The 69174-nt window shown below is 51.5% G+C and overlaps 2 protein-coding genes across 10 annotated transcripts; both read left to right on the forward strand.

The window, feature by feature from the left end:
• Positions 1-3708: 3708 nt before the first annotated feature.
• MFN2 (mitofusin 2) lies at positions 3709-36723 on the forward strand. Of its 5 annotated transcripts, XM_066375088.1 has the most exons (21): positions 3709-5325; positions 5621-5687; positions 6060-6189; positions 6575-6659; positions 12222-12400; positions 16658-16793; positions 19927-20089; positions 21456-21580; positions 22173-22281; positions 22367-22474; positions 23996-24149; positions 24368-24435; positions 24578-24699; positions 27461-27587; positions 28292-28396; positions 28670-28772; positions 29237-29457; positions 30305-30460; positions 32201-32397; positions 33257-33391; positions 34656-36723. In XM_066375088.1, exons 5-21 carry the CDS (start codon positions 12226-12228, stop codon positions 34723-34725), a joined length of 2274 nt encoding a protein of 757 aa, XP_066231185.1. In that variant the 5' UTR covers positions 3709-5325; positions 5621-5687; positions 6060-6189; positions 6575-6659; positions 12222-12225; the 3' UTR covers positions 34726-36723. The 5 variants fall into 5 exon arrangements, with proteins under 5 accessions (XP_066231185.1, XP_066231184.1, XP_066231188.1 ...); XM_066375087.1 differs by lacking the exon at positions 5621-5687; XM_066375091.1 differs by lacking the exon at positions 5621-5687 and having other exon boundaries at positions 6592-6659.
• Positions 36724-46427: 9704 nt separating this feature from the next.
• Positions 46428-59467, forward strand: MIIP (migration and invasion inhibitory protein). Of its 5 annotated transcripts, none has more exons than XM_066375092.1 (10): positions 46428-46542; positions 47840-48068; positions 48328-48645; positions 49060-49144; positions 50382-50490; positions 50568-50620; positions 51341-51470; positions 51633-51729; positions 52945-53076; positions 57526-59467. In XM_066375092.1, the coding sequence occupies exons 2-10, from the start codon at positions 47844-47846 to the stop codon at positions 57613-57615; spliced, it is 1239 nt and encodes a 412-aa protein (XP_066231189.1). In that variant the 5' UTR covers positions 46428-46542; positions 47840-47843; the 3' UTR covers positions 57616-59467. The 5 variants fall into 5 exon arrangements, with proteins under 5 accessions (XP_066231189.1, XP_066231191.1, XP_066231192.1 ...); XM_066375094.1 differs by lacking the exon at positions 57526-59467 and adding an exon at positions 53633-53991; XM_066375095.1 differs by having other exon boundaries at positions 46471-46542; positions 47867-48068.
• Positions 59468-69174: the final 9707 nt, after the last annotated feature.

Here is a 69174-nt window from a genome sequence, read left to right on the forward strand (position 1 = left end):
GGCTAAAGAGAGTTGGTTGGACTTTATCTAGGAGGAGTTGGCCTTGACTGTTTAAGTGGGGGGTTTGCATATGCCTTCTAAGGATAAGTTGAAGTCTTTGTTTTTTACATCGGCCCATGGTAAATTCTAACAGCACAAAGCTTAATCCCTTTTTCATCTCTTGCCCCTGACTGCCCAGTTCTCCCCAGAAGCAACCATGGCCTGACCTGTTTCTTGGGTGTCCTTTCTGAGCTGATCTGTGCATATACAAGGTATATGCTGTGTGTGTTTATGGGTGGTGTTTTTTGTTTTTTTTTTTCATTTTTCCGAAGCTGGAAACGGGGAGGCAGTCAGACAGACTCCCACATGCGCCCAACTGGGATCCACCCGGCATGCCCACCAGGGGGCGATGCTTTGCCCCTCTGGGGCATCGCTCTGTTGCGTCCAGAGCCATTCTAGCGCCTGAGGCAGAGGCCACAGAGCCATTCCCAGCGCCCGGGCCATCTTTTCTCCAATGGAGCCTCACTGTGAGAGGGGAAGAGAGAGACAGAGAGGAAGGAGAGGAGGAGAAGCAAATAGGCACCTCTCCTGTGTGCCCTGGCTGGGAATCGAACCCGGGACTCCTGCACGCAGGGCCGACGCTCTACCGCTGAGCCAACCGGCCAGGGCCTATGGGTGTTTTTAACTGTTCCCTTTTTCTGATTACAAATGCAACTCCAGTCCACTGTGAAATGTCCATCAAAGTAGAAATAGGTAACATAGAGAAGAGAGAGGTCTGCAGATGCGCACTCCCCCTCCCGGCACCCCGCCCAGGTGACACTGTCAGCCAAACCGAGACAGGCTTGTCATGGAGGGCCTCGCCCACCACTGGAAGCTCTTCCAGAGAGGATAACCCAAGGTGCAGGGCGGAGGGCCAGGTGAGAAGGCTGGGAGCGGATGTGAGGCTCCTGTCGCGGTCCAGGCAGGTGACCAGGGCCTAGGCCAGAGCTCGCAGCAGGGAATGGACAGGACAGACGTTCAGGAAGGTGGACCTCCAGGCCTCCACCTGGCCTGGGGAGATTGCCAAGAAAGGAAAGGCAATGGCATGCAGTCCCTGCCCTTGCAGAACTGACACTCCTTAGGGAGGCCAGGGGCCTTGGGAGGAGGACGCAGTCAGACGGAGGGGTTACTGCCAGGCAGCATGTGACAGGCCTGATGTGAATCACATCCCAGAGGCCTGGCCACACCCTAGCACTGGTTGCAGCCCCACGGGGCAGAGTCTGACTCTCTGGACCCGAGGTTCCTGGCTCACTCCGGGCAGTGTGGTGGGGCAGCTTCCTCTGAGCAACCTCACTGGGAACTGACGAGCTGGGAGGTCCAGGGGGTCCTGCTCTGCTTCCCGAGGTGTTTGTGCTGAGCTTCTCCCATGCTTACAGACCAGTGCTGTCCAGTAGAAATATGAAACCCCATTTCCTCTACACTCCACACAACACTCCCCTTCTGAAACTTCTTATCGCCCAGTGTGGGGGGTTTTCCCCACACCAGATAATCCTCCAGTTCTCAGCGGACACCGAAAGGGTCTGCTACAAATTGAACTCAATTCGGACACTATCTACTTGGAGATAGTATAGATCCAACAGGTTACGGTCTCAGCCTTCCAAGACTGCACCTCCCCCCATTGAAACACTAATCACAAATCCAGCTTGTCACCTGTGCTGCTGACCCATGAAGGGAAGCAGTTTGCCACCCAAAATACACCTTTTGGGATACTGATTATTTTAAGCTGGTTTTTTTTTTCTTCTTCACTATTTGCATAGAGGGGGTAAGGAGGCAGGCCTATCTCTCTCAGGGGTTATAATCTAATAGAGATACAGAAAATAACTATTAACAAACAATCCATTGTGGGAATTATTATTAAGGAAATAAGACTTCTATGACTATCAGGTATAAGTTTGGGGAGAATAATTTTAAGATGAGCAGTCATGGAAGCCCTCACTGAGGAAGTGACATTTAAATTAAGAATTAAGATGGTTATTTTTAAGAAACAAAAGACTCAGAAAGAAACTTTGACCTTCCCCTAACCTCCTAACTAAAAGAATTTAGATAGAAGACCTGCTCCAGGAAGGGAGCTATTTTCATTGAAAACTATAGTTTAATATGATACAGGTGTGATAGGGAGGAACATAACAACATTAAGGGTCCTCTCTGTGTCCCATTGTGAAAAATGACCCCAGCAGCCCTGGCTGGTTGGTTCAGTAATAGAACATCAGCCCAGTGTGTGGACATCCCGGGTTCGATCCCCGGTCAGGGAACACATGAGAAGCAACCATCTGCTTCTCTTCCCATCTCTCTCCCTCTTCTCTCTCTCTCCCTCTCTCAGCCACTGGTTCGATTGGTTCAACCGTCAACTCTGGGCATGGAGGGTAGCTCGGTTGATTTGAGCATCAAGACTAGATGGGTGTTGCTGGGTGGATCCTGGTTGGGGTGCATGCAACAGTCTGTCTCTATCTCTCCTCCTCCCACTTAAAAAAAAAAAGATGGCCTCAGTAAACATTTATTTACTAAAAATTTACTTTTCTATTTTCACATGAATTGCCCTCCTGCCCTTTGAAGTCCCAAATCACAACCTCCACCCTTCTCCTTAGCTCAAGATGACATACAAGCCTCACCTGTCCATCTTTCCTGGGGTCTCATATTCCTATGGAACCCCCCTATGTGTGTACATACATAACAAATTTGGTTATTTTCTCCTGTAAGTCTGTGTCATGTTAATTTGATTATTAGTCCAGCCAGAGGAACTTAAAAGGGTAGGAGGAAATATTAATTTCCTCCCCCCAACAACCAGTTATAAATCTGAGATTCCCATGACCCCCTCCTGGGGTTCGGTTAATTTACTAGATTGGCTCATAGAACTCAGGAAAACAGTCTACTTACTAGATTACTAAATTTGTTTTAAAAGGATACAAGTTAGGAATGACCAAACGGAAGAGATGCATAAGGTAAGGTGTGTGGCAAGAGGCAAGGAGGTTCCATGCTCTCTCCAAGTGCCCCATCCTCCTAGTACCTCCATTGTTCACCAACATGGAAGCTCTCTGAACCCCGTAATTCAAGGATGTTTATGGAGACTTGATTACCAAGGCATGATGGATTAAATTATCAGCCATTCGTGATCAAATCAATGTCCAGCTCCTCTCCCAGGAAGTTGAGGGAGTGGTGAAGCTGAAATTTCCAACCCTCTAATCACTTCATTGGTTCCCCTGGCAACCAGTTCCCATTCTTAGAGACTTTCCAAAGTCACTCATTAACATCAACTCAGATGTGGCTGAAAGGGGTTTGTTACCAGTAACAAAAGACACTGCTTTTACCCTATCTGAATGGCTCCAGAGTTATTCCAGGAACTGAGGACAAAAGTAAATATTTTAACAAAAGATGCTCCTGTAGTTCTTAAACAGAAAATTGTAAGCATTTCAGTAGCTATGTGCTAGGGACAGTGGACAAAGACCAAATATATATTTATTTCTTATTATAAACCACAATGATCACAGCGAGCCACTTATATAATTTCAGATTTTTTTAGAAACCACATTTTAAAGAGCAAAAAGAAATGGGTGAACTTAATTTTAATAACATATTTTATTTAACTCATATATTACTGCTTTGTCTACATGAGAAGTGTCCAAACCAATAGAGAATTTTTTATGAGTATTTGAGCCAAACTGATGACATATACCAGGGAGCAAGATGCTCCTGAAAATAACAGGTTTGCAGCTTTTTTTATGCATTTGTAATTGAGGGAATGGGAGGAAGAGTACATGAAGGTGGGAGGAAGCAATTTGGGAATGGGGTTACAGAATAGTTAAGATTATGTACTGTCTTGCCTGACCAGGTGGTGGCGCAGTGGACAGAGTGTCAGACTGGGATGTAGAGGACCCAGGTTTGAAACCCTGACTTGAGGACAGGCTATAAACCCCCCTCCCCCGGTCCAGGCACATATGAGAAAGTAGTCAATGAACAACTAAGGTGCCGCAACAAAGAATTAATGCTTGTCATCTTTCTCCCTTCCTGTCTGTCTGTCTGTCCCTCTCTCTGTCTCTGTCACAAAAAAAAGAAGAAGAAAAAAAGATTTCAAGATTATGTACTATCTTGAGGGGTCTGAAAGGGGGCCTTTCAAAGGTATGTTAACCTAGATGCACAGAGACAATGGGCAAGGGGCTTGCTTAAGGTAAAGATAGACCTTTCAGTAAAGAAGTTGTATGTCTGGGGTGTGACTACCCACTACTGCCGGCCCAGTTAGGAATTTATACTCAGATCACCTGGTGAGGTTGCTTTCCACAGAAGCCCCTCTTAAAGTCCACAACCTTGGCCCTGGCCAGCAGGTTGCTGGTTAGATCCCTGCTCAGGGCACATACAGGAACAGATTAATGTTCCTGTCTCTCTCTTTCCCTTCCTTTCTCCCTCAGGTCAATAAAATAAACATTAAATAAAGAAAGTCCACAACTTTAACACATAATCAATACAAAAATATTAATGAGATCATTTACATACTCTTTTTTGGTATTAAGTCTTAGAGCGCATTTCTATTCACACGTGGCCCCGGGACACACATGGCTTGGTGGCTGCCACACTGGGAAGCCCAGGCTTGGGGCCTTCCCTGTTTTGCTGAGGCCATCAGGAGACCTATTTATTGCTGTAGACTAGTGCCTGGCACATAATGAGACCCAGTGATCTGCCCTATGTGAACTGGGGTGATCTTTCTGAGCCTCCTGGAATTGCTGTGAAGGTTAAATAAAATGATACGGTATGTTAAGGACCAGCTTGTTGTTACTGTTCTGACTTCTCAAAGTCAATTGAAGGGAAGCTCGTCCCTGCTTCCTGTCTTCCTTTTGAGAGCGCTTCACTAAAATTACAAAACGAAAGCTTAGATTCCAGAGCTAGCAAAGGCCTTGGAACAAGGCTCTGGGGTACCAAACGAAAGAGCGGGAACCTCTAATCCACGCCCTTGTTTTCTTTGCGCCTTGACAGCTGGAGGCTCCGCCCACCCCAGCCCAGACAGGCTCCGCGCGGAACTACAGCCCCCAGGATGCAGCGGGAGCCCCGCGATTACGTCATCGGCTTGGGACGCCCGGACGGTGAAGGGGCGCGCAGAGACGCCTCTCCAGGCGCTGAGCAGGCGAACCCCTGACCCATAAAGAGAGGTAGAGTCCAACCAGCTGAGCTCGGAGTCCAACGGCTCACCGAGACGAGAGCGGCAGACCTGTGGCGGCTAGTGACGCGCAGGACCTTCCTTCTCCTCCCGCCTCTCCCCGATCTGGCGCTTGCTGGTGACGTTGGGGCCATGATGGCCGCCGCGAGGCCGGGAAGGTGAAGGTGAGAGGGCGAGCGCACCGGGATGGTGGGGTTGGGCCTGGTCCACTCGAGCGAGTCTTGAGCGCCCCGGCGTGGTCCGGTGGGATGCTGGGGCCCTGAGGTACCAGATCCGGGCGGGCGAGCGGCGTCCCCACGCTCTGACCTCGCCGCCCGACCCTCCTTGGCCCTGCGAGGAAGGGGCGGGACTCGAGGTGGGGTTCCCTAAGGCTCCCGGCGCCCCCGCCTTCCCAGGCTTCTCCACCGCCTTTCACTCCCTCCCTTTCCCCATTTCTTATCCTGTCTTTTATCTTACCAGCATTTACTCAACACAGCATGAGTGCCCACGTTCATCATGGTAGCGCCCTGCGCTGACCTCCCCTTAGGTCAGTGAATACACTTAGTACACTCTCGTTATGGTTGTCTGTTTAGCCTTCAGTTCCACAGCCCTCAAGCCCAGATCTTGTCCTATGGTTCTGCTCCCTTCTCTCCCTCCTCGGGATGTGCCACTGCCAGCTTCTCCCCAGCACATGTCTGAGCATCACATGACTGAATATGTGTTTGTGCACAGCCAGGATTGGCCCCACACCTGCGTGTTGTGTTTTCTGCAGGGCACTTCACCTGTCACCCAGAACCTCAATGAGTAAGCTTTCCTCAGGGATGAGTTTGCTTAGCTTTATTACCTGATTGGACATGTTTTGCATACCAATGTTTTTGCTGTCTGTTGACATGTTCCCCCCCCCTTCTTCCCCCCAAAGTTGGAATTGGTGGAGTTAACACAATCAGTAGCCAACCTCCACCTGAGACAGAACAGAAGAGAACTTTGTCTTTTTGACCCAGCCATGTCCACGATGCCCACCCTGTGAAGGTCTCACACCATCTAAAAAAGTAAGTGGTGACTGTGACATCTTGTACTCTGGATCTGGGTTGAGGGGAAAGGGATGTGCTCTGATAGCCAGCCAGCAGCAGGTCTCTTGGATGGGGCCATCTTTGCACAGAGCTGGAGTTTTCCAACCTGTGTTGACAAACTGTCTCTTTTCTACTCCCATGGAGGATTTGACTGGTTGCTGAGAGAGCCCATTGAGGGGTTGACAGTCAGAAAGTAGCTGGGATTGCTAGGCCCTCTGAAGAATGAGTCTTCCCTGTTTGTTCTCTGCTTTGCTGGCTCCGCCCTCCCGCTCTCTGCCCGGCAGAGATTGGCTCCTTATCCCAGCTCTTCTAGGAGTCAGCTTTGCCCTCTTTACCCTGTATACTCTTTGTTTCAATTTCTCAGCTTCTCCTCTGTTCCAGTTGTGTCAACAGACGATCCGTGGATCCATTTTCTTTTCCCTGCTAGGAGTTGCTGTGCATAAATCTGGGTAAGGAGGTGATGTGGACCCAGGGACTGTGCTTGGGACCCAGACACACCTTGCAGTGAATTTTGCTACTGTTCTTGCTATACCTGGGACACCTAATGCTGCTCTACTAATAGCATAAGTTGAGGCAAAGCTTTTGATTACCTTGGAATGCTAATAGTTTCGGTTTAGAATTGGGGTTGGCTCTGGTCTTAGGTTACTGTTAGTAGCAATCTGTTAATATTGTGACCCCAGCAGTTCTTTGGGATGGGAGTCGGAGACTACCAGGATGAATGAGACTTTCCCAAAGTGCGATCCTTAGGATTTTTAAAACAATTACATAGAAGAAGGGTTTCTTCAGATAAATTTGGGACAGGCTGCATTAAGGACAGTTAAACTAGTGTTTTTACAATAGGCCTTGCTTCACAAGGTCTTTAACTCTGCTCATGTGCTCCAGTGGAGGGGATTTGAAGCATGTGATGTTGCACAAATTGATTCTGCCTGGAACATTGGGTACACTCGAGTGCTATGGACCACACTTTGGGAAATGCTGCTGTAAACGATCCGAAACCATGACCGCAAAAGTGCTTTGCAGCAGTCAACATCTTGAAGCATAATGTGTAGCTGATACTGGAGCTGGACTCTGGCCCAGATATGCCTGTGGGACTGGCCCCACTGGCCTGCGGTGAGCCCTGTGATAAAGTAGGGACTATCAGGGCTTCCCAGAGGAGGAACAGGAACCCAGCCACCTCCCACCAACCACTCTGGAAGACGAGGAGGCCAGCAGACGAGGTCCCAAGATAGTAGGGGCCCTATTTTGGCTTGTGTGCGTATATCTTACAACTTTGGTCTGTTTGTGTACCTACGCGTGTCTGGCTTGCTCTTTGGAAGGATTAAACCCTGAAATCTGAAAGGATTGTTTAACTCTTGACTCACTGAGCTCCAAATGCTGAGAAACAGATGGTTAGTCAAAAGCTGCTTTTTTAAGAAAAAAAGTAGATTTGTATATTTCAGGGATGGAAGCATAAGAAGGTACTCACCCATACAGGGCATTCACTAGCTCAAACCATGTTTCTCAGAGTTGTGGAGGAGGAAAGTAGAAATGGAAGAGCAATCACCACTGCTCTCTGTCAGAGACTGGCTTTCTAGAAGCTCCTTGACTAGACAGGGAGTCAAGAGTGGTAAAAAACCAAACTGTCTGGTAAGGTTATATTGTCCTCCATGGAGACATCAGGGAAGGCTTCATGGAAGGGGTGACACTATAGAGCAGCGGTTCTCAACCTGTGGGTCGCGACCCCGGCGGGGGTCGAACGACCAAAACACAGATGGCTTTAGGCGACCCCTGTGTTTTGGTCGTTCCACCCCCGCCGGGGTCGCGACCCACAGGTTGAGAACCGCTGCTATAGAGTGTTAGGTCTAGAAGGACAGTAGGAGTCGAATGGGTGAAAAAAGAAAGAGGATTCCAGGCTAAAAGCAGCATGTGCAACACAAATGTGGAATCTCGGCTTGGAAATTAACAGAGCCAGAGAAATCAAGAGTTTGGAGCGGTTGGGGGTTCCACATTGGAGGTTCCACGCTTGAGTTTCCACATGTGCAATTTGGGGTGTGAGTGTGCAGCTGTAGGTTAGGGAACGGTGAGAGCAGGGTAGCTCCTGGACAAGCTGAAGTCCCGGTAGACCTTGTAACGTCAAACCACTGAATGTTCCCAAGTGTGCAGGCCTTTGAATCTTGTACTTACTGAACACTAACACTTTTGGTCTCCTATCCTTTGGACTTGCAAACAGTGACCAGAACTTTAAAGCATTTGTAAAAGCCCCTCTGATCTCAGGGAACTTGCTGCCTGCATCAGGTTGCTTCTGGGGCTGAGCACAGCTGGCTCTCAGCCCTGCACCGGCCTGTTGATTTACTCCACCCTCATGGCAGCTGCTGGGGGAGCGTGGTGTGTGTGTTGTGGGGCTGCACCTGCCCTTCCCTGAAGGCTATGTGTTGTAATCTTGCGGGTGGAGTTTGTTGTCGCTGCTTTATACATAACATGTAAAGCTATGTTTGAGCTTGTACCATGTCGTCCTATCTTCTCAGTCCATGTGCCATCATGCTTGCTTTACACATGAAGAAATCCAGGGCTCTGGGGTTAAATCTCTTGTCCAGTGTTTGTAGCCTAGAAAGAGACCAAGCACGATTTGAACCCAACTGTGTGTCATTCCAGATCTGTCACCTGCAATGCTACAGCATGCCCCATCTCAGATCCTTTTTCTCCCTTCGGTGTGTTCCTCTTTTGTGTGCGTCCCTATTTCTCTAACAGTCTTAACTGCTGACCAAAGTCAGCCTGATTTCAGTGCTCTCTCCTTTCTGCTTTGGAGGAGCCAATGGTGCTTTCCTCCCAGTGTCCCTTCTCAGAGCTCTGCTGTCTCTCTTATTTAAGCCTTTGACATGTGGCCTCCATGCTAAGAAAACCTCTCCCACCGTTGTGGCGTCTTACTGAGGAAGGAGGTAGAAATGGACAATACAGTCACTTCTCCTATCTCCCCAGAAGTCATTACCAACACAAAGTAATTCGTAGGTTGAGGCAAAACATGTGGGTTCCCATTTCCCTGTGTGTCTGTCCGTCTTTCTGCCCAATCTTTGGGATGGTCAGTTCCTCAGCCAGTTTTCAGTTATTATGCTAAAAGTACTTTTCCTAGGTGTTCTTTCTGCTTCCCAGGATCTTATTCAGCACTCTTTGGAACCCTTTGGAAGTTTCTTGAACATGCTCACTCATGAGCAACACTGTCTCCTTTCCCAGATGGAGAGAGCGAAGGCTTGGTAGGAGGAGGGTGTGGGAGGCGGAGAGCTGATGGCTGTGTGATTAGGGCTGCAGGAAAGGGCGTGGTGGACAGGAGTTTGCTGAATGTTCAGGAGGGTGGAGCCAGGCACACCCATGTGGTTGTGCACACTGCCTCATCCCTGAGGGGCCTGTTTCCTTGGACTTCCCAGGAGCTGAGGGTTCTGCTCTGTGTGTAGTGGGGTCTCTGGGGAACAGTCGACTTTTGGGACCAGAAGTTCCCAACCACATCTAGGTGCCACCTTCTCTGGTGTGTCTGCCTCTTCTGACTTTAGCCAAAGATCTCTAGAACTTTGGAGTCAAGTCTTGCGACCTCTACCGTATCACTGCTGTTGAGAAAAGGAGGCTATGAAGGTGTGTGTGTGAGTGGGAGCCAGAGAGCTGTCCATACAGAAACGGGCTGTGAGGATAAACGTTCACAGTGCTGATCACAGGATGGCGGTATCCATGTAACTTCCAAACCTACAGAAATATTTTACAAGAGTCTGTTAGAGCCAAACCAAGGACTTGCCCAGAAGCAAGACTGAGACACTGCTATGGACAGTGGCAGGGTCAGTTTTTCTTGTGCGTTTGAAATCAAAGGAGGGAACCTAAGGACAATGACATAAAGTCCATTGGTGGCCGTCTAAGCAGGCGGAGAAAGTCAAGCTGGAAAATCTCTGATGGGATAACAAGCACATTGGAGAGATGCACACTTTTATATTGGTGGCACAGCGAAGTTAACACTGAGCCTTTACAGCGAATAGAGATGGTGTTTGGACAGAAGACTCGTGTTGCTGTGAGGGTGGAACGCCTCGTAGAGAGCTAATAAAGGGATGACTCTGGCGTTTGAGAGGTTTGTTAACTCAAGGCCAGAAATGTAAGGCAAAGGTAAACCTTCTACTGAGGTGTGACTGCCCACCTTGACCTGCCCCATTAAGAATGTATCATCAGATCATTCTGTGAGGTTACTTTTGGTCGCTGAGCTTGTCAGAGGCACTACATAGCCCCTCTGTTGTTCACAGTGGGGTTGTGGATTTTTTTACTGTGAGTTTCCACATTTTCTACTGTGTATACAATGATAATGAGGAGACCAATAAATATTCTTAAGTAAATTATAGACCTTTCCCTTGAGGATCATTGTTCCCCGTGCCCCTCCCCACCACCCAATCCAAAAACCAAAATCTGTTAGAAATTTGGGCCGCAGGGACCTGGGCAGCAGAGTGGCCGGTGTCGAGGGGTGGGCACTGGCCTTGAACAGCCCTTTGCTTTCAGTGTTCGGCGTGTCTTCTGAGGCAGGGGATGGATAAGGAATCAGGGAGATTTCTGCTATGCTTTTGTGCCTGAGACGCAGAGGAGGGCTTCTCTGTGTGTCACCTCTCCATTCCTCCCCATCTCTGAGATGGGGAAGGCAGGGCCTGTCACTGTTCAACAGACAAGGAACAGCCAGCACTAGGCCTGAACTCGGGGCCCTAGCTTCAGGGACTGAGTGCCCGTACTGTGCGACAGGGTGATTGACCCTAGTGTCCTGCGAGTTCGTTTCCTGCTCTTTTTTTTTGTTTTGTTTTGAGAGAGAGAAGCATCAACTTGTTGTTGCTTTAGTTGCAGCACTTTAGTTGTTCTTTTTTTTTTTTTTTTTTTTTTTTACAGAGACAGAGAGTCAGAGAGAGGGATAGATAGGGACAGACAGACAGGAACGGAGAGATGAGAAGCATCAATCATTAGTTTTTCGTTGCGCATTGCAACACCTTAATTGTTCATTGACTGCCCCCTCATATGTGCCTTGACCGTGGGCCTTCAGCAGACCGAGTAACCCCTTGCTCGAGCCAGCGACCTTGGGCTCAAGCTGGTGAGCTTTTGCTCAAACCAGATGAGGCCTCGCTCAAGCTGGAGACCTCGGGGTCTTGAACCTGGGTCTTCCGCATCCCAGTTTGACGCTCTATCCACTGCGCCACCGCCCGGTCAGGCTTTAGTTGTTCTTTTTTTTATTTTTATTTTTTATTTTTATTTTTATTTTTATTTATTTATTTTTTAATTTTTCCGAAGCTGGAAACGGGGAGGTAGTCAGACAGACTCCTCCATGCGCCTGACCGGGATCCACCTGGCATGCCCACCAGGGGGCGATGTTCTGCCCATCTGGAGCGTCGCTCTGTTACATCCAGAGCCATTCTAGCGCCTGAGGCAGAGGCCACAGAGCCATCCCCAGCGCCCGGGCCATCTTTGCTCCAGTGGAGCCTCGGCTACGGGAGGGGAAGAGAGAGACAGAGAGGAAGGAGAGGGGGAGGGGTGGAGAAGCAGATGGGCACTTCTCCTGTGTGCCCTGGCCGGGAATCGAACCTGGGACTCCTGCACGCCAGGCCGACGCTCTACCGCTGAGCCAACCGGCCAGGGCCTTTAGTTGTTCTTTGATTGCTTCTCATACTTGCCTTGACCGGGGTGCTCAAGCCAAGCCAGTGACCCTTGCTCAAGACAGTGACTTTGGGCTCAAGTCAGTGACCATGGGATCACTTTGATGAACCCATGCTCAAGCTGGCAACCTTGGGATTTCAAACCTGGGACCTCAGCGTCCCAGGTTGATGCGCTATCCACTGCGCCACCACCAGGCATGCGGTCCTTTCTTACTCTAGAGATGCCGCTCTTTATTTCACCTGTTTGATCTAGTCCTGGAGGGCCCCTGTCTCGATGGACTCGGGCTGGTCCCATTTCCCCATCCTACACCTGCTGTACCGCTAGCAGAATGTTCAGGTTGGGTGTGCCTAGTTTGCTTATAGTGTTTTCTCTTACAGCGCGATGTCCCTGTTCTTCCCTCGATGCAACTCCATTGTCACAGTCAAGAAGGATAAGAGACACATGGCTGAGGTGAATGCTTCCCCATTGAAGCACTTTGTCACTGCCAAGAAGAAGATCAATGGCATTTTTGAGCAGCTGGGGGCCTACATTCAAGAGAGCGCTACCTTCCTGGAAGGTGAGACAGGCAGCTGCTGAGCCAGCCCACTCTGCCTGTTTGGATGTATAGGCGGCAGGGTTGGGGATGGGCGGGAAGAGCCCCGCACTTGGGGGGCTTGTACCCAGATGCGCTGTCACCTTCAGCAATGCTCTGCTTGTGGAGTTGGGCTCCTGGGAGATTCGCCAGGGAAACAAGGGACCTATCATTTAAGAATTCTCTGTATACCCTTTCATTTAATCATGAGGGGTAGGTGAATTTTATCTCTGTCTAAAACCCCAGCAGACTGAGGTTGGAGAGTTGTGTGATACTCTGTAAGTGACACGGGAGGCTTTACCCAGGTGTCTCTGACTCCAAAGCCCAGGTGTTTCCCTTGGCCCAGGTTTGGCTGCCATTAATACCAGGCTCTGGAGTCACGGGCTTGATCCCAGGGGTGGCGCCAGCTTGACCCAAGATCACCGGTTCGAGCCCCTGTCAGAGCACATATGAGAAGCAATCAGTGGCACAACTAAGTGGAACAACAAGTTGATGCTTCTCTCTCTCTTTTTTTCTCTCTTTCTCCCCCTCCCTCTCTTCCTCGCTCTCATCAACAAAAACAAACACACCAGGCTCTTTCTGGGTGTTCTTTATCTCTGACCAGGGTGTTCTCTCTGATATTTTTAGGCAACAGGACTATGAATAGAAAACTTGCCTCGCTGGCACCTTTTTCATTAGTTACTAATTTGAGCCCAACCTGTAGTCCCTGCTTGATCAGCAGAGAAGGACGGGTTCCCGGAATCACTCAGTCTCAGCGCCACCTCTAGTCATTGGCTTTCTCAGGCTCCCTCTATGGGAGGCACCCCAGTTCCAGGGCCTTGGGTTGTCAGTGAAGACCCAGTATCTGGGTCTTACCTGCCCTTGGTCTCCTCGTTCACGAGAGCAGGGCTCAGGCGAGACCAGGGGTTTCCAAAGGCTAGTCTGCAGAACCTCGGAAGTTCGTTAGAAATGCCTCAGGGACACACTTCCCTCCACTCTGTTTCCTACTAGAGTGGCCTGGCTTCTGGTTGGTTTACATGTCGAGCTGCTACTTAAAGGAAGTGTGTCCAAACCTATGGTCTTAATGTTTGTGTCTCCCACATTACACGTTGGAATCCTAAGGCCCATGTCATGGTGTTAGGAGCTGCACCTTGGGGAGGTGATTATGTCAGGAGGGTGTCATGAGGTCAGTGAGATTTGTGCTCTTATAAAAGAGACTTCACGAAGCTCTCTAGCCCCCTTCTGCCAGGAGGGCACAGTGAGAAGTCTGCGACCTGGAAGAGGGCCCTCACCCAGCCAGGTTGCACCCGATCTGAGACTAACCATACATTTCTGCTGTTACAGCAGCCCGGACAGACTGAGACTACGACCGGACCACTTGTGCCCTGCCCTTGGCATGGTGCTTGATGCAGGAGTTAAAAGATTTGTTGTTGAAATCATTCCAGTTCTTTACCTGCTTTTTTATTGGTAGCTCTGCTGTGCCTGGCAGTGGGCATGTGGGGTGGGGCCGACCAGGCCACCGTCCTCCCAGAGCCCAGGTGAACCCTCTGAGTCCCTTACTCAGATGGTGCTGTGGACAGACGCATGCCTAAGGAAGGTGTTTATATGATGGTATCAGGGATGGGTGTTTTGATTTCTCTTTTTGTGAAAATACGAGGCCTTTCCTGTGGGTGGACTGGAAGGGAAAGGGCTGAGTGATCTTGAGATGTGTGTGGGACTGCCCTGGCTGGGAGAGGGGATCGCTGTTACCTTTGGACCGAGAGTCTGGTGGCCTACTGGCTGTTTCTTATAAATGTAGGCGCAGGCGTGAGGGCCAGCTTCCTCTGAAGCTCATGCCAAAGGCGAGGCCCACGTGCCCATGTAAGGGAGAACATTATGGATCTGAGACAGGTTGACCAATGGACATGGCGAGGCCTTGCTGGTTTCATCACTTCTTTTCATGGCACCAGCTGTAGGGGAACCTTGTTGGTTGGTCCTTGAAATGCCACATGTGCTCCAGATGCTGTGGCAGTGTTCTCGGGGCCAGGGCCTGTCAGCCCAGTGGTTTACAAGTGTCTTAGTCCGTTTGGGCCACTGTATATAGAAATACTATTGGCCAGGTGGCTCGTAAACAACAGAAGTTTATTTCTCACACTTCTGGAGGCAGGGAAGTCCACGGTCAGGGCATCAGCAGACTCGGTGTCTGGTGAGGGCCAGCTCCCTAGACTGCTGTCCTTTCTCTGTACTGTTACATGCAAACCGCCTGGCAGAAGGGGCTGGCTAGCTTTCTGAGGTCCCTTTAAAATTTTTTATTTATTTATTTATTTTTAATTTTTTTTTTTTTACAAGGACAGAGAGAGAGAGAGAGAGAGTCAGAGGTCAGAGAGAGGGATAGACAGACAGGAACGGAGAGAAATGAGAAGCATCAATCATCAGTTTTTCGTTGCGACACCTTAGTTGTTCATGGATTGCTTTCTCACATGTGCCTTCACTGCGGGCTTTCAGCAGACTGAGTAACTCCTTGCTTGAGCCAGCGACCTTGGGTTCAAGCTGGTGAGCCTTGCTCAAACCAGATGAGCCCATACTCAAGCTGGCGACCTTGGGGTCTCGAACCTGGGTCCTCCGCTTCCCAGTCTGATGCTCTGTCCACTGCGCCACCACCTGGTCAGGCCTGGGGTCCCTTTTATACGGGACCAATCTCAGTTGTGAGGGTGCCACTGGCATGCCTTCCTGAAGGCCCCACCTCCATATGTCATTATACCGTATGCATCATGTGCGGGGACATAAGTATTTAGTCCATTGCAGCAAGAGTGCGCTGCGGGTGCCCTGGTCAGGTAGCTCAGTTGGCTATAATGTTGTTCTGATACACAAAGGTTGTAGGTTTGGTCCCTAGTCAGGACACATACCACAGTCAACCAACGAATGCGTGAATAAGTGGAACAACAAATCAGTATTTCTCTCTCTTTCTCTCTAAAATTAAAAAATGTGGTGAAGAGCCAAACTCCCACGTACTCTCCAACCTGCAGATGCACCTCCCTGCTGCGAGTACTAGGTGGGCGGGAGGGTCTCGCTCAGTTGTTCCCTCTGTCATGATGTGTTACCCATCTGCCTCTGGGGAAAAGCAGGGCAGTGATCCCAGGGTCCATTCACTTAGTAAGCACGGCACTCCTGCTGAGCACTGGGTGCTGAGGTCAGACAGTGTGGCCCTCGCCTGGTAGGTGGTGCAGACGGGGGAGCCAGACACTTACACCTTGGGGAGGTAAGTGCTGAGATAGGGGAAGCATAGTGGGACCTGGCTCAGGTTGGAGGCGGCAGGGAAGGCTTCCTGGGGGCTGTGCCGTCCAAGCAAGACCTGAGGCTAAGTGGGAATAGGCCAAAGGGCCCCAAGGCAGTTCATTGATTCTTCAGGGTCCAGGGTGCACAGACCAAAGCCCAGAGTGATGAGGCTGAACAGTGAGTGTGGGGACTGGGAGAGGTGGGAGGTGAGGCAGCAGGTAGCAGGACACCTGGTGGGAGTGGGAGGCAGGGCCCAGTCGGAAGGACCTCAGGAAGGTACACAGGGTGGCCTAGAGCTGGGACTCGGGAGCCAGGCTGTCTGGTCCCTGTCCTGGCTCTGCCATTTATTGACTCTCAGATTGGTGGGTGACACTGTGTTTGAAAAGTGATCAGAACAGTGCCTGGCATGTAGTGAGAACTTCGTAGATATTTGTTGAGTAATAAACATAAAAGTAAATGATGGCCATTAATGTTTGAGTATTCAGCATGCAACAGCCACCATCTTTAGCACTTTTTGTGTTTTAATTCATTAAGTCCTTGCAGGAGTCACATGAGATAGGTACTGTGTCCTCCCTTGTAAGGATGAGGAAAGTAAGACCCAGAAAGGCTTATTTGCCTGAGGTCACAAATCTGGGAAGAGGTGAGACCAGCCCTTCCTTGTTTGCATTGGAACCAGGTAGTCTTGTTCCTGGGAGCCATGTTCTTTTTAATGCTCATTTTATTGGTTTTAGAGAGAGGAAGGGAAAGGATGGGGTGGGGACAGGAACATTGATCTGCCGGGGATCAGACCACACGTCTGCGCTTCTGGACAGTGCTCTAACCAGCCGAGCCGTCCAGCCAGGGCAGGAAGCCGTGTTCCTAACTGCGCTCCGTGGCCTCACAATAGGGGGTCGGACCTTCAGCCCAGCAGCAGCAGGGAGCCGCGGCGGTGGACTCTGTCCCTTCCAGACTGGTGGCAGTGGAACTCCTTAGCCCAGGTGTTGACCCGTTTTCAATCTTCACCTGCAGACACCTACAGGAATGCCGAACTGGACCCTGTTACGACAGAAGAACAGGTTCTGGATGTCAAAGGTTACTTGTCCAAAGTGAGGGGCATCAGCGAGGTGCTGGCCCGGCGGCACATGAAAGTGGCTTTTTTTGGCCGGTGAGTCTTTGAAGCCCTCACACCTTCCTTCTTCTTGGCTGGGAGGGGATATTTGTGCAGGACCACAGCCAGAGTGCTCAAAGGTGCTCTTCTTATTTTTTAATTTTTACTTAAAAGTAAAATACATGTAACATAAAATTCACCATTATAACTATTCTGAAGCGCACCGTTCAGCAGTGTCGTACACATTCACACAGTGTGCAGCCATCCCCGCCACCCATCTCCCAAAACCGAAACTGTGCCCGTTGAATCACTGCCTGCTCTCCTCCCCCGCCCTCCTTCCCCCAGCCCCTGGCATCCACCATTCCACTTTTTATCTCTCTGAATTTGCCTAGGAACCTCCTATAAGTAGAATCATACAGTATTTTTCCTTTTGTGACTGACTTATTTCACTTAGCGTAACGTCTTCAAGGCTCATCTGTGTTGGAGCGTATGTGAGAATCCCCTTCCTTTTTAAGGATGAGTAGTATTACAATGTATGTATGTACCATGTACCATTATCCAATCTACTGGATAGCTATTTATCCAGTTGACTGGACACTTGGGTTGCTTCCACTTTTTGACTATTGTCAATAGTGCTTCTATGAACATGGGTGGACAGATATCAGTTCAAGACCCTGATATCAGTTCTTTTGGGTGTATACTCAGCAGTGGAATTGCTAATCATGTGGTAGTTCTATTTTTAATTTTTTGATGAACCACCATATTGTTTTCCACAGTGACTGCACCATTTTACATTTCCACCAGCAGTGTACGAGGGTTTTAATTTCTGCACAGCCTCCCCACACTTGTTTTCTGGGGGTTTTTGAGAGTAGCCATCCTAACAGGTATGAGGTGATATCTCATTGTATTGATAGTTTTGATTTGTTTCCCTGATGATTAGTGATGTTGAGCACCTTTTCATGTGCTTATTGCTTATTTATATCTTTCATAGAGAAATGTCTGATTAAGTCTTTTGCCCATTTTTAAATTGGGTTGTTTGATTTTTTGTTGTTGAGTTGTACTTTATATATTGTGGTTATTAACCCCTTATAAGATACATGATTTAAAAATATTTTCTCCCATTTTGTGGGTTACTTTTTTACTGTGATGACAGTTCTTTGATGCATAGAAGTTTTATATTTTGATACAGTCCAACTTAACTGTTTATACTTTTGTTGTCTATACTTTTGGTGTCATCCAAGAAATTGTCAAATTCAGTGTCATAAGGCATTCCCGTCTGTTGTCATCTAAGAGTTCCACAATTTTAGCCATCAGATCTGCTTCTCGTTACACTCTGAGGTCCAGTAGGCACCTCTGGAATGCTTCCCATGCCAGTCAGCCACTCCCAGGTCTCAGCGGTCGCTGACCTCTGTCCTACAGATTGAACTCGATCCTGATGCGATCTACCTGGACACAGGGTCGGATGCCCCAGGTCAGGCTCAGTCCCACGTGACCGCCCCCACTTCAGAAACCTGTGCTTCTGACCAACTGGCTATAAATGTAGGTTCCCTGGACCTCCTCTTCAAGCATGATTAACTTGCGAGGCAGCTCACAGAGCTCAGGGAGACAGTGTCTCTGTCTGCTGGTTTATCACAGAGGCTGTCACTGTAAAGGATGCCAAATGGGCGGCGCAGAGGTTCACAGGCTGAGGTCCAGGCGGCCCCGAGTACAGGAGCTTCTGTCCCAGGGGATGGGGCGCCCCACCCTCGGGCCTGTGGAGACCTCTACCCAAGGGCTCCCCAGGTCTGGTTGCTCCAGAGCGCTCATTTGTAGCCCCTCCTTCCTTCTCCCTGAAGTTGGTGGGTGGGGCTAAAACGGGTCCCCAAACTACGGCCTGCGGGCCACATGCGGCCCCCTGAGGCCATTTATCCGGCCCCCGCCACACCTCTTGGAGGGGGCACCTCTTTCATTGGTGGTCAGTAAGAGGAGCACATTGACCATCTCATTAGCCAAAAGCAGGCCCATAGTTTCCATTGAAATACTGGTCAGTTTGTTGATTTAAATTTACTTGTTCTTTATTTTTAAATATTGTATTTGTTCCCGTTTTGTTTTTTTACTTTAAAATAGGATATGTGCAGTGTGCATAGGGATTTGTTCATAGTTTTTTTTTATAGTCCGGCCCTCCAACAGTCTGAGGGACAGTGAACTGGCCCCCTGAGTAAAAAGTTTGGGGACCTCTGGGCTAAAAGCTGCCCTCTAACCACTTGGTCTTCTGGTGACCCCACCCTGGGTCACCTTGTTAGCATAAACAGCTGTGCTCAAATGGGGTTGTGAGTGACAAAAGACATTTCTATCATTGAGGAGATTCCAAGGGTGTTAGGAGCTGTGTGCCAGGAACTGGGGGCAAGGACCCAATATATTTTTATTATACCACAGCACCTTTAAAAAAATAAATGAAAATCCCATACAGGAAAATCTCATACGGGGAAAAAAGCACCCGACAGGTTGGATGCTGCACACATGGAAGCCTCAGGAACAGGCACTCTGCCTGAGTCCTGCCTCATGACCATCAGCTCAGGTGCACTTGGCTCCTCGAGGCTTTCTTCTTCTCGTCCTCACCTGTGGTGAGCTGGTGGCCCCGGGCGAGGGCTCTGCCTAGTGTAGCCGCTCTCAAGCACCAGACTCTAGAGAGGGGCAGGTGGGCAAGGATGCTGCCCGTCTCCCCTGTAGCCAGCAGTTTCCGGCTGGGGCATGGTGGGGCTTCGTGTGTGAAGGGCCCATGGAGGAGAGCAGCGAAATGGGCCTTTTGTGTAAAACCAGGGACATTGCTGTCATTCAGCTGAGGCCACCTAGACTGAGGGTGTCAGTGGTTTCAAATAAAAGGGGCGGTCTCTTTCAGGTGTTCTCTATAGACCATGCTGAGAGGCTTACAGCTGGTGGCAGCCTAGTGAAGGACAGTGAGGTGTCCTCATGCTGGCTCTGCACCGTGAGAGTCCCTTGCACGTAGGTTTGTATGAGGAACCAGGAGTGTCGCAGGAGCAGGCCCGAGGTATTTGTCCGTTTTCCTGAACTCACAGTGCCCACTCTGCCTGTCTGGGCTCTGGTGTCACTGCAGAGAACAAGGCTGGGGCCTCCAGGTGGTAACTTCAGTGTGAAAGCCCAGCGGCAGATGTGGGTAGCGTCACTGACAGCCAGTATTTCCTTCCCACAGGACAAGCAATGGGAAGAGCACTGTGATCAATGCCATGCTCTGGGACAAAGTTCTGCCCTCTGGGATCGGCCACACCACCAATTGCTTCCTGCGGGTGGAGGGCACGGATGGCCACGAGGCCTTCCTGCTCACGGAGGGCTCAGAGGAGAAAAGGAGCATCAAGGTGAGGGTGCTGTGCAGGGACTGTGGTGGGGCCGCAGGCTGGGGCGTGCTAGCCCCCTTTGCAGCCCTGGGCCCCCAGCACGGTGGGTCTGGGCTTAGGCTGACCAGTGTGAGGGGACTAACGGCACCTCTAAGGAGCAGGTGGCGCCCTGCACCCTGGGGGTGGGATGTGGGAAGCCTCGTTCCCTAGCTGTTCAGGAGTGAGAACTTCCAGGGGGAGGTGTCTGAAACCTGGTGCTAGACTCAGAAGTCTTCTGTCCTCCGTGCCGCCCAGCGGGCCATCTGACCTTTCTCTGGCCGTGAAGAGAGCATGTGCCTTTTCCTCTTGGGGATGTTTCCAGAGAGCGATTTCTGCATTTGCTCCATGGTTCTGACATAATAGCTAGGGGCTTGCATGTTTTGATTTTTCTGAGAGCCAGTTGCATTCTTGTTAGGAGCCAGATGCTTATTTTGGTTCATAAAAGACTTAATGTAGGCCCTGACCAGTTGGCTCAGTGGTAGAGCATTAGCCCGGTATGTGGAAGTCTTGGGTTCATTTCCCGGCCAGGGCACACAGGAGAAGCACCCATCTGCTTCTCCACTCTTCCCCCTCTCCTTCTCTATCTCTCTTCCTGCAGCCAAGGCTCCATTGGAGCAAAGTTGGCCCAGGCACTGAGGATGGCTTCATGGCCTCACCTCAGGCACTAGAATGGCTCTGGTTGCAGCGAAGCAATGGCCCAGATGGGCAGAGCATCGCCCCCTGGTGGGCATGCTGGGTGGATCCTGGTCAGGTGCATGCAGGAGTCTGTCTCTCTGCCTCCCTGCTTCTCACTTCAGAAAAATACAAAAAAGAAAAAAAAAAAAGAAAGAAAGAAAGAAAAGAAAAATGACTTAATGTAAAGCCCTGGTGACGTAGCTCAGTTGGTTAGATTGTTGACCCCATATGCCAAGGTTGTGAGTTTGATTCCCAGTCAGGGCACATACAAGTACCAACCAATGAATGCATAAAATAGGTGCAACAACAAATTGATATTTCTCCCCTTCTCTCTCTCTCTTTCACTCTTTCCCTCTTTCTTTCTCCCCATCCTACCCTCCCCTTCCACATTCTCAAATCAATCAATAAATTAAAAAATTAGAAAAAAAAAAAGATTAAATGCAGAACACCATCAGCTTTAGAACAGTGTCTAAGAAAGAAGCTGAAAAGAGGAGTGAAGAGCAGTTGGTTCTTACTGCAATCTCCAGCTCTTGACTTCAGTTCATGCGTGAACTGAAAGGAAAGGGATGGCAGGTGGGCAGCAGCCTCAGGCCCCTGTGCCATGCCAGGCAGCTCAGGGGGTCTGGCCAGCGGCTGATCCTCGGCCCTGAACTGACTGTCTTCTCCCCATCAGACTGTGAACCAGCTGGCTCACGCCCTCCACCAGGATGAGCAGCTGCATGCCGGCAGCCTGGTGAGTGTCATGTGGCCCAACTCCAAATGCCCGCTGCTGAAGGATGACCTCGTGCTGATGGACAGGTGAGAGAAAAGGTGTCTCCCGAGGAGCTCCAACCACAAGGACCCGGTGTCTGATCTCTGATCCGAGCTGGCGTTCCCTGGGCCCTGTTGTCGCTCTGCTTGTGTGTTACTGCCATTTAAACCGGCTCCCCCAAATCCTCTTGCCTCCTGGGTTCCCTCCAGGGTCTGGCTACTGTAGCCGTTGACACCCGTGTCTGGAGGCTGTCCCCGTGGGTCTCTGTTGTGCCTTGTTTCTGCTGAAGGAGCGCTTTACTTTGCCTCTGCTTTGAGGACCAGTTGCAACTTTACCAAGGAATATGGTACTATCATGTACTGGACTCACATAAATACACCACTTCACCTTAAATATTTGTCTCCAAAGTAAAATGATAAATCATAATGTTTTTGTAAAAGTGACGAATGCAGAAAACATTTCAGACAATCTGGAATGTTATAAAGAGCAAAAATCGCTTCCACAAGAGATAATAGGGCCCACTTGTCTGCCCTCTGTGGTTGTCTCCTTCCTTTGCTTGGCTGCCTCAGGTCTGTCCACCAGGGAGAGCGGGGCCCATGGTCTGTGCGCCTGATATCGATCTATCCCTGTCACTTCTAGCCCAGGCATCGATGTCACCACAGAGCTGGACAGCTGGATTGACAAGTTTTGCCTGGACGCCGATGTGTTTGTGCTGGTGGCCAACTCGGAGTCCACGCTGATGCAGACGGTACAGCCTCCTGCGCCTTGCCCGCACCCCCAGGGCCTGGGCTGGTCCGGCCCCTCCTCCACTGAGGTCTCTCCCCCTCATCCAGGAAAAGCAGTTCTTCCACAAGGTGAGCGAGCGCCTGTCCCGCCCCAACATCTTCATCCTGAACAACCGCTGGGATGCGTCCGCCTCGGAGCCCGAGTACATGGAGGAGGTTGGTGCCTCTTGATTCAGCACTTTGGGGACTGCCACCCCATGGGTATACCCAGGGCGCTTCCCTGCTTCCCAGGCTGCATCGGGTTCAGGACTTCCTGAAGGAATCTCATCACCAAAGGTTTCCCCTTGTTCCCTTAGGTCATGGGGGGGGGGGGGTGTCTGCTGCTGGCTTTAAAAGCACTGTCCACCCTCCCACTCACCTCCCCAGATTCCTCCACTCTCCAGAAGGTTTCATCCAGGTCTGGAAAGCACCCTTGTCTGGGGCCAGTGCTCACTTTGGTTCATAAAGAATTAATCGTAGTAGAACAAGCTCAGCTTTAGGAAGACACCAGGAAAGAAGAATAGAAGAGAGAAGAAGACTAGTGGTTCATGTGTGAAATGAAGGGCAAAGGAGGCAGAGTTTGGGGATGAGGGATGGTAAAGGGTGTAGTCAGCAGGCTGGCACCAGGCAGGGAGGCTGGTGCATTCTTCCTTCACCTGTGAGATGGATGTAACAGTTGCAGCGAGGAGGAGATCTCTTAACATTGAGACGGGCGCCGGACCTGCGGCAGGAGGCCACAGGAAGCTGTTACCTAGGACTTCATAGCTGGGCGAGACTGTACGGTGCCCTCTCATTTCATAAACAAGGCCCCAGAGGGCTCGGCTCGGCAGCATAGAGCCCAGGTCTGGGGTCCTCAGCGCCAGGTTCCTTTCCTCCTGGGCCATGAAAGTGAGACACTGTAGCCCGAACAGGGTTTAGGGCGTTTTAGCGTTTCTGCTTATATATGCATAAAATATCTGTGGTAGCCTGACCTGTGGTGGCGCAGTGGATGAAGCGTCGACCTGGAATGCTGAGGTCGCCGGTTCAAAACCCTGGGTTTACCTGGTCAGGGCGCATGGGGGAGTTGATGCTTCCTGCTCCCCTCTTCTCTCTCTCTCTCTCTCTCTCCCTCCTTCTTCTCTCCTCTCTAAAATGAATAAATAAAATCTTTAAAAAAAAATCTGTGGCAGGCAATACACTGAGAAACTCCCACGACCGTATTGGTTCTGGGGAGCTTAGTGGCCAGAAAGCAGACATGGTGGGAGAAGGTTCACTCTGTGGACCTTGTGAATATTAAACTGTATGAATATATTGTATTACTTGGTTTTGTTGTTGTTGTTGTGACAGACAGAGAGAGGGACAGTTAGGGACAGACAGGAATGGAGAGAGATGAGAAGAATCGATTCTTTGTTATAGCACCTTAGTTGTTCATTGATTGCTTTCTCATATGTCTTGACTGGGGGGCTACAGCAGAGTGAGTGACCCCTTGCTTCAGCCAGTGACCTTGGGCTCAAGCCAGCGACCTTTGGGCTCAAGCCAGTGACCATGGGGTCATGCTCATGCTGGTGACTGGGATTTTAAACCCGGGTCCTCTGCATCCCAGTCTGACGCTCTATCCACTGTACCACTGCCTGGTCAGGCTATTACCTGGTTTTTTAGACAAGAAGCAGTCAGGAACTGTGGGCTCCCGTCACACACACCCATCTGCTTGGGCTTCAGGTGCGGCGGCAGCACATGGAGCGCTGCACCAGCTTCCTGGTGGATGAGCTGAGCGTGGTGGACCGAGGCCAGGCTGGAGATCGCATCTTCTTTGTGTCTGCCAAGGAGGTGCTCAACGCCAGGATCCAGAAGGCCCAGGGCATGCCCGAAGGAGGTGACTATGGGACAGACTTCTCCTTGTCCCTAATGTTTGCTAAGCTCGATCCCGTGCTAAGTCAGCTGTTAGAAAATAGTTCTGGGAAGGATGTGGTGAGAAGCTCTTTGCTCTGCAGCCAGTGTTAGCCAAGTGCCCATTGGCTTGGCTTTCTGGGTTTTCACCATTTTCCGCTGCTGCCAAGTGACTTCCAGACTGATGTTGTGCAATTGTCCTAGGGGGCGCTCTTGCAGAAGGCTTTCAAGTGAGGATGCTTGAGTTTCAGAATTTTGAGAGGAGGTTTGAGGTGAGTCCTTTGATCTGGTCTGTGGCGCTTCTGGGCTTCCCCAGCTGTCTGTCACCGGCTGTGGCCCTGGCAGTGAAAACCAGAGCCTGGCCCTTGGCTGGTAGCCCCGGGTGACCTCCCTCAGCACCTCTGTCTGTTCCAGGAGTGCATCTCCCAGTCTGCGGTGAAGACCAAATTTGAGCAGCACACGGTCAGGGCCAAGCAGATTGCGGAGGCAGTGCGTCTCATCATGGACTCTCTTCACATCGCAGCTCAGGAGCAGCGGTACAGACCTGGGCCTCGGACGGGCCGGGTGGGGGGCGGTGCTGGGAAGTGACCGCCTCACCCCTGCCTGGGGACGACGGCCCGCAGAGCCGAGTCTCTGGTTTCCCATGCAGGTGCCCTTCCCTAGCCCCTGGGCCACACTAGGTCCACATGGAGCAGCATGGTGAGGGGGCCTTGGGGTGTCTGTCCTACTGGCCTGCGCAGCACAGTCCCCTAATGCCACCCAACCACCGTGTTGGAGGCCTGGCCCAGTACTGCCCGGAACACCACCGCTACTCTCTGAGCCTGGAGCAGAACATACTTTTTAAAAAAAAATAACTATTTTTTGGAGAGATAGTAAAATATAGATAGTAAATATACCCTGGCTGGGTACTCAGTTGGTTAGAGCATCATTCCAATCCACCAAGGTCGTGGATTCAATTCCTGTTCAGGGTATATACAGGAATCAACCAGCGAATGCATAATCAAGTGGAACAACGAATCAGTGTTTCTCTCTCTCTTTTCCTCTCTGTCTCTAAAATCAATACATTTTTAAAAAGTCTATTAAAATAAAACATAGGGAAGTACAGAGAATAAGATAAAAACACCTTGCTTCCACCCCACAGAATTGACCATCAGTGTCCACGCTATGCTGTTTTTAAGTTAAAGCACAGCAGAAGTGTTCACTACCTTTGATTCTTCAGCCCCTTGACCCAGTGTCGCTCTGCTCACTCCTCAGAGGCAGCCGGGATCGTGAATTAGGTGTGTAGTCCTGTCATCATCCATTTATTTATTTATTTATTTTTAATTTTATTTATTTATTCATTTTAGAGGAGAGAGAGAGACAGACAGACAGACAGACAGACAGAAGGGGGGGGAGGAGCAGGAAGCATCAACTCCCATATGTGCCTTGACCAGGCAAGCCCAGGGTTTTGAACCGGCGACCTCAGCATTTCCAGGTCAACGCTTTATCCACTGCGCCAACACAGGTCAGGCTGTCATCATCCATTTAAAAAGGACTCTTTTCATAACTCCTGAGGAACGTGTCATAGGGCTTGCGTATGCTCTGAATGCACAGCTGCAGTGTCGTTCTGCGTGTCACTGCACCTGGCTTCCTGTCACTTCCAGCCGTCCCTGCCCTTCACCTTCAGGGTGCGGGGATTTGGAGTCTGGCTGTTAACTGCTACAGAGTATTCCACTGTGAATTGTAAATACCTCATTTTTTCATTGACTGATTTTTATGTGTTTTTTTATTAAGATTTTTATTTATTGGGTTTTTTTTTTTTTGGTTTTTTTTACAGAGACAGAGAGAGAGTCAGAGAGAGTGATAGATAGGGGCAGACAGACAGGAATGGAGAGAGATGAGAAGCATCAATCATTAGTTTTTTTGTTGCTCATTGCAACACCTTAGTTGTTCATTGATTACTTTCTCATATGTGCCTTGACCACGGGCCTTCAGCAGACCGAGTAACCCCTTGCTCCAGCCAGCGACCTTGGGTCCAAGCTGGTGAATTTTTGCTCAGACCATATGAGCTCACGCTCAAGCTGGCGACCACCGGGTCTCGAACCTGGGTCTTCCACATACCAGTCCGATGCTCTATCCACTGCGCCACCACCTGGTCAGGCTATTTATTGGTTTTACAGAGAGAGGAGAGAAAGTGGATAGGGGAGCAAGAAGTATCTCATAGTTGCTTCACTTTGGTTGTTTGTTGATCGTTTGTCATATGTGCCTTGACCGGGCAAGCCCAGGGTTTCAAACCAGTGGCCTCAGCATTCCAGGTTGACTCTTTTTTTTGTATTTTTTGTATTTTTCTGAAGTTGGAAACGAGGAGGCAGTCAAACACACTCTCGCATGCACCCGACCGGTATCCACCTGGCATCCACCACCAGGTGGTGATGCTCTGCCCATCTGGGGCATTGCTCTGTTGCGACCAGAGCCATTCTAGTGCCTGAGGCAGGGGCCGTGGAGCCATCCCCAGCGCCCAGGCCAACTTTGCTCCAATGGAGCCTCGGCTACGGGAGGGGAAGAGAGAGACAGAGAAGAAGGAGAGGGGGAGGGGTGGAGAAGCAGATGGGCGCCCCTCCTGTGTGCCCTGACCGGGAATCGAACCTGGGACTCCTGCACGCCAGGCCAACGCTCTACCACTGAGCCAATTGGCCAGGGCCCCAGGTCTACTCTTTATCCGCTGAGCCACCACAGGCCAGGCAGGTTCTTTTTTTCTTTCGCTACTGTAAACCTTGCAGTGGTGGACAGCAGTGTATGTGTCCCCTGGAACATCTGTACACACCTGTCTGGCATTCATTCCTGGAGGTGGAACTGTTTGTTGGGGGTATGTGCGTTTCCAGTCTTATCCAGTTTTGCTTTGTTGCTTTCTGAACCATCTACATCCATTCTAGTCTCACCAGCAGGGTGTGCTGGAGCTTCCGTCTCCTGACCCTCACATTACTTCTGGCTGAACCTTGCCAGGCTTCCTTAGAGAATAGTCTCTTGTTTCCCTGCCTACCTGGGCCCTTGAGCACCTTTTTCCTGTGTTAATTGGCAGAACTTGTTCTGAACCCCCGAGGCCTATCCTCTGCTGTCACCACCACATATTCCAGATGGAAGACCCGAGTGAGGGGTTGGCGCCGTCTCTCCTTCATACCTGGGCATGTGGGTGAAAGTGCCCTGGCTCTGTCCTCGCTGCAGCCAGACCACCGCTGAGGCCCACGCAGGCGTCCGGCGTCCCCTCTGCTCCTCCGTTTAGTCGAGCGTTCCTGTAACCAGCCCAGCGCTCTCTTTCAGGGTGTATTGCCTGGAAATGCGTGAGGAGCGGCAGGATCGACTGAGGTTTATTGACAAACAGCTGGAGCTCTTGGCCCAAGACTACAAACTTCGAATTAAGCAGATTACGGAGGAAGTCGAAAGGCAGGTGAGAAACGGGGAGGAGGCATCCTGGGGAGCTTTGGACTCGAGTCCAGGGTGCTGGGAAAGTGGAGAAGTGGACCTCCCCATCTCAGGGAGCTTCCCAGCCTTCCAGAAGGAACCTGTGGCCCTGATTCAAGAATACAGAGCCTTCCGGGTTCACTGTTCCACTGGGTGACCCTGGGCAAGTCCCCCTCCTGGAGCCCCTTCGCCGGATCTTATACGATCGTTTGGTCAGCCAGTCTCTGACGTCTTTCTACCTCAAAGGCTGTAATCCCACGGATGAGCCGGGGAAGCAGCTGGCTTGGGGGAAAGGTATATGCTGTATAGCAGTGGTCCCCAACCATTTTTGGGCCACGGACCGGTTTAATGTCAGAAAATATTTTCACGGACTGGCCTTTAGGGTGGGACGGATAAATGTATCACATTACTAAGACAAGCGTCAAGAGTGAGTCTTAGATGGATATAACAGAGGGAATCTGGTCATTTAAAAAAAAATAAAACATTGTCCAGACTTAAATATGAATAAAACAGAAATAACGTAAGTTATTTATTCTTTCTCTGCGGACTGGTACCAAATGGCCCACGGACCGGTACCGGTCTGCGGCCCGGGGGTTGGGGACCACTGCTGTATAGAATCAGGTAGAGCTGTCCCAGCACCGCCCATCTGAACCACAGTCTTCGGTGACACCTGCACACTCCCTTCTGCAGGTGTCGACAGCGATGGCTGAGGAGATCCGGCGCCTCTCTGTGCTAGTGGACGAGTACCAGATGGACTTCCACCCTTCTCCAGTCGTCCTCAAGGTTTACAAGAATGTGAGTCATTGAACAGCAGGGCTGTAGTGCAGCACCCCCTCATTCCTTTGGCTGCTGGGTGCAGTCTCCAAGCAGACAGTGATTCAGCCCCTGCCGGTCTATGTCCTGCCCCTCAGCCAGGGGCACAAGACCCGGGCCTCCCTCAGCTCTCCGATGTCACCTCCGATGAGCATGGGCCGCTCACCATAGATCTCCTTGTCCCTTGGCTCCCCAGAAGGAGGTTCTGAGGAGGTTCTGGGGGTGCTGCTTTCCTCAGCTTGTCTCTGATTGCAGGAACTGCACCGCCATATAGAAGAAGGACTGGGCCGCAATATGTCGGACCGCTGCTCCACGTCCATCACCAGCTCCCTGCAGACCATGCAGCAGGAGATGATAGGTCAGTGTGCTGGGGAACTCGGGACCTACGCTCTGGGCTGCCAGAGCTCAGCTTCAGAGGCCGGGCTGCAGGAATAATGACCTTTCCTTATCTGTCACCTTTTATGATGAGTCAACTCTATACCTTCAGGTTCTGGGTGACGTCATGGGTTTATTTCACACGTAAACTCCAGAGCCATCTGGTGTTACCACGTGGGGCTGTTCGCGCTGAGAGTTTGGCCTGCTCTTTAGTCCACATGAGGCCTAAATGTTAGCGAGGTGGAGCCCAGGTCTGCATCCCCTGAAGAGCTGGCCTGCCTGCCTACCCCGGGTGCGGCCCTCCTGGCCCCGCAGGCTCTCTGCCGGCCTGGGTTCTCTTCCTGAGAATCCAGAGCCGTCGGGGTCCATGGCCACAGCCAGCTCTGCTCCTGCTCTGAGGTTCGGCCCGGCAGCACTGAGCTGCGTCCCCTACTCTCTCCCTGACAGATGGGTTGAAGCCCCTCCTCCCCGCGTCTGTGCGGAGTCAGATTGATGTGCTGGTCCCTCGGCAGTGCTTCTCCCTCAGCTACGACCTGAACTGTGACAAGCTGTGTGCTGACTTTCAGGAGGACATCGAGTTCCATTTTTCTCTGGGGTGGACCATGCTGGTGAATAGGTTCCTAGGCCCCAAGAACAGCCGCCGGGCCTTGATGGGCTACAGCGACCAGGCAAGCGCAGCCCTTACCCTCAGGCAGCACGGGTGACGGGTCCGTACCCCTCCCTCCAGACACATAGCCTCTTCCGGAAGGGGCTCCCTGAGGTCAACAGCCGTGGTTACTCCCCTGCGCACGTGCTGCCACATGACACCATGGTCAAGGTTTTTATCACAAATCAAGCTAGCCTTATCCTAGGCACTAATATTTATGAAATTGTAAATGCTAGCTGTATTTTTTTATAATGTACATTTAAGTAACTATTAGTGCTATTAAGTTATTTTAGAGTAAGTACTTTTAAGTAACTTTTATAATAATATATAACTTAAATCTAGATGGCATAAAATATCTCTATGCTATTTTAAAATTTAGTTTTTATGCCCTGGCCAGATAACTCAGTTGGTTAGAACATCGTCCTGAGGCACACAGTGGTTGCTGGTTTGATCCCCGGTCAGGGCTCATATAGGAACAGATCAATGTTTCTCTCTCTCTCTCTCCCCCTTCCTCTCTCGCTAAAATCAATAATAATAATAATAATAATAATAATAATAAAAAGCAGGTTTTCCACCACCTTTCAGTATACCACTTCAGTTACTGCACGCAGTGCTCTTGGCACGTGTCCCACACTTCGGGGTACTGCCGCATTGCTGAGTGTCCGCTGCTTGTATTTTGGGGTACCCCATAGTGCTCCCCTTTGGACTGACAGGACTGTTATGAAGCTGAAATCTTCTTTGCAACTTGTGAAGCTCTTTTTCCCCTGTTTGGCCTCTGTTCCTGTTTTAGGACCCCTGGCCCTCGAGGGCATGGATGGTTCTGTTGAATGAGCACACTTTTCTTACCCCTCTCCTGTTTCTCTCTTCAGGTGCAACGTCCCGTGCCCCTGACGCCAGCCAACCCCAGCATGCCCCCCCTGCCGCAGGGCTCCCTCACCCAAGAAGAACTCATGGTCTCCATGGTCACCGGCCTGGCTTCCCTGACATCCAGGACATCCATGGGCATTCTGGTTGTTGGAGGAGTGGTCAGTGGCAATCCCTGCTCGGGAAAGGGGAGGTGGAGGGACAGGTGGCTGGAGACTGCGGGACAGTTCTGCGGTCCCTGCATTGGCAGCGCATTTCCACCCGAATCGGTGACTGTTCTCATCCCCGAGCTGCAGGAGCTGTGCAGCCTTAGCCCTTGAACATAAGGGTTGACTTACTTTTCTTGCTCAGCTGACATTTAGATAGCCCCATTGCCCTTGACGGATGAGGAAGGTCAGTGGGTGCCTTGCCAAAGAGACAGCTAGGATCTGAGCTCTGGCCCTGTCTGACTCTGAGATCATGTTCTTTCCCCTGCAGGGTCTGATGCCATGGTGGGTGGGGAAGTGACCTGAGAAATCGGCAGGCCTGGGTTCTAGAGAGGTGGGCGTGACCAGGAGTTTCTCATTTGTAGGAAGAACTTGAAAGTGTTTAAGACAAAAGAGGCCAAGCCCGGCCTCGAACCCTTGTCTCTCCTGGTTTTATGACCCTTTCTGTTCCACCCTAAGGGCTGAAATTGCTGCCTTCTTGATAACTGGAGTAGTCCATACTTCCTGATCCAAGAGACTGCAGCCAGGATAACATATCTTGAATTTTCTTGGTGATGTGGGCCAGTTCTCTCTACCACGGATATCTGATTGGTAGAGGAGGTGGCAGAGTGTGACAAAATTGCATTCTCAGCTTGTAAGATGAGGGTGAGGCAGAGCTGGGGCCCCTCTCCCTCCTGGTCTGCAGAAGGCATGTGCTCTGGTTCTTCTCTCCCAGAGATGACCTGGCAGAGGGTCACTAGCTGAGACGCTGTCACTTGATGGTCATGCTGCCCTTTTATGGTATCTTGTTTTACCCACACAATTCTGTGACTCAGGTGAAGGCCACTGGGCTGGTTTTGTGAGGAAACAGCTGTACAGAAGCGTGCCCAGGGCCATGCAGCCAAGATGGCAGGCAGCGCTGGAGCCTCAGTGTCTGGCTCCAAGTCCAGTGCCCTTGTGTGTGTGTGTGTGTGTGTGTGTGTGTGTGTGTGTGTGTGTGTGTGTGACAGAGAGAGGGACAGATAGGGACAGGCAGGCAGGAAGGGAGAGAGATGAGAAGCATCAGTTCTTCGTTGCAGCTCCTTAGTCTCCTTAGTTGTTCATTGATTGCTTTCTTATATGTGCCATGACCAGGGTGCTACAGCAGAGTGAGGGACCCCTTGCTCAAGCCAGTGACCTTGGGCTTCAAGTCAGCCACCATGTGGTCATGTCTATGATCCCCTGCTCAAGCCAGCGACCCTGCACTAAAGCTGGTGAGCCTGTGCTCAAGCTGGCAACCTCGGGATTTTGAACCTGGGTCCTCTGCATCCCAGTCCGACGCTCTGTCCACTGTGCCACTGCCTTGAAGCAGAGTATTACAAACCAGGCCAAAAGAAGCCATCTGAGGGATGATGTATGGAACCCGACATGTGTCATCAGGACATTGATTGTTAAGAATTCTCTGTGCCTGGATCAGTGCTTCTGGCCCTAACACCCCTACCTCCTGCTTTGCACAGATCACATGTGCAAACACTAAGTTTCCCTCATTTTAAACTATAGCAGCAGCTCCCTGCTCTTTGGGCCTCGGTGGGATTAAAGGAGACATTGGAAGAGGGCTTCTGAGTCGAAGCACAAAGGCTCCTTGATGGGGCTCTTGGGAAAGTCCTCGCAGAGTCAGGCCGAGAGGCAGGGCGTCAGGCCAGCAGGGGCTACGTGGGCTGACCGCTGTGTCTACAGGTGTGGAAGGCGGTGGGCTGGCGGCTCATTGCCCTGTCCTTCGGGCTCTATGGCCTCCTGTACGTCTACGAGCGTCTGACCTGGACCACCAAGGCCAAGGAGCGGGCCTTCAAGCGCCAGTTTGTGGAGTATGCCAGCGAGAAGCTGCAGCTCATCATCAGCTACACAGGCTCCAACTGCAGCCACCAAGTGCAGCAGTGAGTGGCGGCCCCCGGAGGGCAGTGCCGGCTCCTAGGGCGGAGGGCTTCCCTCTGGGTTCCCTTCGAACCTGGGCCTGGAAGCCACTGGGTCTTGAGCATCATCAGACCCTGACTGCAGCTGTGTGGTGCTGACTTGAGGCCAGGAATGGGGAGCAGCATCTCCAGGGGCATCTACGGGCTGGGCTGGGACTAAATAGGAGTCTGGTCCCCAAGGAGGGACACGGGAAGATGAGAGACATTATTTACACGGTTCTTTAAAGGTTGCCATGAGGGACTTGCGTTGTGAATGTAGCTTTCAGATTCTAAGGCACCGCCTGTTCTTCGTGGCACGTGTCACGTCGGTGGGGGAGGGGGTGCCGGCTGCTATGTCGGGTTGGTGGAAAAGGGCCGGTGGGGTGGTGCTGGCTGCTGTGTGTCAGGCACTTTGCTTGGCATTTTCTCCTCCAACTTGTTAGAGGTAGACATTTTTTTTGGCATTTGCCTTTTTCAAAATGAAGAAATAGATACTTGAAGAATAGTTCCTTGTCCCCTGTCATTTTGCTGATTAACAGCAGAGATGATTAGCATAGATGATTAACGGGCTAATAACAGCAGCACGTCCCTAGTCTCTTGTGCCCAAGCTGGGGCTTCCTGCCTGTGCTCCTGGCACTCACCTTATGGTGATGCTGAGTGTGTGGCTGGTTGTGATGTGCACGGTCTCAGCGTGGGATGGGGAGGACTCTGGCAAACCAGGACTGGTGCAGGGCAGAGCCACCAGCAGGTGATGGCCCTGCTCTGGGGGCATGGGACTAAGCCACCGGTTGTGTTCTGCAGAGCAGCCACAATGCCAGGTTGATCCTGACTCTCTCCTCCTCAGGGAGCTGTCTGGGACTTTTGCTCATTTGTGCCAGCAAGTCGACATCACCCGGGATAACCTGGAGCAGGAAATTGCTGCTATGAACCAGAAAATTCAGGTTCTCGATTCCCTTCAGAGCAAAGCAAAACTGCTCAGGTGAGCTTGGTGGGCGGCGCAGGTGCACTGGTCGCTCAGCTGCGTGTCTCTGGCCCAGCCGTGGACACACATCTCTAGTGGGGACTTAGCTTGTTCCTGTGTTAGACGTCTGCTGAGCACCTACTTGGTGCCAGGTGCGGTGCCACCCAGGTGCTCACTGTCATGGCCACAGTGGCAGCAGAGGAGCCAAGCAGTATGGGACCTTGAGGTCACAGCTCAGCGGCACCTTCTGAAAACTACAGCATCTCAGGCACTGGACCCCAGCTGTCCCACTCAACCTTCCCCATTCCTCAGGGTCGCATCATCATTTCCATTTTACGGGAAGGAAAGGAGGCGGGGCCTGCGTAGGTTAGCTAACTGGACGTCAGTAACCGGTCGGGCCAGGAGTAGGAGAACGCCGTGTGCTTGGCCCCAGTCCCCTGACCTTGTGTGCTGACAGTCCTTCGTTGTCTGCTGTGTGCTGGGGACACCAGGCTGGGCCCACCAGACACCTTTTACTCCAGTTCCCTCTGAGCTCAGGAAAGGGGGCCTATCAGCACTTTTACCCACAGGGAAGCTGGTTAGGTAGCAGGTAACTGGCAGGACTCAGACTGGAACCCAGATCTGTGTGGGTCTCTGTCGAACGAAACTATAGTGGAGAGTATTGATCTGAGAAGATCCGGGTTCTGGTCCAGACATTCGTGTTCAGGCAGATCGTGGAGCTTTCCTGTGTCTCATTGTTTTCGTGTGTAAAATGGAGTAAGAGTTCATGACTCAGCCACAGAGCTGCATGTGAGTGTACTCGCAGAAGGCCTGGGCCCGCTCACGGAGATAACATCTGCTCACGGGGACCCCGTGCTTCCTGTCCCCGCCCTGACGGCAGTACCCAAGGGAGCCGCATCACTGGGCATGGGCCCCAGCCCCAGGGAGGCGGACTTCCCCTTCCCCGCCTGTGCCCATGTGCGCTCCCCACCCACCACCCGGGGTTGTCATTTTCTAGGGTAGTGCTGCTTGTTAGCCATGAGGACAGGGTGAACTTGGAACAGGACAGGCAGGAAAACTGAGTCCTGCCAGCGCAGGGACTTGCTGTCAGTCCCAGGATGTCGCAGACACAGCTTGTGTATCAGAGGGCCTGCAGGAAGCTCTTGCGCTTCTCTGGGCCTCGTTTTCCTCTTGTGTAGGAGGGGGTGGCCAGAGGGGGTTATGCCAGGAACAAGGCTTGTCATGTCATGCTGATGTTAACTTTTATCAGCCGTTACACTGCAAAATCGCCCTTTCTCTGCAGGAATAAAGGTGGTTGGATGGACAGTGAGCTCAACATGTTCATGCACCAGTACCTGCAGCCCAGCAGATAGTGGGCAGTCCGGAGCGGAGCCTGCGTGGGAAAGGGCGGCGCTGCTGGCCGCGCGGGGCCGCCACCAGGGCTGCGCGCTGCTCCTGTCTGTGGCCACCACCGTGAGAATGAAGCCTGTGTCGCATACTGTTTTGAGCCCTCCAGCACTAGTTATGTGCCCCTCCGCCACCTGCTGCTGCAGGGAGATGTTCAGGCTCACACCCCTCCCAGGAGACTTTTTAAACGACAACCGTGGACAGCATGGCACCAAGGAGTTAAGTCGAGTCTCCTCTCTGCTCTGTCAAGGTCACTTGATTGAGCATCATTGGAGTGCCTGCCAAGGTCCTGGGACCTCCCAGCATCACAGAATGCCCGCTGGGAGCTTTCAGCCAGGCACGCCCCCTCCTCAGCCATCACTGATGCTGACCCGTGCACACCTGTACCCCCTGGACCTGGCACATCTGCAGACAAGGCCACCTTAGGGGGCGGCTGGGTGTCTTCCTCGATTGCACTGTTGGGAGGCTGTCCCAGAAGGATGTGTGGCTTGGTCAGTTCAGTCCTTCAGCTTTCTTGGCTTGAAGGTGCAGAGCCCTTCAGACATGTGTTGGTGGTGGGGCCCAGGGACGCCTTGGGTTTCAGGTGAGGTGGGGCCTGTGCCACTGAGGGGAGGAAAGATACTTCAAGGAGCTGGTGTTGGGGGGGGTTGTCCCCTCCTAGTGCCTGTGCTATTGGAGGGGGCGGCTGTGACCGTGACGAGGAGGGATGTGACTCCCTGCTCTTCAGTGTCCCTTGTTCTAGTTTTGGTCCTTGGCCTTCGTAGTCTGGTTTTATTGTTTGTGAAAGATGGTTTGGTCCAGGTCGTTAAAGGATGTTGTCGAAGGAAAGATGGTGGAAAGAAGGGGACGTTGGTGGCAGGCTGAGGGGAGCAGGCCCCTTTAGGATGGCTGGAGAAGGTGGAGTTGGCACAGAGCAGGCCCTCCGTTTGACCTCGCTCTGAGGAGCTCATGGGGTCTGAGAGCCCACCCCACTAGCTTGTTTGCATTCCTGTCATGCCCCTAAGAGACATGTGTCCACCCCCAGCTTGGCCCAAGCTGCCCTTGGCCACCCGTCTTCTGGGACTAAGCCTCCTGTGCTAGTGATGCTGTTGTTGGCCAAGAGACAGTATGGGATCCCTGGGACCCTGCCTCACCCTCCCGACCCCCAGAGCCTCCGATTGACACACTTGTGGCCTCTTCCTGTTAACTGAGAAGTGTTTTCCATTGTTGATTTAGGAATTGTTACTGGTTAAAGTGGGGGCGGGTTCCTGTCTCCAGTGTGTTGACTGGGCACGCAGCCTTTGGGGACAGCCTTGGCAGCACAGGTCAGAGAACATGCTAGAAACAAGCAGCCCCTCTTCCAGCAAGAGGCAGGGCTCAGGCAGAGGGCTAGGGTTTGTCCTGCTGTTTCAAGTCTGCTGCTCCGGCGTTGGGATGTGAATCGGTGGCCTCTGCTTGCTGGTGGTGGCCACACAGGCGTCCTCTCCGGTCCCCGCTAGTCCTTCACACCCTCAGTCTACTCTGTCGTGGGGAATGAAGCGATGGACTTGGCCAGAGTCGGCCTGTGGCGGGCGGACTCGCCAAGGGTCCCGCAGGCCCGGATGGAGGTCACCTCGCAGCCTGCCGGGAGAATCACACAATTCCCATGAGTTTTGTGCTTTTGGGGGGAAAATTATTTAGTATAACTAAAGATGAATTTTTTTGAATGTAGCCCCTGGGCAATGAATGGAGTTTTGATCTTATACAATAAGTAAAATGAAATACATACCACCAAGGGAGAGACTTTCGAAAAGAATTGTGGCCAAAAACACTTTAATTTAATGCTGCTGACTTCGTTCTCTGTTTTTATGTTCATTTCCTGGAGTGCGAGACATGCTTGACACAGTGAGTTTTATCTCTGATGTATTTAAGGTGATATATTTGCCTGAATTACTCCTGTATCATTGCTGATAATATTGGAAAATAAAAACTAGTTGGGAACCCTTTGTGAGATTTTCTTATCTGACCTGTTCTTCTGCAAGCTCCCTTTGACATAACTGAGTCTGCAGGCTAGTAATTTTTAAAAAATATTGTATTGAATTTATTAGAGTGACATTGGTTAATGAAATTGCAGGCTAGTATTTTCAACTGACCTTAACTTTGGGGGAAGTACCCTCTGTCATCTGCCTCTGGGTTCCTCCTCACTCTTAGACGAAATCTGATACTCGCAGAAAAACAAAAGGCGTAATCGATCTTTAAGGTCCAGGAAATCTAAAGTGATTTCTTTACAGATTTCACTATAACTTTAAACCATTCATTTCTCACTTTAAAAATCATGACTCAGACTAGTCCACCCTGGCTTGCTTTCTGAGAACTTGGTTGTGACCTTTCTTTCTTCCTTTTTTTGTTTTTTGAAGGGCCCGCGGCAGTGGCTGTGGGTCTGACTAGTCAGTTCCCCTGGCCTCAGCCCTATCCCCTGGGCAGTGCCACTGCCCACTGCTCGCTCCGATGGTCCCTTTCAGAGGCCGCCACCATCTTAGTGGATGGCAGCCTCACCCTCCCCGTTTCCCAGACTACAAACTTGGGATCATCCCAGACCCCACCGTCACAAACTGCATCTAACCTGTCAGTTTCTGTCTTCAAAATACTTCCAGGCCCTGGCCACTTTACCCCCTTCCCCCAAACAGTCCCTCCTCTGCCCCAGGTTACTGCCGCCTAACTCGGCCCCTCCCCCCACCCGGCCCCCTTGTGCTTGTGTTCCAGGCAGCAGCCAGAGTGACCTTGACATAGATTTTTAAAGAGAACTCAGATCAAGTTACTTCTCTGCTCAAAACACTGCTCCAACCTGACCAGGTGATGGCGCAGTGGATAGAGCGTAGGACTGGGATGCAGAGGACTCGGGTTTGAGACACTGAGCTCGCCAGCTTGAGCGCGGGCTCATCTGGTTTGAGCAAAAGCTCACCAGCTTGAACCTAAGGTTGCTGGCTCCAGCAAGGGGTTACTCAGTCTGCTGAAGGCCCGCGGTCAAGACACATATGAGAAAGCAATCAATGAACAACTAAGGTGTTGCAATGCGCAATGAAAATTTAATGATTGATGCTTCTCATCTCTCCATTCCTGTCTGTCTGTCCCTGTCTATCCCTCTCCCTGACTCACTCTCTGTCTCTGTAAAAAATATAAATAAATAAATAAAATTAAAACAAAACAAAAAACACTGCTTCGATTCCCTGTCCCACCCGAGACGAGGCCAAGTCCTTGCAGTGGCCCTTGGGGGTCTGCACTGCCTCCGACCACCCCTCACTTCCCCCGACTGCCTCTGCTTCTTGAAACTGCTCAGCCAGCACGCTGCTCCGTGAGGGCCTTGGCCCTACCCAGTCCTCTGCTTTGTTCTTCCAGACCTCAGCACAGCTAACTCCTTTACCTCCCAACGTGCCGAAATCTTCCCTCATTGCCCAGTTCTCCCCAGACCACCTTACTTCAAGTCCCTCCTTCCCTGTTCGTGGCATCTCTGAGTCCCCTCCCCAGCCACATGTGTAGTGTGCATGCCTTTCATAACAGTCATCCCCTGACATATAATATTGTAATGTGCCTCTACCTTCCAGAACAGGAGCTCTGAAGGGCTGAGGTGGTTGTCTGGGTTTTTTTATGCATGTGTGCCAAGCATCTGAGACCAGTGCCTGGCACAGAATCAGAACTCAGTCAGTACTGCTGAATTAACGAGTCCTGTCCTGATAACACAGTCCACACGTTTCTCAGCCCTCTAGGAACGGAGGCCAGAAAAAAATGCTACTGGACATTCCCTATAGGTTGTGCAAGGGTCGAGACACGTTCAAGTGTTCCAATCTCAGCAGCTGGAGGGATGATGGAGCCTGGGGGATGGAGTCCGAGATGTAATTCCCCAAAGCCCAGTGGCTTTCAAACTTATTTTTTTACCCTGACCCATAATTAGGTATATGTCGTGATCCAGTACACACATATACAATAGATAGGTGTAAGTGAAACCAAAAAATTTTTAATCATTACTCTGCAATCCACAGGTATTTTCTCCTTAAAAAGCAGCTGTTTGGCCTGACTTCTGGTGGCACAGTGGGATAGAGAGTCAACCTAGAACACTGAGGTCGCTGGTTCAAAACCCTGGACATTCCTGATCAAGGCACATATGGGAGTTGATGCTTCCTGCTCCTCCCCAATTCTCTCTCTTTCCCCTCTCTAAAATCCTTAAAAAAAAAAAAGAAGCAGCAGCTGTTTGCCTTGGTCCAATAGCTCAGTTGGTGAGTGCGTCGTCCCAATACACCAAGGTTGTGGGTTCGATCCCTGGTCAGGGCATATACGAGAAACAACCAGTGAACATGTAAATAAGTGGAATAGCAAACTGATGTTTCTCTCTAAAAAAAATTTTTTTTTTCTCTAAAAAAAATTTAATGAGGCCCTGGCCGGTTGGCTCAGTGGTAGAGCGTTGGCCTGGCGTGCAGGAGTCCCGGGTTCGATTCCCAGCCAGGGCACACAGGAGAAGCGCCCATCTGCTTCTCCACCCCTCCCCCTCTCCTTCCTCTGTCTCTCTCTTCCCCTCCCGCAGCCGAGGCTCCATTGGAGCAAAGATGGCCCGGGCGCTGAGGATGGCTCTGTGGCCTCTGCCTCAGGTGCTAGAGTGGCTCTGGTCGCAACAGAGCAACGCCCTGGATGGGCAGAGCATCGCCCCCTGGTGGGCATGCTGGGTGGATCCCGGTGGGGCGCATGCGGGAGTCTGTCTGACTGCCTCCCCCGTTTCTGGCTTCGGGAAAATACAAAAAAAATAAATAAATAAAATAAAGCGGTTCAGTTGCAGCTGTTTGCAACTTGCTAAGTTGTTCACCAGCTACTCCCGGGTGATGACCTGTAGTCTAAGAAGGGTGTTCTACACCAGTGTTTTTCAACCACCGGTCCGCAAAAGAGTTAACCACCCTGATGTCGTATGAAGATTATGGAGCCTATAATCTCTGGGTTTATAATCTTCGTATGACATCAGGGTGGTTAACTCTTAAGAGGGCTGGCAGTAGACACTGTCTACACCAGGGGTCAGGAACCTATGGCTCGTGAGCCAGATGTGGCTCTTTTGATGGCTGCATCTGGCTCACAGACAAATCTTTAATAAAAAAAATAATGTTAAAAATATAAGACATTCTCATGTATTACAATCCATTCATTTCCTACCGCTCATGTTCATGGTTGCAGGTGGCTGGAGCCAATCACAGCTGTCCTCTGGGACAACACCAAATTTTTATTGGATAATGCATAACATACACGGGTCATTGTATGGTTCTCATGGAATTACATTTTAAAATATGTGGCATTCATGGCTCTCAGAGCCAAAAAGGTTCCCGACCCCTGGGCTATACCATGTCGCCTCACTTGATTCCCGGCAAGGCCAGACTCATTCCTGTGGTTTCTCAGCATACCTCTTCCCTCCGCTGAGAGTTCTGGAGAATCTGAGAGGCTGGAATTTATGGCCCTCCACAACCATGTCCACATTTCATCACAAAGAGTATGTAGCCAGGAATATATTTGTGTTTCAAGTCAGAATCCTCCTCACAGATGTCAGCTAAACTCACCCTATCTTCCCAACAGTTTTCTTTTTCTCTGAGTCAGACTGTTAAGCTTGATATGAGAACTGTCAGCTGTTACTGAGAGAGTACCACGTGCCACACTTTTGTGCATGAACCCAAATCCTTTCAAAAACCCAGTGGTCTCTTTTCCTCTGTAGCAAAGGGGAAACTCATTATTAGTTCAGCAAAATATTCGAGAACATACAATGTGTTTAATAACTATGGTTCTAAGCATTGGAGGTACAGCAGTGAATGAGGTGGATAAAAAATCCTGCTTTTGCCCTGGCCGGTTGGCTCAGCGGTAGAGCGTCGGCCTAGCGTGCGGAGGACCCGGGTTCGATTCCCGGCCAGGGCACACAGGAGAAGCGCCCATTTGCTTCTCCACCCCTCCGCCGCGCTTTCTTCTCTGTCTCTCTCTTCCCCTCCCGCAGCCAAGGCTCCATTGGAGCAAAGATGGCCCGGGCGCTGGGGATGGCTCTGTGGCCTCTGCCTCAGGCGCTAGAGTGGCTCTGGTTGCAATATGGCGACCCCCAGGATGGGCAGAGCATCGCCCCCTGGTGGGCAGAGCGTCGCCCCTGGTGGGCATGCCGGGTGGATCCCGGTCGGGCGCATGCGGGAGTCTGTCTGACTGTCTCTCCCCGTTTCCAGCTTGAGAAAAATGAAGAAAAAAAAAAAAATCCTGCTTTTATGGAGCTTGTATGTTAGTGGGCAGGGGAAGATGGGGGAGGCAGACAACAGGCAAAACCACACAGTAAAAGACATAGCATGTCAGAAGGTCAGGACTATTAAATGAGGCAGGGAAGGATGAGGGAGAGTGTAACTAGCATGGACGTGGGGGAGAGTATCATTGAGGAGACATTTGAAGAGACTTGAGTGAAACCATGTGGATGTTTGGGCAGGGCATTCTAGGCAGGGGGATCAGCATGTGCAAAGGTCCTGAGGTGGGAGCATGCCCAGTATCTTTAAGAAACTAAATGAGACGAGAGTGGCTGGAGCAGAGTGAGAGAGGTGGGCATAGTAAGAGATAAGATGTTCCCCAGAAAGCAGACCCTCAAGCAGAGGGCTCCTGCACGCTCATTCTATTTTGTAGAACAATAGAAAAGTTAGAAGCAGAGAGAGCTAGCAGGAAGAAGCATTTTAGAGGTGGCCACCATCAAATGGGACTGCACAATGAACAGACTGTGACCCCAAGAAGCCATGGAAAGGAGTCTCAGCACCATTTCTTGGTGGGGGAAAAGGAGGAAGACTTTATCCACTGTCTCCTCTTCCCATTGGTTGAAGATTTGCCCCCGGGGCACTGGAACCTCCAACCTGGCAATACCAATGTTTGCAGGGACAGGAAACACAAAGTCCATGAGTGGGTCACTGGGAGTAATGGGGAGGGGGCCTCCATTTCTACCCTCTGCTTCCTGTACCCGTGTAGTCTAGCCCTAGGGGATACAATGGCATACCTCAGCTTTCTGGAGAGCAGAGCTGCATGCAGGGGACAGTCCCAGAGCTAAGCCTTTCAGGCTATGCCACTTAGGTGCTGGGGTTTTTGGTAAGATCAGTGGATCCTTTAGTCAGATACCCACTGTCCCCAAAGTGGGTCCCTTGGTGTGAGGCAATATGTAGTTACCATGTTGCTCTCTCAGGTGACCTGAAGCCCTCAGATGGAGGTGCAGGGGAAGGCTGGCTGGCAGGTCAGACGAGCCCATATCTGGAGTAGTATCCATATCAGTAAGTATCGATCACTCCCCTTCAGGGCGGAAGGGGGTCTATTATAATCGTTTGCCACGGGTGGCTGGCGGTCCCTTGGAGATTGGCATATGGAGGGCTCAGCGTCAGCAGCGGCAGGACTTACACGAGCCTGCAGGAGAAGAGTCCAGGCCTCTTCACTCCCATCACCACGGCTGGCCTGTCCTTGGGTCCCTTGTCCCTGTACTAGGTGGCTGAGGAGAGAGGCTGGCTGACATCTACTAGCCACACCAGCCATCCCCGTTGGTTGTTGACCATCTCCCCTGCAGCGAAGATTCCCTGATGGGTTTGAAACGTGAGACACAAAGATTTAATTACCTGTGCCCGCCTGACCAGGCGGTGGCGCAGTGGATGGAATGTCAAACTGGGATGCGAAAGGACCTAGGTTCGAGACCCCAAGGTCACCAGCTTGAGCACGGGCTCACCTGGTTTGAGCAAAAGCTCACCAGCTTGGACCCAAGGTCACTGGCTCCAGCAAGGGGTTATTCGGTCCGCTGAAGACCCGCGGTCAAGGCACATATGAGAAAGCAATCAATGAACAACTAAGGTGTAGCAATGCACAACGAAAAACTAATGATTGATGCTTCTCATCTCTCCGTTCCTGTCTGTCTGTCCCTGTCTATCCCTCTCTCTGTCTCTGTAAAAAAAATAAATAAATAATTACCTGTGCCCCCTCTCATTGCTCATGATTGGTTCATCGTCTCACCTTTTCCCAGGTTCCCTTTGGCCCCAATCTTCCAACCTTTTTTCTCCTAGACAACTGACCGCCACCCAAGTCATTTGCCGCAGCCCAGGAGATGGTGTGTATCTGCTCCTCAGACTGTTCCCCCCCATCATGGATGGATGAACAATTGTACAGCTCAGTGGGAGCTGTCCACTGGGAGGACTAGCCTTTGTCCTTGCCTTTCAGAGCCACTCCTGAGAGGCTGTCATGGCAAGAGAGGCAGCTGTCCCGTTCCAGCTGGTGCAGACATACCACCCAGTTCTTGTGTACTTGCCTCACATCTTTTAACAGCCTTATTCAGATACAGTTTACATACAATAAACTGCAGGTGTTGAAACTGTACAATTTGCTAAGTTTGGATACATATATGGATCTGTCATAAATGCAAGTATCTGTTAAGAGGCCAGTGAATAACAAATTGTGGTGTATCCATACAGTGGAGACTACTCAGCAATAAAAATAATTGATACACACAACAATACAGATGCATCTCAAAATAATTATGCCAATTGAAAAAGATACATACAATATCGGTATGCATCCATCTGTATAAAACTTTAGAAGATGTAAACTATAGTGATAGAAAGATCAGATGGGGTCAGGGAGAGATGACGAAGGGACACTATGAACATTCATGTGCAAGTCTCTGTATGTAGAATTTTTCTTCCTTGGATAAGTGCCTAGGAGTAGAATAACAGGATCACATAGTGGGTGTATGTTTAACTATTTTAAAAGAAAAGTTTTGCCCTGGCTGGATAGCTCAGTTGGTTAGAGCATCGCCCCAAAAGCACAGAGATTGCTGGTTTGGTCCCCCGTCAGGGCACATACAGGAACAGATAGATGCTCCTCTCTCTCTTTCTCCCCCCCTCCTTCCTCTCTTACACAAAATCAATAAATAAAATTTTAAAGTTTTACTGAGTTGTAATCTACATACCATAAGACTCATGCATTTTGAATGTACAATTCAACCATTTTAGCAAATTTACAAGTTGTGTAGCCATCGCCACCATCCAATTTTAGAACCTGTTTATCAGGTGTCTACAGCCATACCACCCTGAACGTGCCCGATCTCGTCTGATCTCGGAAGTTAAGCAGGGTCGGGCCTGGTTAGTACTTGGATGAGAGAACCTGTTTATCATTCCAAAATGATCCCTCGTGCCTATTTGCAGTAACTTCCTTTTCCTACCCTAGACCCTGGGAACCCCTAATATATTTTCTGTCTCTAGAGATTTTCCCATTCTGGACATTTTATATAAATTGAATAATGCAATGTGTGGTCCTTGGGTCTGGCTTCTTTCACTCAGCATAAGTTTTACAATCCTGCAGCCTGTTTTGCTATTAACAATGTCCTTCAAAGAACAAAAAGTTCATTTTCACAAAGTCCAATTTATGAATTTTCTCTTTTATAGATTGTGCTTTTGGGGTCATATCTAAAATTTCTGCTTGACCCAAGGTCACAAGGATTTTTTCCTAGGTTTCTTGCAATTAGGTCTATGATCCATTTTGAGTCAGTTTTTACATATGGTACAAAAACAGAGGGTTCTGCGATTTTTGTGCTGTGTATGTCTTTGGCATATGAATAGCCAATTGTTCCTGCACCATTTGCTGAAAATGAAGACTTTCTCCACTGAAGCGCCTTTGCATCTTTGTCAAAAATTAATTGATAGTATAAATGCGAGGTTAGTTCTGTACTTTTATTCTGTTCCAATGATCTCTTTAAATACCTTGATGCTAGTACTACACTCTTGATCACTGTAGCTTTATAATAAGTCTTGCAGCAGGTACTATAGGTCATCTGGCCTGACCAGGTGGTGGCGCAGTGGATAGTGCATCGGACTGGGATGCGGAAGACCCAGGTTCGAAACCCCGAGGTCGCCAGCTTGAGTGCGGGCTCATCTGGTTTGAGCAAGACTCACCAGCTTGGACTCAAGGTCGCTGGCTCCAGCAAGGGGTTACTCAGTCTGCTGAAGGCCCGCGGTCAAGGCACATGTGAGAAAGCAATCAATGAACAACTAAGGTGTTGCAATGCGCAATGAAAAACTAATGATTGATGCTTCTCATCTCTCTCCGTTCCTGTCTGCCTGTCCTTGTCCCTCTCTCTGACTCACTCTCTGTCTCTGTAAAATAAATAAATAAATAAATAAAAAAGGGTTCTTATATTAAAAAAAAAAACGGTCATCTGACTTTGTCCTTTGTTTTCAGAATTGTTTTGACTCTCTAGGTCCTATGCATTTCCATATGAATTTTAAAAACTGTCAATTCCTACAAAGAAATTTACTGCAATTTTTACTGGGATTGCATTGAGTCAAAGGTCTGTTTGGAGGGAATTGATAACTTAAAATTTTTGAGTCTTTCTATTCATAAATACAGTATCTCTCCAAATGATTTGATCTTTGGTTTCTCAACATTTTATAATTTTTAATATGCAGATCTTATACTTTTTTATCCTTAAGTATTTCATTTTTATATTTCTTGATGCTGTTTTAAATGACATTTTTTAAATTTTCAACTTTTGATTGCTTGTTGCTTATGTGTAGAGATACAATTGTTTTGTACATTGGGTGGTATATACCCTGCCACTTTTAAAAAAACCTGTTAAAATTCTAGTCACTTTTCTGTAGATTCTATGAGATTTCTATTATGCTGTGAATTAAGACAGTTTTACTTCTTCCTTTCTAATCCAGACGCCTGTACTTTTCTGATTGCACTGGCTAGCACTCTAGTGTAACGTTGAAGTGGGGACAGCAGACACCTTTACTTTTCCTGATCTTAGGGAGAAAGCACTTTTTTTTTTGTAAAGCACTGTCTCTTATGATTAAATATGCTGATAACTGTAGGTGTTGCCTTTGATCAGGATGAGGAAGTCCCCTCCAGTCCTGGCTTGTTGGAAGATGTTTAAAAATCAGAAATTAATGTTGAATTTTGTCAAATGCTGGGACATCCCTCTAAGGTAAAAGACATATTGTGGCATTCCCACTTCCAACCACTAAGAAAAAGGGACAATGCTTGGTAGATTTTTCTGCATCTATTAAAATTGCTTTTCTTTTTGTCTGTTAATTTGGGAATAACATTAATTTTTTTATACTGATTAATTTTTAAATGTTCTGGGCAAAATCACTTATCTTAGGGCTCCGTTTTTTGTTTTGTTTGCAAAACGGGACAATAAAACACACCTTAAAGCACATTTATAAGGCTGGCATGCATTGGCATATGGAAAGTACCTGGCGCATAGTAGACGCTCCATATAAAGTTACTCATTTTATAAACTGTATCCATATCTTACCCTGCCTCTCTGTCCCTCCTCCAGGCAGGGACTCCTCTTAACTCTAACCCGTCACCCAGTGCCTCGACACACGATAAATACTTGAAAGAAAGTGTGAAAAAGTGAGTTGCCAGCTGCCGCAGACCCTGCCCGCCCAAGATCGCACCGCAGCATCCCACTGCTAAGGAGCAGCGTGCGGTCCAAACTCTGAAACTGCTTTGGCGTACGCTGTGCAGCCCCATCCAGACCAATCAGAGCTCGCCTCCCAGGAGCCCTCCCCATTTCGAAAACAATGACTCCGGAAGTTGACCAATCAGCTGCTGAACAACTCTGTTAGTCCAGCCCCAAGTTGAAACTGCCGCTTTTGAAAACTCACAGGAGCGTCTCGGCTCCCCATCACCTGACCAATCAGGGAGGCCGGATCGGGCCCCGCCCCCGGCCGGCCTCACGTAGGTGGGCAGGGCGGAACTCCAGGCGGCACAGGTGGCGGCCCGGGGCGCTGATCTAGGGCTTCCGGGCGGTGAGTGCGAGAGTGGCGGGGTCGGAGATTGGGTGGTGGTGGGGAAGGCTCGGTAGGGGGCCCTGTGTGTGACCCCGCGGACGGTTCGGGGGCCGCGATGGGAAAGATGGATTCTATTGTTAAGTGCGAAGGTGGGCTGAGTTTTCCCTGGGGGTCCCGCCCTGGTCCTCCGGCGTCGTCTCTGGGGCTTTTGCTGCCCTAGCCTCTCTTTTGAACGTTGCTTTCCCGTTGCATTTGCACGGCTTTTAGCTTCCAGAGTGGGGCTGCAGCCCGGGGAGGAGGGCACTGCAGGCTGTCCTCTTTAAACCCGTGTGAAATCGGAGACCCTTGTAAAGGCCCTGAGTCTCCGAACACATGGGGGCGGGCCCCGGAACTCCCGGTCCCGCGGATCTGGCTGTTTGGCCCCCTTGCACACAAGAGCCCTCCACAGAGTCGTCCGTATTCACATGTCCTCTGTCACCCCTTCCCTGCGGGGCATATGGGAGGGCTGGGGCAGGGTTTCTGAGGGTGGATGTCAGACTGGACCCAGGGTTAAAAAGGGATCAAGTGTATGAGGGTGACTTGCTGTTCGGGGTAGTCTGGGTTTGGGGACCTGAGGGAAGTGGGAAGCCCCTTCCCATAGCCTGCAGAAACTCCTTCCAGGGCATCTGTGTTTCCCTGAGCCTGGATACCTGGTTGGGGGGGGGGGGGCAAGGCTGGGAATAGGAAGAAGCAGGGCTTCCCAGGTTTTTCCACTCTGCTGGGGAACGTCTGGCGTGACCACGGACCCTGGAGCTAGACTTGGGTTCAAATCCTGGCTTTGCCACTTGCTGGTTGTGTGACTTAACTTCTCCCGACTTCAGTTTCTTCCTTTGTAAAAAGAAAGGGAAATAGGAAAGGTGGGCAGAAGAAACAGTCCCTTCAGAAGCCTGGTTTGTGTTGGATTCACAAGTTATAACACTTTACTTTGTAGAATTGCCCTAATTGTTTTTCTGTAAGTTAAACGGTTCTTAATTCCATAGTTCAAGTTGTTAATGGGGGATTGCTGTCTTTTGGCATATAAGGAGACACACTCTGGCCAGATTAATAATAATTGGCATTTATTGCATGCTTACTGTGTGCCAGGAACTATACTAAGATTTAGCATGCATGATCTCATTTAATTCTTACAACAACCTTATGAGGTAGATACTGTTATCATCTCTGTTTGGCAGATGAGGAAACTGAGGCAAGAAGAGGTTAAATAACTTGTTTGAGGCTGCATAGTTAGGGAGCATCAGAGTCAGGGGGATTTGAACCCAGGCCTCTGCGTCCACAGCCCTATGTCATGCTGTCTTGGGAGCAGAGCTGAGCCTGGCACTCAGCCTGGAGGTCACTCTGTAGCCCAGGAGTCAGTGACACCCGCTGTGGGAAGCCAGACTCTAGCGCCTGTGATGGTGGAGACCAAGGACCTGGCACAGCTGCGGCAGCTCAACCTAGAGCTTCTGAGGCAGCTGTGGGTTGGGCAGGATGCCATGCGGCGGTCAGTGGCCAAGGCAGCCTCAAAGGTGAGTCTCTACTGTAGGAACTTCCAGAGGACCGAGGGTGGGGGGATGGGGGGGCTGCTAACCCTCAGGCTGGAATTCAGACTGCCAGGGTCATCTTGCGCAGTGTACCCATTTTATTGATAAGGGAACTGAGGTCCAGCAAGGGAAGGGACTGGCCTGGGACACTGCAGAGGCTGGAGCAGGAATGAGGACCCAGGCCTTTATACCTAGGACGTGCCAGCTGGGTGGGTGGCTGGGTGACCTGGCCTCTCTGTTTTAGTCAAGACTGGACTCCAGCAGCAGCAACGACTCAGAGGTGCCGTTGTCCCAAGAGATGTCCTCAGTGGCCCCAAGAGCCTCCTGCCCACAGGATGCCAATCAAGGTGACCCGTGTGACATGTCCTGTCCTGACGGGGCCAGCTCTCGGGTGATCTCCTTCTTACCTGCCAAGTGCCAATACCAGGAGTCCCTGAGCCCCCTGAGGTCTTCTGTGGCACCATTGCTGGCCACCTCAGATTCGAATGCCCCAGAGCAGTCAGCAGAGCTGGAGGCACAGGCCCTGAGGTCCATCCTGGATCAACAAAGCAAGCTATCCAAGGTAATGCGGGAGAGTGGGGCATCCATTGATGGGAGCTTCCTTGAACCTCAGTTTCCCTGCCTGACAGATGCACTCGTGGGCAGCCTCTGTCCAAGAGATACTGTGAAGCATGTCCAGCTCAGCCTGAGTGCTGGATAAGTGGTGGCTGTTAGTTTCTCAGACAGCACTTTGGGGAAAAGGTGATGAGCCCCATTATACAGATGGGAAAACCAAGGCAGAGGCCGTACTTATTCAAAGTCATACAGAGGAGGGCAGGGGCCAAATGCTTTATCTTTCAGTTCCCAAGCCATCAGCTGAGCCCTGGGGCCCATGACAATGTGAGAGTTAAGACATGGCCTCTTTCTCTCCCCCCAAGCTGGAGCCTCCTTTGGGCTGGGCTTGCTGTCCTAACTACTTTCCTCTTTACCCTGTCAGCCCAGAGTGAACTTCAACAAGGAGTCTCCAGTGCCTGAGAGGAGCTGGCGCCTCAGACCATACCTGGGCTATGACTGGATCGCAGGTGTGGCCCGTCCCATGCACATACCTTGCCTGGGGGAGGGGGGTTGGAGGCCCCAGCTTGCCCACGCACCGGCCTGAGCCCCCACCTGGTGCCGCTGCAGGGTATCTGACCAGCCTGCTCTCCTTGGCAAGCACCTTCTGTACTATGTCTTCCTGTCAGTCCCGGCACAGTGACAGGTACAGAGATGGTGCTCAATGCCTGCTTGTCTGGGTTCCCCTATTTTTCCTCCAGCCCCCCTCACTCCTCTAAATTCCAGACTTGTGTACCTGGCTATCTTCTGTATGGCACATTAGGTGTCTTAGATTACTTTCATATCAAAAATCTGGGTCACAATTTTCTTTGCACCTGCAGTCTTTCCTATCTTTGTCAATAGCAACTCTAGATACCTAATAATTGGTCAGGTCATGACCTTGGGATCAACCTTGATTTTCATCTCTCTAGCTCATTAGCACATCCTGATAGGCCTGCCTTCAACATATTTCTAGCATCTGACCACTTTTCTCCACCATGATGCCTATAGTCACCTCCTAACTGGTGCCCTTGCTCCCCCTCACCTTATAGCAGCCAGAGGGAGAGTTCTATAAAAATACATGATTGATCTGATTGTGTCACTCCTAGTCCCTGAGCTCTCTACTGGTTTTGTAGCCCCATCTCCTCCACTCTCATCTCTCACTTCCTTCCAGGAACTTTCACCTCTGGGCTATTTCTCAAATACCCTTCTGCCCCAGCGCCTTTGCACCTGCTTTCCTTCTGGCTGGGATGTCAACATGGCTCCCTCCCTCTTTTCAGGTTTCTGCTCAGGTGTCACCTCAAAAAGGCCTCCCCTGGCACCCTTGCCCTATCAAGCTGGGTTCCCTGACTCTTACTTCTTGGCAGGTTGTTACCATTCACTGTTATATCACATGGTTTTTTTTGGTGACTAATCTGTCTGTTGCCACCATATTAGTTTGTAAGCCTCATGAGTAGGGATTTTGTTTAGTTCACTGATCTTTCCCCAGCACTCAAAGCAGTGTCTGGTCTCTGTCAGGGCTCTGTAAATATTGTTTGCATGGACAATTGGATATGCGTCAGGGTAGACGAACACTGAGACAAAACCAGCAGTCACAGTGAGTGGAGGGCCCTGTAGGTCTATGAGGCCTGGTGGGGGCAAAGCAGGTGGACTGAGTGCCAGCGCTGAGTGTCCTCTAAGCCTTGGTCAGTGGCCACACAGCAGATCCCCATGCTTTACCCCCTGCAGGGTCTCTGGACAATAGGTCGCCCATCAGCAGCAAGCCTGATGCCTTCTTCTCGACGCTGCAGGAGTTCCGGGAAGCCAACAAGGAAGAGTGTATTCACCGTGACCCTGAGTGAGTAGGGCGGGGAGCAGCAGGCAGGCAGCTCAGGGACCCTGTTGCCAGCCTGCTCACCGCTGTCACTTTCACAGACCACAGTTCCTAGGCCCGCAGGAGAGCGGTGGTGCTGAGGAAGACCATGAATGTGAGTGCAAACCCTGGCAGGCTGTCCCAGAGCCCAGCCAAGGTCGTGGGTGCCTGGAGAGGCAACTGGGGTGTGGGGACTGAGAGGGGAGACCTGGTGTCAGGACAGGGTGGGGCAGGCCCTAGGGTGGGAGGAGCTGAGGCCTGGCCTCGTGGGAATCCGGGTTGGCCCTGTGTCACCTCGCCTCCCAGCAGCCTTCATTTCCTTCTCAGCTACCTCGTTTTCCATATACCCCCACTCCCACATTCTCTCTTCCCTGCACCTGTGTTGCCTGTGGTTGGGGGGTCCCAGCTCAGTCACGTGAGCGCACAAGTCTTTGCTGTGGGTTTGCATGTGCAGCGTGCACTGTACATGCATACATGTGTGTAAGGGGTGTTCATGGGAACGTGTGTGTGTGATTACAAATGTGGGCATGTGCATGTGTGTCCACGAATGTGACTAAAGCCATGCTTCGTGTTTGTACACATGACATTTCCACAGGTGAAGGCACCAGCCTGTGTGTGGGTGTGTGCACACATGTGTCATGCTTGAATAGAAGTGTGTGCTCCATGTTTAGTGTATGAACACAAGTCCATGTGCATGCTCTGTGTGGTACACATGTACATACCTGTGAGTAGGGGGCGGTTTGAGGGCCGGTGGGCCCATGTAGTTGGTGACAGCAGGGACCCGGGTCTGGGTCCCTGGGCTGAGGGGGACTGTTACGTCTTATGGGCCTCCCAGGTGTGTACTGTTACCATGTCAACCGGCGCCTGTTTCTGGTGCCTTCGGACCCCGGCATCCCCTGCCGCCTGTGTAGAACACCACGGGACCAGCGGGGCCCGGAGACCCTGGCGGAGCCAGCACAGGTCAGGTGAGTGGCCAGAGCAGGACGACACCTGGAGGCAGTGGCTCCTGAGGAGGGAGTCAGAGCCTGGGGCCTCCCGGTTTGGGGGGTGGAAGATGGGCCTGGGGCTGTGTCCCCACGACAGCCAGGGGGCCTCGGCAGCAATGCCCTCACTGTCACCCTGTCCAGGGTCAGCATCCCACTGTCCGTCCTGGACCCCCCGCACCAGTACCGCATTCACCGGCGGAAGAGCTTTGACACCTCCGACACGCTGGCCCTGCCCCGGGTGAGCAGCCACGCGGGGCCTGGGGAGGGATGAGTGGTGGGCTGCCCCGTCTGGTCTGGCTCAGGTCCCCAGGTGGAGCCTGAGGCCCAGAGAAGGCCAGGGACTGTGCCGAGGCCTCACAGCAAGCCTGTGCCCAAGGAGGGTGAGCACCTGGATCTTGTTCAGGCCGGGCCACTCGGGTCACCCGTGCCCTGCCTGTTCCCTGGTGTCCAGGACTAGTGTCTGCCCACATGTCGGTGTACATGGGCCCTGTCCTGTGTGTTCAGCTCTGTGAGCTGTGCGCAGTCCTCGGGAGGATTGTCTCACGGGGCCCCACAGCAGCTGAGAGTGCAGGCTCTGTGGCTGTCCCACGTTACAGATGGGGACACTGAGGCAGAGGAGAGGTGACTTGTCCGAGGTCAGCCAGGTGGACAAGCTGGAATTTGAACCAGGTCCTTATGTTGTTTTTTTTTTACAGAGACAGAGAGTCAGAGAGAGGGATAGATAGGGACAGACAGACAGGAACGGAGAGAGATGAGAAGCATCAATCATTAGTTTTTCGTTGCGACACCTTAGTTGTTCATTGATTACTTTCTCATATGTGCCTTGATCGCGGGCCTTCAGCAGATTGAATAATCCCTTGCTCAAGCCAGAGACCTTGGGTCCAAGCTGGTGAGCTTTTGCTCAAACCAGATGAGCCCACGCTCAAGCTGGCGACCTCGGGGTCTCAAACCTGGGTCCTTCCGCATCCCAGTCTGACGCTCTATCCACTGCGCCACCGCCTGGTCAGGCTCCTTTTGTTTTATAGTACCCCTCATAATGTCCTTTGTGTGCTCTGGGTAGGAAGGGGTGAGTGGGGACCCCAGTCAGTCCCAGTTGAGGCAGGGGGAGCTGGGTCTGGGGGCAGGAGAAAGGATGCCAAGGAAAATCGGTTTGCTTGTCTGTAAAATGGGCACAACATCCGTTCTCAGGTTCGTGTTGTGAGGTGGGGCAGTTCAGTGACTCAATACCGGTCAGCAGCGTGGGCAGAGCCCGGCACTCAGGAAGTGCTCCATCACTGTCCTCCGCCTCCCTCCTCCCATCTCGGGTCAGGGCCAGGGCCTGGGTCAGCAGGGTTAGGAAAGGGAGGCCCAGTGGGTAGACGTAGCCCCCTGTTCTCAGTCTGCAAGGGATACCATGACAGATTGTGGGGAGCCCTGCCCCAGGGCCGGTGCCTTAACCCTTTATTCTCCACAGCATTGTCTGCTAGGCTGGGATATTCTCCCCCCAAAACCCGAGAAGAGCTCAGGCCCCAAGAGCCTGGACCTCTGGTCCTGTGTCGCCACCGAAGCCCAGCACCAGAAACTTTCGGCTGACTCTTCCCATCTGGTATGATCTGGGGCGGCCTGGGAGGGACCGATGCCCTGGGAGGGACCGATGCCCCGGGTGGGACCGATGCCCTGGGAGGGACCGATGCCCTGGGAGGGACAGATGCCCTGGGAGGGACCGATGCCCTGGGTGGGACAGATGCCCTGGGAGGGACCGATGCCCTGGGAGGGACCGATGCCCTGGGAGGGACAGATGCCCTGGGAGGGACCGATGCCCCGGGAGGGACCGATGCCCCGGGAGGGACAGATGCCCCGGGAGGGACCGATGCCCCGGGAGGGACAGATGCCCCGGGAGGGACCGATGCCCCGGGAGGGACAGATGCCCTGGGAGGGACAGATGCCCTGGGGCAGGATTGGGGCGTCTCCCCATAGGGGCCCATCCTGTCTTCTGGTCCTGGCCCATAGCACCCTTCCAGGCTCCAACCCTCCCCACTGTGGCTGCCCCCTTCCCCTCAAGGAGGTGACCTCACCTCTAAAGTTCAGGAGGGGATGAGGCTGGAACTGGGTAACCGACTCCCAGAGTAGCCCCCTCTGATACCTCCTCATTCACCATCTAGGCCCTGCCAGTGCAGATCCCTCCCCCAACCCGAGCTGGTCCAAACCCCAGGTGCTCTGACCCTGTGCCCCGTTGCTAAAGCCCTGAGGACTGGTCACTTGGAGGAGGACAGTGCCTCTGCCATCGCCTCTAGCCTCTCCCCTGTGGCAGGGGTGCCCATGAGGCGGGAGCCCTGCCTGGCCTCTGCTGGAGGTGGACTCAGGCCCCACCCTCTGAGGTCGGGCAGGTGGGTGTAGGCCCAGGTCTGTCTCCTTCCTGAGTTCAGAAGCAGGGGAGATTATAGGGTGGGAGGCAAAGACATTCTGTGACCTTTGGAAATAAAGCTCAGCATTGTCTGCTGCTCTAGATTTCCATGTGTGCTGGATCTGTCCTGCTGATGCCCTTAGAGCCCAGCAAGTGCTCTGGCCTTGGCCAGCACCCCTCACCTGGTGAGGATGCTTCCGACAGCCTGTGCTGGGCGGGCAGACCCAGTGCCCTGAGCATGGCTCTCTGTGCAGCTGGCCTTCCAGGTGGGGGCGAGGGTTCCATGACAGGCTGAGGTCAAGGGCAGTGTTGGAAAGCCATCTCAGTAAGGGGTTTGAGGTCTAAGGCTGTCCCTTGTAGATGAGGCTGAGGTTGTCACAGTGGGGAGTGAGTGAGTGTTCCCTAACACTAGGGTCCATTCATATAGGGGCTCCTTTGAAGTCCCTGGGCCAGATTGACTTCTCTTCCCCTCTCTAGCCCAGCCCTAGAAGCCATGGGTGATCCAAAGGGATCAGATGGGGAAACTGAGGGCTAGGCAGAGAGCTGGAGGCAAGGTAGACAGAGAACCCAGATCTCCCTCCCTCCTAGGTTAATGAGCAGGACCTGTCTTTCCCTCCATGGGTTGAATGATATGAAATTTCTGTTATTCTAAGATAAAAATGGGGAACTGAAGCCCAGACAAAGTTTCGTGTTTTTTTCTGAGGTTTCTCAGCATAGAGCAGTGGATCTAGGGCTGTGGTCTCCATGGTTTCCACCTGTGAAGAGGTGGAAAGAGCCTGTGAAGCCGTGGAAGCCTTCCTCTTCCCATCATGCACAGCACATGTATTAGTCAGGATAAGCAAGGTTATGCTGCAGTAACAAGCGAACCCCCAGATCCCAGTGGTTCCACATAAAAGCTTATTTCTTGCTGACTTGCTCTCACACTACCTTTCCATCATATGTCACAAGAGGTCTCTGTTTTTTTAAAATTTTTTTATTTATTGATTTGAGAGAGAGAGAGAAGAAGGAAGGGCAGAGAGAAGCATCAGTTTGTTGTTCCACTTATTTATGCATTCATTGGTTGGATTTTTTTTTTATTTTTGTTTTTTTTATTTTTATTTTTTTGAGAAAGAGAGGAAGGGAGAGAGACAGGGACAGAAAGAGAGAGAGAGAGAAGGATCGACTCGTTGCTCCGCTTAGCAGTGCATTGATTGGTATGTGCCTTGACTGGAGGCTGGACTGGTAACCTTGGGATCGTGTCAACAATGCTGCACTCAAGCCGGTGACCTTGGGTTTTGAATCAGCTACCTCAGTGTATGATCCAAACTATACATGTCTGTGGGCAGATTCTATAGCAAGTCATGGTTTGCCACTAGATTCCAGGGACCTGAGAAACAAAGTCTCTTCACCATGTAATATTTTAACTTTTTAGAGAGACAGGAAGGAGAGAGGGAGGAGAGAGATGAGAAACATCAACTCATAGTTGTATTACATCAGTTGTTCATTGATTGCTTCTCATATGTGCCTTGACCGAGAGTCTCCAGCAGAGCCAGTGACCCCTTGCTCAAGCCAGCGACCATGGGGTCATGTCTATGATCCCACGCTCAAGCTGGATGAGCCAGTGCTCAAGCTGGTGACCTTGGGATTTCAAACCTGGGTCCTTAGCATCCCGGGTTGACACTATCCTCTGCCACCACCAGTCAAGCCATATGTAATACTTTAAAATTAATTTTTAGTTGTGTAAAATATATATAAAAATTTACCATTTTTATATTTACAGTTCAGTGGCATTAAATATATCCACATTTGTACAATCGTCACCACCACCATTCCCAGAATTATTTCGTTTTGGAAAAATGGAACTTCATACCCATTAAACAACTCCCCATTCTCCTCCTAACCCCTGGCAGCAACCTTTCTATATACTTTTCTGTCTCTGAACTTGACTACACTAGGGACCACATATAGGTAGACTCATGCAGTGTTTATCTTTTTTTTTTTTTTTTTTTTTTTACAGAGACAGAGTCACAGAGAGGGATAGACAGGGACAGACAGACAGGAACGGAGAGATGACAAGCATCAATCATTAGTTTTTCACTGCACATTGCGGCACCTTAGTTGTTCATTGATTGCTTTCTCATATGTGCCTTGACGCGGGCCTTCAGCAGACCGAGTAACCCCTTGCTCGAGCCAGTGACCTTGGTTCCAATCTGGTGAGCTTTTGCTCAAACCACATGAGCCCATGCTCAAGCTGGCAACCTCGGGGTGTCGAACCTGGGTCCTCGGCATCTCAGTCCCACACTCTATCCACTGCGCCACTGCCTGGTCAGGCGTGTTTATCTTTTTTTTTTTTTTTTTTTTAAAGACTTTATTCATTTTAGATAGGAGAGAGAGAGAGAATGAGAGAGAGAGAGAGAGAGAGAGAGAGGAGCAGGAAGCATAAACTCCCATATGTGCCTTGACCAGGCAAGCCCAGGGTTTTGAACCGGCGACCTGAGCATTCCAGGTGGATGCTTTATCCACTGCGCCACCACAGGTCAGGCGTGTTTATCTTTTTTGACTAGCTTATTTCACTTAGCATAATGTCCTTAAGGTTTATTTATGTTGTAATGTGTCAAATTTTTTTTACTTTTTGAGGCTGAATAGTAGTATTTCCTTATATGGACCGACCACGTTTTCTGTATACGTTCATCCGTGGTGGACACTTGGGTTACTCCCACCTATTGGTTATTGTGCCTAGTGCTGCTCTGAGCATGAGTGGGCATATACCTCTTTGAGCCCCTGCTCTGTTATTTTGGTTAAATAACCAGAAGCAGAATTGCCGGGTTATATGGTCTTTCTGTGCTTAATTTTTCAAGGAACCATTGCTCAAAGAGTCCTCACTGAATGTCTTAGGTTCTGCAGCTTTAAATGGAACAAGTATAATGAAACCAATTTTACCGCAGGCTAATATGTAATATAAACGAGAGATGAGTGTCTGTGGCGTCTCATCAGCGTAATAACAAAATGACCTTGAGTGGCACGACATTATTCTAGGACCTGCTGTGCTGTACAGCAGCCACACCACTACCTCCCTGCCAGCAGCGCCAGAGGGTTTCAGTTTCTCCCCGGGTTTTCTGCTAGTGTGATAATAGCCATCCTCGTGGGTGCAAGGGTATCTCACTGCAGTTTCGGTTTGCATTTCCCTGATCAGTGATGTCGAGCATCTTTTTAGGTGCTTGTAGGCCATTCCCTGTCTTCTTGGGAGAGATGTCTACTAAAGTCCCGTGCCCCTTTGTGAATAGGGCTGTGTTCTTGTCCCACGTGTAATTTTAACTCGTAAGAGCCTGTGGGAGTCAGTGATCTCCCATCCAAGTACTAACCAGGCCCACCCCTGCTGAACGTCTGAGATCAGATGAGATCGGGCGCATTCAGGGCGGTATGGCCGTAGACTGGGAGTCAGTGATCTTATTAGGAATGCTTTGGCCAGAGAATTCTTTAGTCTGGAAGCCTTCTCTCAAATAAAAATGACAGAACTTAAAGCTGAGACTAGTGTTTAAATTCAGCTGATGCAGAACAAGATAAAAATGTTTCCCCTAAAAGGCCAGTGACTCCATTGCGTTGTCAGACCAGTGGCTTCCCTGGAAGGGCAGTTCTGAGAATTTACTAAGTGTCTGTTCTTTTGGCTTTTAGTCAGCTCCACGTGCAGGAAGTCACAGCCCAAGGTATCCAGGCTGCGTCTCATCAAACCTGGAACGCCACCAACCGAGAGAGTCGCCCTGACTTCGTGCACCGCTGGGAAAAGTGCTGACGCAAGGGCCGTGCGATAAAGCTAACTTCAGAGACGTTAGGATATGAAGGAATTCGCATCTTAGAATTAATGAAACGCAGAAGGTCTTAAGCCTAAGAACTTGAGTCTTTGTATACTGATTCTGGGCTCTGCGCACCCCAGTGGGCCCCTCCTTGGGAGCGGCTGGAACAATCGGCTGGAGTGGGGAGACAGCCACCTTGGCCTGATTGTTGTGGCCGTTTGGCCTGCACACGCTGCAGGAAGACAGGCTGTCTTGCCCGTACCTTGGCCCCTCCCAGCTGCTCCCCTCTGTGTGACTGCTACAGTAGGGGGACTAGACTTTCAAACCTGAGGCCCCAAGAATGCAGGTCACAGGCAGAGAGGCCCAGAACAGGTGTGTCTTCCAGCAATGCCTCACTCAGCCTGCACCTGCCCCTCCCGACTGTCCGTGAATGTCACCACTGCTCTCTCAGGTCCCTGCAAGCCTTTCCTAATTCTCTGGTCCCTTCCCTCCCTCTCACCTGGGAGTGTAGGCTCTCTTCCTGCCCCCACCTTCACCCCTGCAGCTCCTACTTGCCTTCTGTCTTTCCAGAGGCTTACCTGGCCGCCTGGGCCCTGGCCCATCCCACCCCATCACCCCGTCTCATGCTCCACCTCCCTGCACGTCTCAGTCTCAGCCCTTACATATTATTAAGTTACTAATCGGGAGACTCATTGCTTAGTGTCCCCTCCCCTACTAGGATTTAAGCTTCACCAGCAGAAGTGGTATTTTGTTCTTGGATTCCCCACCCACCTCGTTTCCCCTGAAGTAGTGGCTAAACTTTCAGGTTTTGGCTTCTTCCTCTAACCTGGCTTCCCTCCTGCGCCACAGAGGAGATGGGAAGGATGCTTTAATTTCTCTGAACCTGAGGAGCCTTGTGGTTGGGCACACACCCCAGTACAGTATCCGTGCTCCTTCCCCTCCTCCAAATCAATAGTGTTTTTTTTCTTTTTTTTGTATTTTTCTGAAGTTGGAAACGGGGAGGCAGTCAGACAGACTTCTGCATGCACCCGACCGGGATCCACCTGGCACGCCCACCAGGGGGCGTTGCTCTGTTGCAACCAGAGCCATTCTAGCGCCTGAGGCAGAGGCCACAAGGCCATCCTCAGTGCCCGGGCCAACTTTGCTCCAATGGAACCTTGGCTATGGGAGGGGAAGAGAGAGACAGAGAGGAAGGAGGGGGAAGGGGTGGAGAAGCAGATGGGCACTTCTCCTGTGTGCCCTGGTCGGGAATCGAACTCAGGACTCCTGCACGCCAGGCCGACACTCTGCCACTGAGCCAACTGGCCAGGGTTTTTTTTCTTTTTTTTTTGTCTCGTCTAAGTATATAGCATAAACCTCAAAGGAAAAAAGCAAGATCACCTATTTCTTCCAAAATTGATATCTTGTGCTCATCATTTAGAAATAAGAACAGAGGGAGTCTGATTCTCCGTTGCCTGTATCATAGCATAGAAATAGGACCCATGGCCCTGGCCAGTGGCTCAGTGGATAGATCATTGGCTCAGTGTATGGACGTCCTAGGTTCAATCCCCCTTCAGGGCACACATGAGAAGCGACCATCTGCTTCTCTTCCTCCGTCTCCCCATCCTCTTTTCCTCCTGCAGCCAGTGGCTTGATTGGTTCAAGCATGACCCCAGGTGCTGAGGATAGGTTGGTTGGTCCAAGCATCAGCCTCAGGCACTGAGGATAGCATGGTTGATTCTAGCATCGACCTCAGATGGGGTTGCTGGGTAGAGCCCAGTCGGGATGGATGTAGGCATCTGTTTATCTTCCTTCCTCTCACCTACCAAAAAAAAAAAAAGAAAGAAATAGGACCCCACCCAGATCATTCATTCATTCACTCACCATGTGTTTAGCAAGTTCCTGTTGTATGCCAGGAACTGTTCTACCAGGATTTTTTTTCTTTTTTTGTATTTTTCTGAAGTGAGAAGTGGGGAGGCAGAGAAACAGACTCCCGCATGTACCCGACTAGGATCCACCTGGCATGCCCACCAGGGGACGATTCTCTGCCCATCTGGGGCATTGCTCTGTTGCAGCTGGAGCCATTCTAGTGCCTGAGGCAGAGGCCATGGAGCTGTCCTCAGCACCCGGGCCAACTTTGCTCCCATGGAGCCTTGGCTGTGGGAGGGGAAGAGAGAGACAGAGGAAGGAGAGGGGAATGGGTAGAGAAGCAGATCGGTGCTTCTGTGTGTCCTGCTCGGAAATCGAACCCGGGACTTCCACACGCCGTGCTGACGCTCTATTGCTGAGCCAACCGGCCAGGGCCTGCAGGCACTGTTCTAAGCTCTGCAGATGCAGCAGTAAACCAGACAACAGTGACAGCAGGCAGCCTCCTGTTGCTAGTGCTGGGACGTGGAGTGAAACAAGCCAACACAGACGTGTCAGGTGGCACTAAGTGCTGGGAAGAAACCAGAGCAGGGCCTGGCCGCCTCTTCCCTCTCCCGCATCTCACCTGCGCTCCTCACAAGTAAGGCTCTGGCTGAGGCTCTCGCTGGTCCTTAACGCCTGCTGACTCTCCCTGGCCTCAGAGCCCACGCACACTGCACCCTCTTCCTCCCGCCGACTCCTGCTCAGGCCTCGGCTTCCGTGTCTGCTCCTCACAGGCCTTCCCTGAACCCTGAATCCCCTCCCCTGGGGATCTCACTGGGGAGCTAAGGCACCCTGAGTGTGGGCCCTGCCTCTGCTGACCCAGCCTACCCTCTGTGGCACTCACTGGTATGAGCCTTGGGGGCGTGAGCTGAGCCTGACTCGTCCTTAGTGCTATCCTACTACAGCACGTGGCATAGGATTGGTGTTCAATAAACACATTGGGTGACTGCTTCAGTGAATGAGCCCCCAGGTCTGGGGAAATTAGAGGCCACATGGCTCTGGGACCTGCAGCGTGACCCAGGAATTTGGCACCATGGGCTGTAGCTGCTGTTTTTTAGTGTGTCATGTCCTATGTCCTATGTAGTGTGAGATCATGGGGGTTTGGGAGGGGAGTGGGAGCTGATGGGCAGCTGTGACACCTCCCTCCTGGAAATAACTACATACTTGTCATCAGCTGTGAGCTCCAGTCCCTTGAGTGCAGATGGGGAGTGTGTAGAGTAACAAACACTAGCTAGCCTCCCAAGGGGCCCTTCCAGCTTCCCAAAGAGCAGAAGAATCCCGATGGCCATCCCGGAGGGTGAGTCCCTGGAGCGGTGAGTGGCCACAGCTCTCATGTCTGCATCCCCAGGGAGGAGGACCATGCACGGCCCAGGAAAAAAACACAACAAGGCATTTTCCAGAATTGTTTCCCCATGTGCCGTTTGAATGTAGCGTTCTGATGTCCTGAAAATTCACAGCACTTTGGTGCGAGGAGAGTTAGGTGCCAGCCCTAGAACCAGGCTCGGCCTAGCTTGCTGGTCCACATGGAGTGCCGCCTCGGAAGCCTGATCCGATAGAGGGGCACGGAGCGCGGCTTCTGAGAGATCGGGGTCCTCTAGATCCCCCGAGCTGGCTGCTTCCTGACTGCAATCTTGGGCACGTTGGCTGACCTCCCTGTGGCTGGTTCTTGTCATCTGCCAAAAGAGATAATGCCAGGGAGTGGTGAGCCAGGGCAGGCGCGAGTTCTGCACAGGGGCCGACCCCAGAAGAGGGCGATAAGCGATAAGACATCACAGTTGTCATCAGCTCTTCCTGTCCCCACCCCACCGTCATACCTGCCTTCTCTGAATTCACTCTTGCTAACACCTCCCCTGGGGAGATAAGAGGGTACTGGAAACAGAGTGTCAGTATCAGGTACATTGATACAGAGATTTGCCTCTCTCTCCCAGCTCCTTGGTTGAGGGTGGGGGCTGTTGCTAAGGGCCTGGCAATGAGCAGAAAGCAGTCTTCATCGGGCTATGGTGACCAGCACCTTGGCGGTGCGAGGTAGACGGGCTGAGGCTGTGCAGGAAGTCATAAGGGGAAACCCGGGCTTCACCATACCATCTGTGACTGTTGGAAGTGGCATGAGGTTGGGTCTCAGCGACTGGGCACCTGATGGTGGCTTAGGTGGTCTTTGGGGATATCCCCTGTCATGGCAACAGGCTGAGCCCTGACCACAGTACTCTTAGGTCCTCTTTGTGGCTAAGGGTGGCAGGGCTTCTCTCCCCACCCCCAGGAACTCCAAGTACAGCCTCTGAAACTCAACAGAGACCCCTCTGCCTCCTTCCAACCCCACAGGGCACCAGGAGACGCAGGCGCTATAGGCACCTGCTCCCAGGGCAGAGACTGTTCTAGGCCATCCGGGGCTGGGGACCAATTGGATCTCAGCTGGGACAGAAGGGGAGGGAGGCTTTGAGAATTTCCCTGATCTCATACCCGATGGGGGTGGGGTGTCCTTCCTGCCTCCAGGGTTGGGGGATTAGAGAACGGCAGCCCAGGGGGAGCCGCAGCGGCCCCTTCTTCCCAGTCCCAGTGAATTCCCACAACTGCCCCTCGCTCTTCTTGGCAGAGTCTGGCAGGAGAGAGAGAAGCAGTGTGAAGGAACGCCCTCCCAGGTCTGTGGGCTCAGTGCCCGCTGTGCGGGCAGGTCGCTGGACCTGGGGCTGCCGGCTTGGGCTGCAGGGCAAGTCAGTGACGTTCTCTGGACCTCAGTTTCCCTCATCTATAAAACGGGGACTATAATGCTACTTACCGTATAGGGGTGCTTTTAGGGGTAGGTGAGACAATCAGGTAATGACATACACGCTCAGTGCAGCAGTTGGCACTTAGTAAGTACCTAATAAACGAGATATTGTTTATTATTTGAAAATGAGGGGCCATGTGTTTACTGTGAGGTGGGGGTCCTGTCTGGGGAGTTGACTTCACCTGCCTGAAACCATGAGGGATGAGAGAAGGTGAGGGGGAAGGTTCGCCAGTTTCTCCAGTGAATGATTGATGAAGGCCTGGGCCCCGTGTCCCTGCTGGGGTGCAGCCCCGTCGCCCGCACGCCTGGGCCCCGTGTCCCTGCTGGGGTGCAGCCCCGTCGCCCGCACGCCTGGGCCCCGTGTCCCTGCTGGGGTGCAGCCCCGTCGCCCGCACGCCTGGGAGGGGCTGGTGGGCTGACAGGTCAGAGCAGCCCTGCTGGGCTGGACTGGGCTAGGAGGGTCAAGACCTGGAAACTTTTCGGGTTCTTCCAGGAATCCTTGGGTTCGAACTCTGGGCACATGTGACAGTGTGTGCCACAGCCTGGGGGTGGGGGGAGCAGGAGGAGGCTGTGGGGGTTCACACAGGCCTCCGTCTGTCCCCTCCTCATGTCGGCCTTCAGGAACTATCGTCCAGACCTTTCCTCGCTCTCCCTGCCTGACTACATGCACTCCCTGTCCACCCACTCTGCCCTGGGCCAACTGGTCGGCCTGCATCTTCCTGTGTCTCTTGTCCAGGGTCAGGAGGGCTCATCAGTGTAACCTTGCAGGGCTGGGCCTTCCGAGGGGCAGAGGCTGCTCCTCCGAGGGCCCCAGCCCGTGAGTGCTCTCAGGAGACTCGGTGGCCTCCAGCATTGGGAAGAGCGGTCTCACTCCTGCAGCCGTTTCATGGTGGCCCTAAAAGACGGGTCCTCTCAAACCCTTGAAATGTGATCTTATTCGGAATAAGGGTCTTTGCGGAGATAATTAAGGTAAAGATCCCAAGATGAGCTGAGCTCATCCTGCATTCGGGAGGGCCTCAGCTTCAATAGTGGGTGTTCTTAAAAGAGATAGAAATATAGGCACCGCTGACACATGGGGAAAGGGTGTGACAACAGCGGAGAAAGGGTGTGATGACAGCAGAGAAAGGATGTGACGACAGCGGCACACCGAGGGTGGCTGGCAGCCCCCAGAGGCCAGGACAGAGGCATGGAACAGTCTCCCCCTCAGAGCCTCCAGAAGGAACCAACCCCGCCAACACCCTGACTTCAGATTCCTGGCTTCTAGAACTGTGAGAGAATGCAAAATTGCAAAATCTACGTTAAAACCATAACCTGAGTAACCCCAACATGTTCTGGTATTAAGAGATAAGGGCTTTAAAAGGTGATCGAGTTAAAATGATGTAATCTAGCATGACTGGTGCCCTTATAAAGACAGGCACTTTGGCCTGACCTGTGGTGGCGCAGTGGATCAAGCATTGACCTGGAACGCTGAGGTCGCCAGTTCAAAACCCTGGGCTTGCCTGGTCAAGGCACATGTGGGAGTTGATGCTTCCTGCTCCTTCCCCCCTTCTCTCTCTCTCTCTCTCTCTCTCTCTCTCTCTCTCTTCTCTATAATGAATACATAAATAAATAAAACTAATTGAAAAAAAGAAGACAGGCACTTTGGACTCACGCAGGTGGGCGGTGGAAAGACCATGTGAGGACACGGAGCGAGACAATTGCCATCTGCAAGCCAGGGAGAGAGGCCTCAGAAGGAGCGAGCCCTGCTGACGCCTTGGTCTCAGGCTTCCAGCCTCCAGGATTGTGGCTGCCTGTTTAAGCTGCCTAGTTTGTGGTCCTCTTGTTACAGCAGCCTGAGCAGACTGGTGCACCCTTCATGCCAGAAAATTTCCTGTGGGGCTTGAGGATGCAGGAGGAAGCTGGGGGGAGGGAATGTGTACTATCCCCCAACCCCTGATGCCTGAACCCCAAAGCTGTCCTGGACCTCATTTTTCTTACTGTACGTGTGGGTTGCTTTCCCATCCAAACCAGCCTCATGCGGAAGAGGGGGCCACTGGGGGGGGGTGGACAGCAGACAGGCCTGAGGGCAGGGCCCATACCCACATGCCTCTGTCGCCACCCCACCCCCAACTCTCCACCAAGCTGGGCCTCAGCCTAGCTGCTCTAGGGGGTCTGGTTAATCCAGTATCTGATGCATCTTGGGACTTTTTAGTCCTAGGGATTTATTTATCCCCAGAGTATACATCACTTAAGACAACCAGGAAGATTTATGTTGCCCTTGTTATATGCCATGTGCTATTTTAGGAGTGCTAAATTACTTAACTCTGAGTCCTCTCAACCACCTGTGAGGGAAAGTTATTATCCCCATTTTACAGATGAAGAAGTTGAGGCACAGAGAGGGTAAGTAATTTGCCTAAGGCCACACAGCTAGTGTGCAACCAGGCTAGAATTTGAACTCAGACCACGGTGAACTCCAGAGTCCATGCTTCTAACCTGTACCATGTGACTCTCAGTGACAAATGTCCTGGTATTTCTTTCCTCCTGGGGCTGCCTTTGGATTGGACTCCTGTTTTCCTGGGGAGGCTGCTCAGTGGGGAATGCTGGCCAAGCCTGGGCCTGTGGTCCTCACACCAAGTGACACTGGCAGTCACCTCCCTGCCCTGAGTTTTACCCTTTCCCTGATGGTAGTGTTGCTGCCCATGCCATTGCAAAGCTGGGCAGATTCTTTGTGCTTTGCTGATCATACCATCCTTGCACACAGCGTGAGCACACACACCCTCACATACTTACACACAATCTCTCACACACCCTGTGTATACACACCCTCACACACCTACATGTGCCTGTGGGATTGCGAGAGTACGTGCCTGCTCACACACCCTTGCACATTGCGGGCACACCACCTCACACACACACCCTCACACTCACCCTTCCTCACAGACATCCTCACATGTGTGCACACACACGTACGCACACTCACACATGTACACACACTCACACACGTGCTGCAGGAGGCCCTGTCATTGTCGTTGTGGCCCCAGCACTTAGTCATCTAACAACACCCCAAGGGACTGTGTTTCTTTCATGGAAGCCGACGTTTGGCTTTTCTTTTACTGAGATCTTCTCACTCAGTTTCTCTGTCTCACTTTTCATTCTGACTGGGAAGGACTTTTTTCTCTTTCTCTCTCTTGTGGTTTTGACAGCGCCAGTGGCTGTAGCTCGAACCCTGCGCCTCCCGGGGCCACCTCGGGCCTCTGCGATGTGTCACTCTGCGGGCACAGGGCCAGGACCACTCTGCTTGTCAGCCCTGCTGCCACCCAGCCCTTCGTGAAGCCAGAGGTGGAGAGGAAGGAAGGATGTGCGAGGAGGAGAAGTGATGTCACGGCAGGGGGCTGGGGTTGTGGACGGACCCCGGGACCCTGAGTGTGTCATTCAGCCTCCTTGGCTGGGAGTTTCTATGAGCGATTCAAGAAGTGCTTGGGAAAACAGAATGCTGATGCTGTAGCAGAGAGCCCGCCGCCGGGGCGGGGGGGGGGGGGGGGGAACGGGGACTCGGGGTCACCAGCTGACACAGCTTTCCCAGGCTTGCTGACACCTGCCTGCCCCAGATACGCTGCCCCTTCCCCCACACTGCACTTGGGGTCCCGAAAATGGCCTCTACCCCCTTCCCTGGGTGCTGGGCAGGGGCTGCAGCCTCCCCGACAGCCTCGTGAAGCCCAGGAAGTCTGAGAGCAGCCCCTGAAGAAGGCGGCCCCTGCCGGTTGCGAGGCTTCTCAGATCTCAAGGCCGAGGGCTTCCCTCTTCCTTTCAAAGCCGTTTGGAGTCAGGAGAAAGGGGCATGGGGCAGCGCGTTAGTCACTGGAATAGCAAGAAATTGCGCTTTCTTCCCATGTGACACTCTACAGTTCGTCTCTCAACTCCATTCCACATCTGTAAATGGGCTAGTGTGATGCCTACCTTGTGGAATGGGGGAGAATACATGAGCCCAGGAAGAGAAGGCTATTATAGACTGAGTTGTGTCCCCCAACGTCCTTATGGTGAAGCCCCAACCCCCAGGGTGACTGTATTTGGGGGCGGGCCTTTTAAAAGGTAATTGAGGGTAAATGAGGTCATGAGGGTGAGGATTTAATCTGATAGGACTGTGTCCTTAATAGAAGAGGAAAGAACATGAGGGATGGGGTGAGGACCCCGACAAGGTGGCCATCCGCAATCCCAGGGGAGCAGGAGTTCAAGCTGCCGGCACCTTGATCTTGGACTGCCAGTCCCCAGAACTGTGAGAAACGAGTTTCTGTTGTTTAAGGCACCCAGCCTGGGGGATTATGTTAAAACAGCAATAGCAAACTAATACGGGGGCTAGTATTATGACCCCTGGCATGCACACAAAACTGCACTGTAAATGGTGGTCAATGTTATTGTTGGGAGAGAATTCTCCCTGGTGTTTCTACACGTCTTATGTCAGCTTTTTTCCTGGACAGAGATAGTATCTCCGTGTGGGTTAGGGGACAGATTTATTTACCTTCCAGGACGGTAGGGTCTCTTCCCCAACACACACCACCCCATGGAGATTTGCTTCTCGTCCAGGGTAATAAAATCAACATCTTCTCAGGGCAAACCTTGAGCAGGCTGTCTTATGAGATTAGGGGTCTCTTAAACTGTGACACAGCTCACCTGAATCTATGGAAGTGTGGCAAGCCAAACTAGTTGCTTGATAATTACTATTATTATTAACTCAGGATGGTTCTATTCATTAAATCAACAACTATTTATTGTGCCAAGCCCTGGGGACAAAAAGCACTGAAGAAATAGACAATAATTCTTCATCTCTGTGTATGGCTGGATCCTGACTAGGTGGTCACATATTTAGAAAAGATCCCTGATCTCTGTTTTTGTAGGAATCGGGCAGTGAGTATTCGAAAGCTTCCTGCGTGCCCAGCACAGTGCTAAGATTCATCATCTTTAATCTTTGCGCACCTATGAGAAGTGGGAGGCCCAGGGAGAGATTGACCAGCTTGGTCCAAGTGTTAGTACCTGGGGCAGTGACAGGTGGGATTTGAACCCAGTTCTGGCTGACTTTTCCAAATGCGTTTGTCTGAAAAACACCTGGTTACCTCTGGTTACATTTTTAGGCTTTTCTTTTCTTTTGAATTTGATGCAGTGCTAGCATGAACCAGGTTTTCTGTGCGCTGTTCATTTTAATCTGAGTCCCGGGGGAGGCAAAGAGGACCCAGCTGCTTTGAGGATAAGCTGCACTGGCCTCAGGGGTGAGCTCTGCATGGGGCCCTGGGACCTGGTCATTCTGAAATCAGGGGCCCCTTCAGGGAAGGATGCAGGCCAGGGAGAGCTACAAGGCAGGCTTAAAATCAGGGGTTTGAGATGACTCATCTGCGGCTATTTATTACCCGTCTCCATTTCTCGGTCTGATTGGGCTGCTCGAGGGCCAAGCCTCCTTGCTTCTGGGTGCTGAGTAAGCAGCCCTAACCATTCTGCCCGCCTCTGGCCTCATGTGGAGCTCTCCCTCCTCGCCCTCAATAACACTCGGGCCCCTTGGGGCTGCTGGAAGTTCCCCCCAACTGCCCTCATCCAGGTCTTCCCAGCAGCCTCTTGTCCTTTCTCCCCAGCTTGCTCTTCTTGAAGTCTCAGCACTTATGTCACCTCCTCAGGGAAGCCCTCCCTGACCACCATCCCCACCCATCACAATCTGGTGAGGTGGCCTTTGCCATGTGCTTCAACAGCATCTGCCCTCCCTCTTTAATGGTCACCAGTGGGTAAATCATTAATTGCCCCACTCCCCCATCTCAGCTGAAGGCAACTCCATCCTTAGGGATTCCCAGGCCAAACCCCTTCAGCTGTTCTCAACAGGTCTGTTAGCAGATTCTGTCCATTGTGCCTTTAAAGTCCACATAGACCCGGCCCCTTCTCCCCTCTTCCACTGCTCCCTCCTGTTCTGAGTGTCTATGACCTTTCCCCTGAATGCTGCAGTCAAAAGTCAGGTTATGCCCTGGCCGGTTGGCTCAGCGGTAGAGCGTCGGCCTAGCGTGCGGAGGACCCGGGTTCGATTCCCGGCCAGGGCACATAGGAGAAGCACCCATTTGCTTCTCCACCCCTCCGCCGCGCTTTCCTCTCTGTCTCTCTCTTCCCCTCCTGCAGCCAAGGCTCCAATGGAGCAAAGATGGCCCGGGCGCTGGGGATGGCTCTGTGGCCTCTGCCTCAGGCGCTAGAGTGGCTCTGGTCGCAACATGGCGACGCCCAGGATGGGCAGAGCATCGCCCCCTGGTGGGCAGAGCGTCACCCCATGGTGGGCGTGCCGGGTGGATCCCGGTCGGGCGCATGCGGGAGTCTGTCTGACTGTCTCTCCCTGTTTCCAGCTTCAGAAAAATGGGAAAAAAAAAAAAAAAAAAGTCAGGTTATGCTTGTCCCTTGCTCACAGCCCCCCGAGTGGCCCCCATCTCACTCAGTAAAAGTCAAAGTCCTTACAGTGACCACAGCCCTGTAGGACCCTCCATTGCTCCCCCACTCACCCCAGCTGTCTCAGTCCCACCTCAGGGCCTTTGCACTGGCTGTTCTGTGCTGCCACCCACCCATCCCCACTCCCTACCCCATCTGCCTGGTTCTCTCTCTCCCTTTCTTCATGTCTTTGCTCAGGAGTCACTTCCTCTATAAGATCTTTCCTGATCATTTCATTTAACTTTACATCCTTCTACCCAGCACACCCTTTCTCCTATGTTTCTCTTCCCTTCTAACACACGTGTACTTTACCCATTGATTTTATTTGTTGTCTGTCTTCCCATCACTAGAATGGAAACTCTTCAAAGACAGGGAGTTTTGAGCCTTGCGTTCACTGGTGTATATCCCCAGCATGAGGTCTGGGGCCTGGCACCTACACACCTGTAACGTCTGTTG

Source organism: Saccopteryx leptura, chromosome 3 (genome assembly GCF_036850995.1).
Source record: "Saccopteryx leptura isolate mSacLep1 chromosome 3, mSacLep1_pri_phased_curated, whole genome shotgun sequence".
In the NCBI taxonomy this organism is placed as follows: Eukaryota; Metazoa; Chordata; class Mammalia; order Chiroptera; family Emballonuridae; genus Saccopteryx; species Saccopteryx leptura.

Excerpts from the sequence above, each read along its gene's own strand:
- MFN2 (XM_066375088.1), top strand. The coding sequence starts at position 12,226 with ATGTCCCTGTTCTTCCCTCGATGCAACTCCATTGTCACAGTCAAGAAG. Across the intron at positions 32,398-33,256 it reads TGCAGCCACCAAGTGCAGCA|GGAGCTGTCTGGGACTTTTG; the intron begins GTGAGTGGCGGC and ends TCTCCTCCTCAG. Across the intron at positions 33,392-34,655 it reads AGCAAAGCAAAACTGCTCAG|GAATAAAGGTGGTTGGATGG; the intron begins GTGAGCTTGGTG and ends CTTTCTCTGCAG.
- MIIP (XM_066375092.1), top strand. The coding sequence starts at position 47,844 with ATGTCATGCTGTCTTGGGAGCAGAGCTGAGCCTGGCACTCAGCCTGGA. Across the intron at positions 48,069-48,327 it reads TGGCCAAGGCAGCCTCAAAG|TCAAGACTGGACTCCAGCAG; the intron begins GTGAGTCTCTAC and ends TCTCTGTTTTAG. Across the intron at positions 53,077-57,525 it reads CGGCTGACTCTTCCCATCTG|TCAGCTCCACGTGCAGGAAG; the intron begins GTATGATCTGGG and ends TTTGGCTTTTAG.